The sequence below is a fragment of the Mustela putorius genome, unplaced genomic scaffold, assembly GCF_011764305.1.
Source record: "Mustela putorius furo isolate JIRA1106 unplaced genomic scaffold, ASM1176430v1.1 tig00000460_pilon_pilon_pilon, whole genome shotgun sequence".
Taxonomy (NCBI): domain Eukaryota; kingdom Metazoa; phylum Chordata; class Mammalia; order Carnivora; family Mustelidae; genus Mustela; species Mustela putorius.
In genome coordinates this window covers 6158819-6211799 of record NW_025421389.1, presented here as the reverse complement: position 1 = coordinate 6211799, position 52981 = coordinate 6158819, and the positions used below count along the sequence as shown (strand labels likewise).

Genomic DNA, 52981 nt, shown 5'->3' with positions numbered 1-52981 from the left:
AAAGATCCAAGAACTTGAGAATTATAGAATTCCCAATCTGAACAACAGAGAGCAAATAGGCCAGATCATCACCATCATCATCACCATCATCACCATCAGAAATTCAGGACCTTGTGGGAAAGTAACAAATAATAAAACACATCTAACATTTATATTATTGGAGTCTGATAAGAAAAGGAAAAAGAAAGTTGGGATGAAATAATTTTTGAAGAAATAATGGTTACTCACTGCAAGGAAGATACCCCACAGGTCAAGGGCTCAAACTCACATGACTGTCTCCTACTAACCCCATTTGATGCCAGTTGCAGGATGTCACTTGTATTTCTGATTGGCTACAAATCAATTTTTCATAACTCCTTCTGCATGTTTGATATTTGCTAGAACTGCTCACAGAACTTTGGGAACACTTAGGTTTACCAATTGATTATAATATTATAAAGGATGCAATTCAAAGGAGCCAGGTGGAAGAGATGCATAGAGCCAGATATGAGGAAGGAGCATGGAGCTTCCATATCTTCTCTGGACTTACCACCCTCCCAGCACCTCACCATATGTCTATCAACGTGGAAGCTCTCTGAACCCCTTCAGTTAGGGTTTTCATGGAGGCTTCATTATATGGGTACAATTGATTAAATCACTGGCCATTGGTAATTAACTTGACCTTTGGCCCCTCTCCTGTCCCCAGAGGTCAGAGTTGGGGAGGGAGGAGCAGATGCTGAAAGTTTCAACTCTCTAATCACATGGTTCAGTCCCCTGGAAACCAGTTCCTCCTCATCCTGAGGGGCTTTCCAAAAGTTACCTCATTAATATAAATTCAGACAAGCTTGAAAAAGGCTTGTTATGAATAACAAAAAATGCTCTTCTGCTCTCTTTCACTCTGGAAATTCAAAATATTTTAGGAGCTGTATAGCAGGAACTGGGAATGAAGACCAAATATATATTTCTTATTATATTACATAATATTACATACCTGCAAATTCTGTATCTGGCAAAAATATGTTTCAGGAAGAAAATTAGGATAGTAATGCTGTAAAAAATGAAGACAGGATCCAAGTATTCGACAAAATTCAACACCATTCATAATAAAAACTCTCAGCAAATTAGGAATAGAGAAAACTACTTCAACTTGATAAACAAGATATACACAGCCCCACACATAACATCATACTTAATAGTGAAAGACTGAACATTTTTTTAATCTAAGTCTAGGAACAAAGTAAGGATTGAGCTCTTACTACTCTTACTCAACATAGCACCAGAAATTCTAGCTGCACAATTAGATAACAGAAAGAAATAAAACTGTATTTGTAGATGACATGATTGCCTCTGTAGAAGATCCCAAGGAATTGGATTTTTAATTCCTAAAACAACTGCCTAGAATTAATCAGTGAGTTTACCACGGTCACAGAATCCAACATCAATACAAGAAACCTAATGGCATTTCCAGATGCTAAGACTGAACATACTGAAACCAAACTTAAAAATATAATAACATTCAAAATCACAAAAAGGAAATTGTAACACTGAGGTATAAATATGCGTAGGATCTGTGTGAAAAAAAATCACAAAATTCTGGTTTAAAAAAGTGGAAGAAGACCAAAAGAAATAAAAACACATAGCATGTTCATGGATTTGAAGAGTCAACATTGTAAAGATGTCAAGTCTCCACAATTGGATCTGTAGGTCGATTGCAATTCCTATCCAAATTTTAGCATGGCTTTCTGTAGAAAGAGACAAGCTTATCCTACATTTTATATGGAAAGGCACCAGCCCTAGAATAGTTTTTAAAATCTTGGCAAAGAAGAATAAAGGTTTGTAGCTGTTAAAACCAAATTTATAAAACGGTATATTCAAAGAAGAAAAATATGCTTCTGTGTAACATGTATAAAGACCCAAAAGTCCATTGCTTCCAACCTAAGAATGAGAAAAGAGATGGATAATCTACAGAATATATATATATATATATATATATATATATATATATACCTGTAATGAATGAGACAAGAGAAGAAAACTCATCATATTTTCTGAAAACTATAGTCCTAATTTCAACCTGATGCCACAGGCTTTCTTCACTCAAATGGGAGAGAAAAAGCAAGGAGACTTCTCTTCATTACAGGGACTTCAAACCCAGCACATTCCAAGATGGGTTCATCAGTGTTCTGTCTATTCAAACTTCTGTCACTTTCTGTGTTTCTCATCTCAATAAATGTCACCACCATCTACCCCAGTCACTTAGGCTGAAACAGTGTCGTCCCAGACTCCTCTCTCTGTATCGCCTGCCTCATCCAATCACTTATCAAAAGCTACCAGTTTTACCTCCCCAAGTTTTCTTAAATCAACTCTGTCCTCTTGCTTAATATTAAACACCATGAGAACAATTCCAGCCCTTATCCTGGGATCACCAGGTCTATTGGGATGACTTGTCTGTCTCCCATCTAGCCTACACCTTACAGGCTCCTCATCTCCAGAAAATTACTAACTTAGTTTCTTGAAATCTCTGGAAAGAGGCTGAACTAAAGCAGTTCATTGCCTTCACACCCCTCCCTGGCCTGCCTCCTCCTGATCTGATCTCTCCAGCCCCATCTCTTGCTACTTTGTAACCAAAGAATTCCAAACTGTACTTCTTGCGTATCCTAGGTGAATACTTTCAAACTGTTTCACTGATAGGAACAGCACTCCCTTCTTTGCTCTGGTAATTCTCTTAATTTACAGACTCGGTTTGGTTAAACTATACTCCTCCAGGGTAGCCTGTGTCCCTCATCTGCACCTCTGTTACGCCCTGTGAAACCTTTATTTTGGCATTTACCCATTTACCCATTCAAAACACTCAGTCCATTGGTTTGAACGCGCTGTCTGCAGCCAGAGGGGCACTCAGCACAGTTGTCGACCTGCGGAACACGCTTAGGCCAAGTTGCCTTTTTTCACTCCCACTTATCGCAGCGTTTCCCTCCCAGCTGGCTGGTGACACAACAGTATAGGAACACCAAGGTCATGGCCAATAGCTCAAGACCCTCCCACATTACTCGCCCCAGCTGAAAGTCATCTGCGCACCCAGGCAGTTCCGACACGCTGGGTCCCGTGCGGTGCTCTGTCTTTCCTGCCCCCGCAGAGCCCGAGACCTCCTTGGCACTATTTGGCAGGTTCCCCCACTCCGGTGTTCAGCGTCTGGGTCTGCGGAGAGGCGGCGGGAGCAGCGCGGGCGGCGCGTGATGGGCCCCCCTCCGCGCTTCAGGTGACCTTGCCCCCACAGCGCAGCCGGCAGCGAGCCCGCCGTTCCAGGCTCCCCGCGACCCTCGCGCTTAGCGCGGCTGCTGGGTAACTTCCCGGCAGAGGGCCTGCTAGACCTCTCTCCCCGTTCTCTAGTTCTCTTAGCCACCCGGTCATCTACAGGAGTTTATTGGCTGGGCCCCGGGGCCATTACGTGGAGCAAGGGCCCCTTTGGACTGGGACTGCCCCTGGGTCCTCCTATCTGCGGGAGCCGCTCCTTATCTACTCGCCTTCCGAGCTTTCGCTCCTCCAGCTCTTTTGCCCACACCTTAGATACACCCGAGCTCTGCGGAGAGTCTGTCCATTATCCCCGAGAGAAGAAGATCAGCGTGTAGACGCTGACAAAAATGCTTCAGAGATCGGACACTGCAGCCTTTCTGAACCTGGAGGATGGTGTGCTCCCCCTCTCATTGAACCCCTTATCCCTTCCTCCACCTTGCCCCAGGACCCCCTTTCCCCAGCTCCCACGCCTGTCCTGTTCCGTTCCTGGCTGAGGGCTTCTAGGGCTGAGTCCGCAGTTTTCTGTCGGAACTGAGGTGGGCTGTGCGGCAGCCACAGGGGACTGTGGTACAGGGGACCTCCGTGGATCCAGGAAAAGCCACAGTCTCTCAGCGCGTTAGGCTAGCCTGGAGGACCTACCTAGATGTGAGCCTCTTATAATGCTGAAGTCGCATTTTAATCCTTACAGTTTGACGAGTCCAGTGCCTTCCCCCCACTGGTCATTGCTTTTTCTTTCTCCTTTCAGCCGGTGTCTCTCCTGGAAAAGAATCCTGAGCATCTTTTTCCTGCCACTTATCTTAGCAAGTTTTGCTCCCCGAGTGAAAGATAAAGAGGGTCTTATATATGCAAATGCACAGCTACACCCAGCCGGGTAGGTGTTTGCCTGAGTGGGGGAAGGGGAGGGTTCTCCTTTCTTGGAGAAGATAATAGCAGCGGGATGCTTAGAGCTTGTCCTGCCGCCAGAACTTCTTTTCCACTGAAGCTATGGCGGCCTGTCCTCTCTCTCTCTCTCAGCACGTTTAATTGGTCTCACCTGACCCCCCTCACGCTGAAGGACCGATCTGTGGGACTTGAGACTGTGAGCAGAGTCGGAAGGAAGCCATACTTCACCCTGGGGGGTCACAAGTTCCTGATTTTGGGGGGCTCCATCCACTATTTCCGGGTGCCCAGGGAGTATTGGAGGGACCGCTTGCTGAAGCTGAAGGCCTGTGGCTTCAACACCCTTACCACGTGAGTGCTGGCTCTCTACTCCTCTGTGAACTTGCTACCTTCAGGGACTCCTAACCCCTGCACCCAGGTGCAGGACCTCTGGATTTGGGATCCCTAATCTTTTCTAGCATGTGTCTGATAAACTTAAGGGTCACACCTCACACTCAGTTGGCTGTGGTCACAGTCTTGGATAGGAGTTAATGAGAGAAAGACAGAAGCCCTAAGGGATTGCTGTAGTAATCTCTCTAATGAGCCGGTCATTGGGTCCCTTAGGAACTCTCAGTTTAAATACATAAGGCGAGTGTGTGCGTGCACCCGCACCCATGTGTTTTAAAGATGTTATTAATTTGACAGAGAGACACAGCAAGAGAGGGAACAGAAGCAGGGGGAGTGGGAGAGGAAGAAGCAGGCTTCCTGCCCAGCAGGGAGCGGGATGTGGGGCTAGATCTCAGGACGCTGGGATCAGACCTGAGCCAAAGAGAGATGCTTAATGATGGAGCCCCCAGGCACCCCCATAAGGTGTGTGTGTGTGTGTGTGTGTATGTGTGTTTAAGATTTTATTTATTTGACAGAGAGATCACAAGTAGGCAGAGAGTCAGGCAGAGAGAGAGAAGGGAAAGCAGTCTCCGGCGGGGCTTGATCCAGGACCCTGAGATACTGACCTGAGTTGAAGGCAGAGACTTTAACCCACTGAGCCACCCAGGTGCCCATATAGGTGTGTTTTTTAAACGATTTTATTTATTTAAGAGAGAGAGAGAGAGAGCGCGCGAGCGCGCACAAGCGGGGGGGGGGGGCGGGCAGAGGGAGAAGCAGACTCCCTGCTGAGCAGGGAGCCTAACAAGGGGCTCCATCTAATCCCAGGACACTGAATCATGACCTGAGCCAAAGGCAGACACTTAACTATGACACCCAGGCGCCCCAGTACATGGTGTTTTAAAAACAATTATTTGTGTATATGGAGGTGAGCTTGAAAAGGAATAGTAGTGTCAAAAAAATGAACACATCAGAGGAAATACCAGTATCACTGAAGTTAAATTTAATGGCATTAAGGGAATGAATACTGTAGCTTAATGATTAAGAACATAGGGTTGCAGACTCAGACAGACCTGTCTTGGGTCCCAGCTCTGCCTCCAAACATCACATCCCAGGGCCCTGGTGTCCTCATCTATAAATGTGGCAAAATAAAAATTGCTTCATAAGTTTGTATTGATTAAATGAGATAAAACCTTTGCCTTGTTTATGTGAAAAATGCCTATCCCAATGCATGGACGTATATGCATTCAATTATGATGGCAAAAAAAGAAATGCAAACCTATTATAGTAAATCACAAGAACTTAAATATAAATGTAACATGATTAAATATGCATTTAACATGATAAACTTAGCATGATCTTTAACATGATTAGGTGTATACTGACAAAGGTAATGTGTATTTAGGGTCTACTGATGGCTGGGCATTTTGTAATCATCTTCACAGAATCACTTAATCTTTACAACTAGCTGTCCTGTGAGATGGCTAGTGTAATTCTCACTATGCAGGGGGAAAGTAACAGAAGCATAGAGGGCTTCCCTCAAAATGTTGAAAATAGAACTGCCCTATGACCCAGCAATTGCACTATTGGGTATTTACTCTAAAGATACAAACATAGTGATCCGAAGGGGCACGTGCACCCGAATGTTTATAGCAGCAATGTCCACAATAGCCAAACTATGGAAAGAACTTAGATGTCCATCAACAGATGAATGGATCAAGAAGATTTGGTATATATACACAATGGAATACTATGCAGCCATCAAAAGAAATGAAATCTTGCCATTTGCGACAATGGAACTAGAGCGTATCATGCTTAGCAAAATAAGTCAAGCAGAGAAAGACAACTATCATATGATCTCCCTGATATGAGGAAGTGGTGATGCAACATGGGGGCTTAAGTGGGTAGGAGAAGAATCAATGAAACAAGATGGGATTGGGAAGGAGACAAACCATAAATGACTCTTAATCTCACAAAACAAACTGAGGGTTGCTGGGGGGAGGGGGTTTGGGAGAAGGGGGGTGGGGTTATGGACATTGGGGAGGGTATGTGCTTTGTTGAGTGCTGTGAAGTGTGTAAACCTGGCGATTCACAGACCTGTACCCCTGGGGGTAAAAATATATGTTTATAAAAATTTTTAAAAAAAAGAAGCATAGAGGGCTTAACTAGCCTGCTCATTTCATCCACCATCTTCTCAGTGTATGACCATGAAGTTGTGAGTGAGGGTGCTGCCAAGGTCACATATAGGTATGGGCTCCTGTCTGCACAGATGACCAGCTGGAAGCAAAAATCACGTTTGAATTAGGAACAGTGGAGATTCCTTCGTAACAAATCAATTTCTAAAAAAGTCCTGAAACTAAAAAAATTGGGAGTCAATAAAAATGGGTTATAGGGTAAGCCTAAAGAAACTATTCCATGGCAGGCAGCACTGTAACAGGTGCACATGAAATGATGTGAGGTTAACTTCCTGGGAATGTGTTTTTGGAGCTGGAGAAAAGGCAGAGGAGCCCACCCTTAGTATAACAATGCTGCCATTGACAGGACACGGAGATCCCAGTCCACATACATCTACACTGTAAGGTAAGACAACCAGTTTAGTTATTCAGTTAACATGTCTCTAGCACTTACACTCAGCCAGGCATGTTCTAATCCCTGGAAAATATTAATTCACATTGTCACTATATCAATAGTGTGTGGAGAGTAGTGTGATCACTGTCTTTTGTAGGTGAGAAAACTCAGGTGGGGAGAGTTGAAGGCAATTGCTTGAAGTCTATGTAGATTAGCAGAGCTGTGCTTTAAATTCAGTCAGGCACCTGAGCTAAGCAGCTCAACTGCCTTTCATAATTGTGGACTTCACTTAGAGATTGAAGATGACATTCAGAGCATTTTGCAACCCCGTTTTTGAAGTCTTGTAAACTTAAGTCCCCTCTGCAGGGCATTTTATCATTTTATGAAGCAGAACTAATTTTTCTGTTTCTTGATGAGATGTTTGTCACCAGCAGTCAGAAGGGTATGTTGTCTTCGTGGTCAAGCTGGGGGATTTTATTAATAACATCAGGAAAAAGTAAAGACAGTTCTGAGCAGCTTAAAATTACAATATAGAAGGGGAAGGAGCAGAAAAATGTTAGCAAAACTCTATGGGGCATTTAATGTAATGTTTAACATCTGTAACTATATTAATTATGTTAATTCAAAAAATAGTTGAGTTCCCTTGCCTTTCTGGGGTAATACTACATTGGTTGTTACGGATTATACTTACAATGCTTTCATTATTTAAAAAAACAAAGAACCACCAGATGTCCTCACCCACTTATACCACAGACCAGACCTAGCAGGACCACAGAAATGCAAAACCTGCATTGGAATCCGAAGTGAAGCCCCTTTCCTCCTGCATGTCTCTCCACTACCCTCTTGTGGCAAGGCTAAGCACGGTACTCACTACAAAGGACAAAATGCTTCTAGGGCTGTCCCCATCCACTCCTGCAGAGCTGATATAAAGGCTACATTTGAAGCTGGGAAGCCGTAAATTGATAATTGGCTCATTTAATATATAAAGAACTTAATAATAAATAACTGTTGAGTTTTACTGAGAGGCTTCTATACATCTATTGAAAAATTATATAGTTTTTCTTCACTCTATTAAAGTAGTAAATTATATGAACAATTTTTCTGATATTCAACCAATCCACAGCTCTGGATAAATTCTGTTTAATTATGAGACATGCACATGTGAATGCGCGCGCGCGCACACACACACACATACACACACACACACTGCTAGACTTCATTTATTAGTGTTTTATTTCAGATATATATGTTTATGATTATAATTGAAATTGATTTAAAATTGTATTTCTCTTAGTATCTTGTTCAGTTTTGATATGAGTCGTAATAAACTCTTCAAGTGACTATATGTTTTTTCTCTTCTCTCAAACTATCTTGAAAAAGAATTCTCTTTATCCTGAATGTTTCTTAAATTTCACCTGTAAAACCTCTGTGACTAATATCTTTTGTGGTTGTGAGGGAAGATTCAACTTTATTGAAAGGCTACTACTTTTTCTGCTAGAGTATACACTATTTTTATCCTGTAGATCTTTTTTCCTTTTTTTTCTTCTTTTTGGATTCACTAGGACTTTTAAAAATTTTCCTTTCTTGGTAGTTGTACATCATATTGTGTATTTGGGACTTTTTTTTTTCTTCTCTATTCTTTTCACAGAGCTAGCTTGACTTTATTAATATGTTCTGTATCTTTTTGTTGTCTAATTTCTGAGTAATGTATAATTTCCTTTCTTCTACCTTATTTGATTTAGTACTTTCCTCTTCTATTCCCCTACTTCTGCTCTACCTCCCCTTCGCCACTTCCCACTCCACTTGCTTCTTTACTCTTTGTCTTCTGAGTTGAATATTTAGCTCATTTTCTTTCCAGGATTTTGCATTTTCTAATATATTTATTCAGGGATATGGGTGTACCTCTAATTATTACTTTGGTTACATATCCCCTAAATTTTGCTGTGTAATACTTTGAATGTCATTTGGTTTCAAATATTTCAGCTATTTGGGAATATGCTTTCTGTTTTATTTATTTATTTTACTTTTTATGCTTTTAAAGCATAGTTTTCTAATGTAGTTGCCTTTGTCTTGGGATCATGGACTACGTGATGTAAGTTTTTGAGATTTGTTGAGATTTATCTTGTATTTTATGACTGCTGCACGTGTTTTTAAGAATGTATGTGCTCCACCTTTGGGTACTGAGTTCTCGGTGTTGTTCTTAGATCCCCAGCCTTTCATTTGTGTTCTAGTTTTTGCTGTTATTTTCCTTGTTTCTCGAGGAAGTAGTTTAAATCTTCCCACTATGACTGTGGATTTATCCCTTTCTTCTCTGGTTTAGTAAATTCCTCCTTTACTTGAAACTATGGTTATAGAGAGCATGTGGTAATGATTACCATATTTTCTTGATGGATCATTTCCTTTCTTATAATTTGATGCCTTTCAACATCTATTTGTGAGGGATTTTTTTTTTTTTTGCCTTAAAATTCAGTTTGCCTGCTATTTAAGATTGTTAGAATAATTCTGCCTCATCTATATAATTTTCCATCTTTTTGTTTTCAACTTTTTCCAGCAGTATCCTTTAAAAAGTAGGTCACTTATAAGCATCATTTAGCAAAATTTTCCCCTTTTGTTCTCTTAGTGCATAGCTATCAACTTTATCATGCATATTTAAGTCTCTAGCAAACCAACTCTTCATTCCTCCTCACAAGAAAAGATATTAAATACAGTCAGTTCTACCACAATGCAACATATGGATTTTAAAAGTTTACATTGTACAAAATTGTGTAATAAGAACTACAGAGCTGATGAGAAACATGAAGTTAGAGGCACAACGCTCAAGAACTTTGTTGGTGACACACACAAAAAGGACAGTCACCTATTAAAAATAGCACCTAATAAAAATTTTACACATATCCTTTTGTCCCTACAGTTTCAGCCCTAAAGGGGGAGGTACCTGGCAGCTTCCTTCTTGCTAAATCTAAAGCTGGCAATTTTCTTTACTACATCTCCTTTATCCTCATAGGAATTCCTCCTCCATTCCTATTTTGATTAGTTCTTAGCAAACATTTCTTGGGCATTTGAGGGTTTTATCCTTTTCATTATATGTTTAATGGGTATTACATAGAATGGGGTGATGAGTGGGATAATTTATATATAAATTCAAGGAATGTAGAATCATAGGATTATTGGTAGCTTGGACCAAGTCTGGGTAATAAAGAAAGGAACTATTGACAATTATCATTGTTCATGTAATACAGATTTAATTGCCATTGAAACTCTTACTTATTCCAAAATAGAACTATCCCAGGTGTTGGCATGGATTTGGGGATGACCTACAAATTTAGAGGAAAGAAATCAGAAGATGTTTATTGTACTTCCCCCTTCCCTATTACAGCTATGTACCATGGAACCTCCATGAGCCAGAAAGAGGCAAATTTGACTTCTCTGGAAACCTGGACCTGGAGTAAGTGCTGTTGCTGCTTCTATGGCGTGGCCTGGGGTGAGGAGGCAGAGAGATGGCTCCTTGGGGTTGATTAGGAACCATGAGGCCATTTTAGTTGGGCACTATGTTCTCAGGACCCACATGCTGTCCATGAACCTGTTACTCCAAGGGGTCTGGGTCTGCTTCCTCTGAGCCCAGACCTCTTCACTGCAGCCCAGAGGTACCAAATCCCCAGTGTCTGCCCTGCTTTTCAGTGTGGTCCAGCCACCTAGACTGGGACAGGGTTTGCCCCTCTATGGTAGCAAGGCCATTGGTTCACTCTTAGGACTCCCCTATACCCTGTCTAATGCCTTTGATCCTCATGTCCCCAGTGGGGTTATGCAGAAGGTCCTGGGCTGGGAGCAGGTAAGAACCCAGCTCCCAGGGCCTCTGCAGGATGGGAGAGGGAGGGATTGGATAGCTCCACCACCTTGGGATGCTGGTGGTGGAGCTATCCACCACGCCCTCCTCTCTGTGTCTTGAGAGTTGCTGACACTGACCTCCCTAGGGCCTTTGTGATGATGGCTGCGGAGACTGGATTATGGGTGATTCTGCGTCCAGGACCCTATATCTGCAGTGAGATTGACCTTGGGGGCTTGCCCAGGTGAGCAGGGATATGAGTCCAGAGTTGGAGGCTTTACTAAACATAAAACTTCAGTCTAATAATGAATGAGCACATCCTCTGTGTCTTGCACTGTTACTGTTGCTTTATATACATCGTCTCAGGTAACGGTTGCAGTAATATGGTGAGGTGTATGTGCCTTTGTCATCCCCATTTTATAGATGACACTTCGTCCTGGTGCCCTGGGTGTGTGACTAAGTGTGCAGAGGGAAAAGCATCAGGATGATCATAGCCTTCTTTCCCCACTGGAGGGAGCTATGCCCAGCTCTGTCCTGTGATGGGAAGAATGGGAAGGGAAGCTTTAGACAGTGAAGAATGGGCTAGTTCTGACAATGTCTGATTTTTCTCTTATTTTATCAATGGAAGACCAAATTCTCTGTACTAAGAGCCCTCGGATCCTCTGCCTTCCCTCTCATTTTTCTTTGCCTGTTCTCTCATCTGTGATGATTGCCGTCAATGCAAACAACTAAGGTTCAGGGTGAGAATTCAAGAATGCTCTTCTGTTACTGTCACAAGCTGACAGGACTGGCCGTTTAGTCCATGGCTCTGCTCCAGGTGAGCTTTTACTTCCCTTTGTCAGGTAAAAGCATTGTTTTCCTCCAAGATGAGCACCTTCTCCCATCCCAGCTCAGGAGCAGAAAATGCATGACCTTGAAGGAAGAGGGTACTTCAGAGAAGTAGCAATTCATGGTTAGCTGGAACCCTGTCCAGTACTTTACAGATGATCTGGAGGTGTGCTTCCTGGTTTATGTGCTCCTGCTCTGTGCTGGATGTCTTAGCTCTTAGAGGAAATGCAACCCTCTGCCTAAGGTGTATACACTGTGCTCAAGAAAAATGTTTTTAATGAATGGACGAAGAATAGAGGAGAGTATTCAATGAAAGGTTAAACTACCTCTTGTTAAGATGTGGGAGTACAAGTTTTGATAGTAGCTTGTAAAACTGCCAAAGCCCCACTCCACTTACCCTCTCCTCTACCTTCCCACCTCAGACACTGAGCTTATCTCCTTTTGCCCCCAGCTGGCTGCTGCAAGATCCCAATATGATATTGAGAACAACCTACAAGGGCTTTGTTGGAGCAGTTGATAAGTATTTTGACCACCTGATTTCCAGAGTTGTTCCTCTCCAGGTAAAGCAAATTTTCTGTTCCTTTCCTATCTTTGCTTTAGGAAAATTGTTTTTCTGGCATGTTCACAGAATAGACCATGCCCAGTCTCTATGAGAACTGAAGCCGACATTCTTGCAATTTTCAATTCTAGACCCTCGTCTTAAGTACACCCTTTACTCCAAGGTTTCTAGAAAGTCACACATCATACAAGGGACTGACAAAGGGTGTTCATTTGTGGTTGTCATTGTTCTGAATGTAATTGATATTCATTAAGCTCACTGATCTTTATACTGCTTATTTTTACTCTTAAATTATCTTTGTTGTTTTAAATAGTTAATACAGGCCCTTGGTGATAACACTCAAGAGTATAAAAGAGTTTTTGGTGAAATAATTCTTCCCTCTTACCTTGAGCCAAAGCCATTCAATTGTCTTTTCAGAAGATAAAAATTGCCAGATTTTTTTGTGTCTTTCCAGAGATTCTGTACACATGTAGAAGCAAATTATTTATATATACACTTATACTTATATATGTGCATTTATGCATACCTTTGCATAAAAAAATACACAATTCCTACTGGACTTTTTTTTATTAAAAATATATTTTTGAAACCCTTTCTTTTTAATATCTGCATAGTACCCCACAATTTGAATATATCATAATTTATTTAACTAGTAACTTATCATGGAAATTTGATTTTTCAAGTTTATGCTGTAATGCATAACTTGGTTCATATGTCCTTTTGTACCTGTATGAGTATTTTACTCTTGCTTACATTTCAGTTTGTTTTCATTTCATAAATGCACAGAGCACAGACACCATGCATTTTCCTTTCTTCATGGAGTCTCCAGATCTATGCAAGGAAACCATAGCATGCAGACCAGTCTGGGATTAAAAAAAAAAATTATATCCTGCAGTCTACAAGGCAACAATTATTTGGTTATTATGTTTGATTTTTAAAATACAACTCTCTTCCAAACAAGAGAAGACAATGGTTGTTATTTAAATAAAAATAAATTTTGTTTTGAGAGCATATATCTTGATAAAACTTGAGCAAGGATAAAAACCAGTTATTAGGTAGTAGACCAATAGCTTATTATCTTAGACTCTTTTTTGGTGGGGGGGAAATATGATGCAGATCTAACTCTTTGTAACTAATTCTCAATTGTGAATTATGAATTACTCTTAGAATAATTTTAGAGAAAAGAAATTGCAGATTAGGAATGAAAATAAAGGGAAAGACAGATTGGGAAAAATGTCTCTGCCATACAGCTTTAGGAGAGATGAGCAGTGCTGTGGGGAAGAAGACATCATCATTAGGATTAAACTCTGAGTCTCTTAGGCAGAGTTGAGGTATGTCTTTCACTAGAAGGGCTGAAAACCCTATGTTTCTGGCTGCATTTCTGCCATATAGGTGGTATAAGATGCAGGGGCAAAAATCTCTAAGCCTTAAAACTAGAAAGATTTTGAATGTTTGCCTGGAAGTTTAGGCACAAGTACAAATGCCCACATACCATCAGTACAGATGCAGCAAGCAAAGCGAATTTACAGATTCAAGTGCAAATGAAATTTATAGGACTTATTATTACTAAATTGTTAGTATCTTAAGGTTTTCTATCTGGTTGTCTTCATTGTTTTAAGTATTATATTTAAATAATTTTTAGAGTATCTTTCCTATTTTACTCGGGACTTTTATTCTTCTAACACTGTTTTATAAGGTCAGCTGTGAATTTATGATGCAGTTTTTAGGAATCTCACCCTTCAGGTTGGGGAGAAGATATGATTCAATAATACAAACAATTTTTCTTAATTCATCAATGTGGAATACTTTTGTTCACTCAGCAAGGAATTCTAAGCAGCTGTGATGTGCCAGGTGCTGTGTAGGAACTAAGCTTCCAGTGATGAGAAGGACAGACATGGTTCCTGCCCCATGGAAGCAAATGGTCACTTCCAATATGAGGAGAAATTGCTGCAGTAGGAGAAGTGCAGGGCACCCCTCATAGGGTAGAAACAGGAGAGGAAGGGAGGTTCAGGGTATGACTTTCCAGAAAAAGTAACTTAAACAGTGACCTGAGGCATGGGCAGGCATTAGCAATGGTCAGGAGTCTCCAGCATGGGTAAAGACCAGAGAGCAAGGAATGGAATGAGGAGTTTGAAGACCTGGAAGAAGTTCAGCTGGTGTGGGGCATAGAAAGTGAGGTAGGAAAGTGGGAAAAGGTGAGGCTGTAGAGGAAATCCCACCACACACCCTCATTCTTTCCTGTCCCATTGTCCAAAAGGGAATACCTCACTCTGCAATTGGCGGTTACCCTGTAGGCAATAGGGCGGATGAAGGGTGGGGGCTGAAGTGGTCAGGCTGTCAAGAGCTCCCCCTGCCTTCAGTATGGAGACACTTCTTTCTGCAGTTGAGTGTGGAAGGACGTTGAAAGATTAAGTTAAACATTAAAAACTTATAATTTCAGTATAATTTCAGCTAGGTTACTGTTGATGACAGGGGGCACAATAGCATGGGAAGAATTAACATGGTGGTTTGGGGGGCGGAGTCAAAGTGAGAAAGCAAAGCAACAAACCAAACCAAACAGAACAAAGCATGAATGCAGAGAAAAGTGAGCGTAGACTACTGGTAACTCTTTGAAGACACAGGGCTCTTAAGAAGGAGAGAGCAAGACTCTCTCTGCCTGCCTCTCTGCCTACTTGTGATCTCTGTCAAATATATTTAAAAAAACGGAAAGAGCAAGAGAACTGTGGGTGGAGAAGCAGTCCTGGGGTGCATGAGCTCTCCCTCTCTGCTATGAGGGTTCCAAATAAGTTTCCATGATACTGGAGGTCAGTTGGTTTGAAAGGAAAGGTTGAAGGTTGAAGGTAGAGGGAACAGGGCAGAGAGCAGGCAGTAGGAGGAAGGGGGACTCCGCTCACAAGTGGTGGCATTATCCTAAGGCAGGGGGACGAAGGGTGTTCCTTCTTTGATTTGTTGGGGAAAGTGAAAGGGTAGGCATGCGAGCAAAGGAGTTTGTAGGTTTGAGATTCATATTTAAGCAGATAATTAGTAGGAGAAATAGAGGGAAAACTGTGGGAGTTGCTTATCTCCAAAGACTAGGGAAGTCAGGCCTCTGTGCATAGATGAGTGCCTGGAGGTGACTGACTCCAGGACCCGGGGGTGGAGAGGGAGCACCAAAGGAACACGAGGTAACTACTTGGATCAAAGCTCACCCACGAGGTGTGTGATCTTAGCAGGAAACTCGGAGACTGCAGGCTTTTTCCACCAGTCACTTTACATTCCCCCTTGATCTCCTTGTCTCTCAGTACCATAAGGGAGGTCCCATCATTGCAGTGCAGGTGGAGAATGAATGTGGTTCATTTGCCAAGGATAAAGATTACATGCTTTATGTTCGAAAGGTAAGAGACACTTGGTTTGTTCTCATATTTGCATCCTTCCTTCCTCACTCTGTCACCTTTATAGGCATGCATTTTTGAGGCCCTGCTGCATAGGTGACCCTGTGGTAGGTGCTATGGATGATGAGAATATGTGAAATCAAGTTCAGAGTCTCCGTGAGTCGGCAATGTTGTCAGGATGTACTCAGATAACTTTCTTAGGAGATAAAACATGATGTGGAGAGATTATTCCTTTCTGTTCTTATCTCTGTGACCCATAATTCTCCTTAAATCTGGGGGCTGGTAAATTTACATCCATAACAAATAATGCTTCATGAATTTAATGTCGATGGCTCTCATCCTGCAGCTTTCTGACCTGTAGTGTGAACATTCTTTCTTCTATTGTCTTTGTTCCTCCATGGGGGGAATGTCTCCGGCCGGGAAATGACTGGAGTCTTGGCTGGTTGCCTTTCTGATGGGTCAGACCCCTTCCTGTCCCTGATTTCCCACAGTGAAGAAGCTGATGAGTTTCGATTGTAACCTGGACCTCCTCCTTAGGTTGCTGAGCAGAATGTGGGGTTGCATGTTAGTTGTGTCCACACAGAGACCCTTGGGTGGGCTGACCTGGAAAGCAGTGCGGAGGAGCTGCCAGCTGGGCAAGGAAGAGTGAGTAGGTGACAAAAGGGGAAAGAGGGCAGGGCCGGGCTCCCTGGACATCCTGGCTCCTGCCATACAGCTATGGCCTCTAAGGCTGGACAAGTTAGAAGGATTCCCCCTTCTAACTTTTCTCAGGGGCATCATGTTAGACCCCCATCAAATCAATCTCATTCTGTTAGCATTGTGTTTTCTTGATTTCCAGATTTACTACTTGACTTCCATGTCAGGCCTAGACATGGCTCAGTGAACATGTAAAATGCACAGATAGGGTCCTCCTGCCCTCTGGCCATCTGTCTGCTCCTCAGCCCTTAGTAAATACAATTTGCAAATTAGATTCCCCCTATTCCCTGAAGCCATGACAGACTTCCTTGCTTCCTTTGAGTATCCAGTTAGGATGCAAGTTTTATAAAGTTTATCTGTGGTCCCCAAAGCCTTGGCCTCTTCCCTTCATGCACAAAATGCTTCATTTCTCTCTCTCTCTCTCTTGGATTTAGAGCCTCCCTCAAGTGCTTCCTCATAAACGTTAACCTTGTGTTTGTTCTCTTGAGGCTATGTCCATGGCTGGCAGAGCCCGTAACTCAGCTACCTTTGTGGTCATCCTTGGGAACAACATAGGCTGGGACAGAGGCCAAGGTTCCCATAATTTACTGAATTGCAGATGGTCAGACTCAAAATTCAAACCTTTCTCTCTAGCTCACACATTGCCCAAATGAGCCCAAGCTATATTTTTTTCCCTAACTTCCTTATGTTTCCTTCTTCTTATGGGAGTAAGGGAAGTAGGTTCATTTTGTCCAGTTTTCTCCACAGGCCCTGCTGAAAAGAGGGATTGTGGAACTGCTCATGACCTCGGATGAAGCAGAAAATCTGCTAAAAGGCCACATAAAAGGAGGTACAAATTTAGACATATTTTAAGGAAGAACTGAAGCTCTTCACCAGCCAGCTTGAATCTTGAACCAGGTATATCTTGGATGTCTCTTTTTCCTATGTACATTGAAGAGAACTCCAGAAACTTGATACCGAAGAGGACTCAAGGTCCAAGTGAAGAGCTCACAAAAACCGTATCTCTTTCCCTCATTCATGTTGTCTTTAAACAGAGCTGTAATCAAGATCTTATGGCCTCAGTACCCTTTTCATAATCTTTCCATGGGCCAAGAATCTGGATTGGTGCTGGGCATGGCTTAGAATCTAGGTCTTCTAAGAGAAAACTCTTCCAATGGAGAGCTACATGGAGAATCAGAAGATAACACATGTGTCAGGAAGCTGGCATAGGCCAAGTTCTAGTCCTGGGATCTTATAGCTGGAGGTCACTGTGGACTCTGAGTGGAGTTCATCCTAGAGAGTGAGGTAACAGAACAGTTCAGACCAGAATCATAAGGTAACAATAGTGAGGAAAACGACCAAGGTATTATCAGCAGTCATTTGAATCCAGGGGCATATCTGTTAGGCAGTCCTTATTTCAGACCTGTTACTTCCATATATTGCTGTTTTCCCTTTCTCTTTGGTGGCTCTTCCCCCTCATTATGATGGTTTGGTGAGAAGTATGCTGAATTTGGATCAGGAAACTTCTATTCTGTTCCTAGGTCTAATCAGGTTGTATGATCTTGGCCTATTCTACTTCTCTACACAAAATGTGATTAATTTTTTTTTTTTAAAGATTTTATTTATTTATTTGACAGAGAGAGATCACAAGTAGACAGAGAGGCAGGCAGAGAGAGAGACAGGGAAGCAGGCTCCCTGCTGAGCAGAGAGCCCGATGCGGGACTCAATCCCAGGACCCTGAGATCATGACCTGAGCTGAAGGCAGCGGCTTAACCCACTGAGCCACCCAGGCGCCCCAAAATGTGATTAATTTTAACTGCCCTTCTTATCTTGCATTGTCCTTACAAGTGTCCAGTGATGTGAGGACATAGATGGCAACACTTTGTACTTTGCAAAATGGACTATGAGTAGAGTCCCATTATCCTTCCAACTTAGCACATCTTCCTTCTGTGTGCAGGGTGTGGGCCTGCAACCTCCCCCTGCTGGCACTGGCACCGTACTTCATGCAGCACCTGTCTCTTCTCTCTATAGTTCTGGCCACCATCAATATGGACAAATTTGAGAAGAGTGCTTTTGAGCAGCTTTCCCAGCTGCAGGTAAGGATGTCTTAGAGATGAAGAGTCTTTCCTCCTTTGCCTGCCCAAACCTCCTTAGCCAGTGCAGCTGGTATTCAATAAGAACAGGCCTGGAAAGGAAACCCCTGCTTCCCTGCAACCCCCAGAGCCTCAGCTGGGTTCCAAAGCAATTTGGGGAATTCATGCCTTTTGTCACGGGGAATGAAGAGCAAGTTCTGCTTCTATCACCATTGTTAGTGAAGCAACTCATGGAGATGACTAGAGTGAAGGTGAGGGAATTATGTGGGGTAAATCAAAGGGAGATGATGTTCTTTTTCCCCTGCAAGGACAGAGTTCAGAAATGGGCTATATACATTGCTGAGAGAGGACTCATACCTAGTTTTCTTGGAGTCAGCCTATTTTAGCCAGACTGCAAACTATGGGAGTGAATAACGGATGTACATGAATTCACTAACAGCCATGGATTGAGTAGCTCCTATTTCCTCTCAGTGGGTTGTCCCTTGTGATAGTTTCAAAGATGGAAAAATCATAGACTATGCCTTTGGGGATTATATCTTTTCTTCACAGAACAGCTGGATTAAGCTCTTAAAGACTAAATTGATTATGGTTTCCTCTGCTTAACACACTTTCCTGGGTCTCCTTTGTGCCTAGGTTAATATCCAAACCTGTTGCCAGGCTCAGCCCGCACTGTTCTTCTCCCTTAGGCAGGAAGGCCTTCTTCAGTACTGCAAAGTATGGGGCGAACTGCTCACTTGGCCAGAACATCCCAAGGTGCTTCCTCAAGTACCTTACACCCTTCTACACAAGTTGTAATTAAGGAAGAATTAATCTTATTTCCTCTTCTCACTGATTTCTACACATCTGACCTAATAAATGGAAGGGACTCTGCCAGGGCTGGATCCATGGCTATCTAGTTCTTAATGGCTGTAATAAGTCTCTTTTTTGTTGTTGTTGGTTCTTTTTCTCTTGTCACTATTGAAAAATTTTTACATTATTATTATCATTACTATTTTATGTAAATTCAGTTGGCCAACATACAGTACATCATTAGTTTTTGATGTAGTGTTCAATGATTCATTAGTTGCATGTAACACACAGTGCTCATCACGTGCCTTCCTTAATGCCCATCTCCTGGTTACCCCGTTCCCCCACCCATGTGACCTTTTGCAACCTGAGGAAGTTTGTTTTCTTGAGTCCAGAGTCTCTCATGGTTTGCTCCCTCTCTGTTTTCTTCCCATTCAGTTTTCCCTCCCTTCCCTCATGATTCTCTGCACTGTTTCCTACATTCCACATTTGAGTGAAACCATATTATAATTGTCTTTCTCTGATTGTCACTTTTTTTAAAGCAACTTTGTTGAAATATAATTTATACACCATTATATCTACTGATTGTAAGTATACAATCCAAGATGTAGAGTTTTACAACCACTACCACAATCTAAAGAGTTTCCTCACATTCATTTGTGCTAAATCCCCTGCTCCCGTCTCCAGCCTAAGGCAAACGCTTATCTGCTTTCCATCTCTATAAATTTGTTTTTTTTCTGGACATTTTATATAAATGGAATCATACATGATCTAGTATTTTGTATCTGGTTTCTTTCATGCAGCTTGATGTTTTTGAAGTTCCTCTGTACTATAGCATAAATCAGTACTTCATTCCTTTTGATGGCCAAGAGGATCACGTTCTTGTATCCTATGTCTAAGGTCATAAACAAAGTCCTTCTTCTTTCATACACTAATATGGCTAAACATGGGTCTTGAAAATTGATCCAGTCTTGTATTCCTGGGACTAAACCTCCTCGATTGTGATGTATTATATTCCAATGAATTCAATTTGTGCATGTCTTACTGAGAAGTTTTGTTTCCACCTCCATAGGGGCATTGGCCTTTGGTTTTCTTTCCTTGTGATGTCTTTATTTTAGAACCAGGGCAATGCTGGCCTCATAAAGGGAGTTTGGAAATATTCCCTCCTTTTCTATTTTATGGAAGAGGTTGTATAGAATCCATAGCATTTCTTATTTAATATTTGGTAAAATTCACCAGTGAAACCATCTGGACCTGAAGTTTTCTTTTTAAAAAGACTTTTAACTAGAAATTTAATTTCTCTAATAGATGTAGCATAATTTAGATTATTTCTTCTTGGGCAAATTTGGTAATTTGTGTCTTTTAAGGATTTATTCTGTTTTGTTTCATCTAAGTTTATGACTTCATGGGCACAGAGTTGTCTGTAATATTTTGTTGATATCCTTCTAATCTTAGTTGTCAGTGGTGGTGGCTCTTCTTTCATTCCTGATATTGGTATGTTTGTGTCTCCTTTCCTTTTATTTTTTCTTTTTAAAGATTTTATTTATTTGACAGAGAGAGATCACAAGTAGGCAGAGAGGCAGGCAGAGAGAGAGTGAGAGGGAAGCATGTTCCCTGAGGAGCAGAGAGCTCGATGCGGGGCTCTATCCCAGGACCCTGAGATCATGACCTGAGCCAAAGGCAGAGGCTCAACCCGCTGAGCCACCCAGGCACCCTGTCTCCTCTCTTTCTATCTCGGTCATTGTGACTAAAAGTTTATCAGTTTTATTGATCTTTTCAGAGAACTAGCTTTTGGCCTTATTTATTTATTTATTTATTTGCTTTATTTTCTTCCTGTTTTCTATTTCAGTGATTTCTTCTCTGCTCTTTGACATTTTTCTATTTTGCTTCCTTTGGACTGAATCAGATCTACTTTTTCTAGATTGTTTTTTTGTTTGTTTGGTGGAAGCTGAGATTACTTACTTGAGAATTTTTTCTTTTCTAATATGAGCATTTATGGCTACAAATTTCCCTGAATGCACTGTTTGATATGTTGTATTTTCATTTTCAAAAATGCTCAAAACATTTTAAAATTTCCCTTGAGACTTCATCCTTATTTATGTGTCAGTAGTATGTTGCTTAATTTTTGAATCCTTGGAGATTTTCCAGGTATTATTCTGTTATTGATTTCTAGTTTAATACTGTTAAAATCCAAGAATATACTTTGTATGATTTCTATGCTTTTACATTTGTTAAGGTTTGTTTTATGACTCATCGTCAGTTTAGTAAATGTTCCATGTACACTTGCGAAGATGTGTATTTTGCATTTGTTTATATATTTCCATTAGCTTAAGTTGATTGATGGTACTGTTTAGGTAATCTCTATTCTTACTGGTTTTCTATTTACTTACTGTATCAATTATTAAGAGAAGAGTTTTGATATCTTTATATATAACTGTGGATTTATTCATTTGTCCTTTCAGATCTATCCATTTTTGTCTTGTGTATTTTGAAGCTCTGTTTTAGTTATATTTACATTTAGAATTGTTATATTTTCTTGGAAAATTCACCCCTTTCTCATTATGTAATGTGATCTTCCTTGTTTTGAAGTCTACTATAAATATACCTATTCCAGCTTTCTTTTGGTTAGTGGATTGCATGATGTGTTTTTCTTGATCCTTCTACTTTTTATCTTTTTTTGAAAGACTTCATTTATTTATTTGAGAGACAGAGCACAGGTGGGCCAAAGGGGCAGAGGAAGAGGGAGAAGCTGGCTTCTCACTGAGCAGGGAGCCTGACTTGGGGCTTAATCCCAGGACCCTGGGATCCTGACCTGAGCTGTTAACTCACGGAGCCACCAAGGTGCACTACTTTTTTACCTTTCTTTAAGTATTTGTATATAAAGTGGATTTTTATGTAGAGTGGATATATATGTAGACAACATATAATTACGTATTACTTTTAAAAATATTTAATTTGATAGTTTTTGCCTCTTAACTGATATAGTTACATAATTCACATCTAAAGTTATTATTGATTTAGTTGGATTAAAATCTAGCATCTTGCTAATTCTTTTTCTGTTTTGAAAAGCACTTGTTATGTTTCTTTTTCCCCCTTTCTTGAGTTAATTGAGCATTTTTTATGATTACATTTTGTCTCCTCTATGGACTAATTACTTTTCTCAGGTTTTAAAGTTTTAACTGTTGCCCAAGGATTTAAAATACATGTTAAATTAATCTGAAAGTACTTTCAAATACTGAACTGCTTCATATGTATTATTAATATCTTATAATAATATATTCCTAAATCCTCATTTTAAAGTGCCGTTCTATTTTGTTGATTTTCATTTTGCTTTGTCTTGTTTTGGCTTTCATGGTTTCTGATAAGAAGTCTGTAGTAATTTTTATCTATGGCTTTTGTAGGTGATTTTTATTTTTGACTGCCATTAGAATTTTCTCATTCTCTTTGGTTTTCAGAAGCTTGAGTATAATATACTTAGGTGTGGTTTGTTTCTTAGAGTTTATCTTGCTTGATGTTCTCACAGATTGGATCTGTAGTTCGCTGTCTGTAATTAACTTTAGAAAATTCTCAGCTGGGACCCCTGAATGGCTTAGTGGGTTAAGCCTCTGCTTTTGGCTCAGGTCATGATTTCAGGGTCCTGGGATCAAGCCCCAAATCAGGCTCTCTGCTCAGCAGGGAGCCTGCTTCCCCCTCTCTCTCTCTACCTGCCTCTCTGCCTATTTATGTTCTCTCTCTGTCAAATAAATAAAAAAAATCTTAAAATGACAAAAGAACATTTCAGCCATTACTTATTCACCTATTTCCTTTCTTCTCTCTCTCTTCTTCTGCAGGCCCAGTTACATGTACGTAATATCATCTGATATTATCTCACACTGCTTGGATGCTGGGTTTTTTTTTTCCTATTCTTTTTTCTCTTTATTTTTTAGTTCAGTTTTGGTTAACTTCTATTCTATTCATATCTTCTTTATCCATTCATCCATCAATGGACACTTGGTTTGTCTTTATACATTGGCTATTGTATAATGCTGTAATGAACATGGGAGTGTATAAATCTTTCTGGGTTAATGCTTTAATTTTTTTCAGATAAATACCCAGGTTTGGAATTGCTGGATCATACTGTATTTCTGTTATTAATGTTTTGAGGAAACTGTGTACTGTTCTCCATAGTGATTCCACAAATTTACATTTACAGAATTTTATGAATTTTACACAAATTTACACAATTTACAAGAGTGGGTTCCTTTTTCTTTAGATCTTCACTAACACTTGTTATTTCTTTTTTTTTTCTGAGAAGTAATTTATTTTGTTAGAAAAGTATGAAATGAAACTATAGAAATGTAAAGAATCAAGGGGGAAAAGGACTAGAAATACTTGCTGGTTCATATACTGTAAAATAGAAAATAATGCTCCCAAAAAATTAAATGAATGTTTACTTTTTTTTTTCCAAATGAAGTTAAAATAAATATGAATTCATGAGTTGGAGTTATTGCATATCTTAAGCATTATTGTTAAATGAGTTATATAAAATGTCAACTAGTAGAACACATTTTTCCCCTTGATTCTTTTTTTTTAATTTATTTTTTAATTTCAGCATCACAGTATTCATTATTTTTGCACCACACCCAGCGCTCCATGCAATCTGTGCCCTCCATAATACCCACCACCTGGTACCCCGACCTCCCACCCCCCCGCCTCTTCAAACCCCTCAGATTGTTTTTCAGAGTCCATAGTCTCTCATGGTTCACCTCCCCTTCCAAATTCCCCGAACTCCCTTCTCCTCTCTAACTCCCCATGTCCTCCATGCTATTTGTTATGCTCCACAAATAAGTGAAACCATATGATAATTGACTCTCTCTGCTTGACTTATTTCACTCAGCATAATCTCTTCCAGTCCCGTCCATGTTGCTACAAAAGTTGGGTATTTGTCCTTTCTGATGGAGGCATAATACTCCATAGTGTATATGGACCACATCTTCCTTATCCATTCGTCTGTTGAAGGGCATCTTTGTTCTTTCCACAGTTTGGTGACCGTGGCCATTGCTGCTATAAACATTGGGGTACAGATGGCCCTTCTTTTCACTACATCTGTATCTTTGCTGTAAATACCCAGTAGTGCAATGGCAGGGTCATAGGGAAGTTCTATTTTTAATTTCTTGAGGAATCTCCACACTGTTCTCCAAAGAGGCTGCACCAACTTGTATTCCCACCAACAGTGTAAGAGGGTTCCCCTTTCTCCACATCCTCTCCAACACATGTTGTTTCCTGTCTTGCTAATTTTGGCCATTCTGAATGGTGTAAGGTGATATCTCAGTGTAGTTTTAATTTGAATCTCCCTGATGGCTAGTGATGATGAACATTTTTTCATGTGTCTGATAGCCATTTGTATGTCTTCATTGGAGAAGTGTCTGTCCATATCTTCTGCCCATTTTTTGATATGATTGTCTGTTTTGTGTGTGTTGAGTTTGAGGAGTTCATTATAGATCCTGGATATCAACCTTTTGTCTGTACTGTCATTTGCAAATATCTTCTCCCATTCCGTGGTTTGCCTCTTTGTTTTCTTGACTGTTTCCTTTGCTGTGCAGAAGCTTTTGATTTTGATGAAGTCCCAAAAGTTCATCTTCGCTTTTGTTTCCTTTGCCTTTGGAGACATATCTTGAAAGAAGTTGCTGTGGCTAATATTGAAGAGATTACTGCCTATGTTCTCCTCTAGGATTCTGATGGATCCCTGTCTCACATTGAGTTCCTTTATCCATTTTGAGTTTATCTTTGTGTACGGTGTAAGAGAATGGTCGAGTTTCATTCTTCTACATATAGCTGCCCAGTTTTCCCAGCACCGTTTATTGAAGAGACTGTCTTTTTTCCACTGTATATTTTTTCCTGTTTTGTCAAAGATTATTTGACCATAGAGTTGAGGATCCATATCTGGGCTCTCTACTCTGTTCCACTGGTCTATGTGTCTGTTTTTATGCCAGTACCATGCTGTCTTGGTGATCACAGCTTTGTAGTAAAGCTTGAAATCAGGTAACGTGATGCCCCCAGTTTTATATTTGTTTTTCAACATTTCCTTAGCAATTCGGGGTCTCTTCTGATTCCATACAAATTTTAGGATTATTTGCTCCAGCTCTTTGAAGAATACCAGTGGAATTTTGATCAGAATAGCATTAAAAGTATAGATTGCTCTAGGCAGTATAGACATTTTAACAATGTTTATTCTTCCGATCCAAGAGCATGGAATGGCCTTCCATCTTTTTGTGTCTTCTTCAATTTCTTTCATGAGTGTTCTGTAGTTCCTCGAGTACAGATCCTTTACCTCTTTGGTTAGGTTTATTCCCAGGTATCTTATGGTTCTTGGTGCTATAGTAAATAGAATCGATTCTCTAATTTCCTTTTCTGTATTTTCATTATTAGTGTATAAGAAAGCCACTGATTTCTGTACATTGACTTTGTATCCTGCCACGTTGCTGAATTGTTGAATGAGTTCTAATAGTTTGGGGGTGGAGTCTTTTGGGTTTTCCATATAAAGAATCATGTCATCTGCAAAGAGAGAGAGTTTGACTTCTTCATTACCAATTTGGATACCTTTTATTTCTCTTTGTTGTCTGATTGCTGTTGCTAGGACTTCTAATCCTATGTTGAACAAGAATGGTGAGAGTGGGCATCCTTGTCGTGCTCCTGATCTCAACGGGAAGGATGCAAGCCTTTTCCCATTGAGGATGATATTTGCTGTGGGTCTTTCATAGATAGCTTTGATGAAGTTCAGGAATGTTCCCTCTATCCCTATACTTTGAAGCGTTTTAATCAGGAACAGATGCTGGATTTTGTCAAATGCTTTTTCTGCATCAATTGAGAGGACCATGTGGTTCTTCTCTTGTTCTATCACATTGATTGATTTGCGAATGTTGAACCATCCTTGTAGCCCAGGGATGAATCCCACCTGGTCATGGTGGATAATCTTTTTAATGTAATGTTGGATCCTGTTTGCTAGGATCTTGTTTAGAATCTTAGCATCCATATTCATCAGTGATATTGGTCTGAAATTCTCCTTTTTGGTAGGGTCTTTGCCTGGTTTGGGGATCAGGGTAATGCTGGCTTCATAAAAAAAGTCTGGAAGTTGTCCTTCTGCTTCAATTTTTTGAAACATCTTCAGGAGAATAGGTGTTATTTCTTCTTTGAAAGTTTGGTAGAATTTCCCAGGGAATCCATCAGGTCCTGGGCTCTTGTTTTTTGGGAGGTTTTTGATCACTGCTTCAATCTCATTACTAGATATTGGTCTATTCAGGTAGTCAATTTCTTCCTGGTTCTTGGGAGTTTATAGTTTTCCAGGAATGCATCCATTTCCTCTAGGTTGCTTAGCTTATTGGCATATAACTGTTGATAATAACTTCTGATGATTGTTTCTACTTCCATGGTGTTCATTGTGATCTCTCCCTTTTCATTCATAATTTTATGTATTTGAGCTTTCTCTCTTTTCTTTTGGATTAGTGTCACCAATGGTTTATCGATCTTATTGATTCTTTCAAAAAACCAGCTTCTAGTTTCATTGATACGTTCTACTGTATCTCTGGTTTCTACCTCATCGATCTCAGCTCTAATCTTGATTATTTCCCTTCTTATGTGAGGAGTTGGTTTGATTTGTTGTTGATTCTCCAGTTCCTTAAGGTGTAGAGACAGCTACTGTGTTCTGGATTTTTCAATTTTTTTGAGAGAGGCTTGGATGGCTATGTATTTCCCCCTTAGGACCGCCTTTGCTGTATCCCATAAGTTTTGGATCGAAGTGTCTTCATTCTCATTGGTTTCCATGAATTGTTTCAGTTCTTCTTTGATCTCCTGGTTGATCCAAGCATTCTTAAGCAAAGTGGTCTTTAGCTTCCAGGTGTTTGAGTTTCTTCTGAACTTTTCCTTGTGATTGAGCTCCAGTTTCAAAGCATTGTGATCTGAGAATATGCAGGGAATAATCTCAGTCTTTTGGTATCAGTTGATTCCTGATTTGTGACCCAGTATGTGGTCTATTCTTGAGAAGGTTCCATGTGCACTTGAGAAGAATGAGTATTCTGTTGTTTTAGGGTGGAATGTTCTGTATATATCTATGAGGTCCATCTGATCCGATGTGTCATTCAATGCTCTTGTTTCTTTATTGATTTTCTGCTTCGATGATCTATTTCTGAGAGAGGTGTGTTAAGATCTCCAATGATTATTGTATTCATATCAATATGAATGTTTTCTTATGTAATTGGCTGCTCCCATATTGGGGGCATAGATATTTACAATTGTTAGATCATCTTGGTGGATAGTCCCTTTAAGAATGATGTAGTGTCCTTCTGTATCTCTGACTACAGTCTTTAGTTTAAAATCTAATTTGTCTGATATGAGAATTGCTACTCCAGCCTTTTTTTGAGGCCCATTGGCATGAAAGATGCTTCTCCATCCCTTCACTTTCAGTCTGGGTGTATCTTTAGGTTCAAAATGGGTCTCTTGTAGACAACATATGGATGGGTCCTGTCGTTTTATCCAGTCTGCAACCCTGTGCCATTTTATGGGTGCATTTAGGCCATTCACATTGAGGGTGATTATTGATAGATACGTTTTTATTGACATCGTGTTACCCATGAAGTCTTTCTTTCTGTAGATTGTCTCTATATTTCTGTTTAATGCTAGTCTTGGGCTTTTTCCTCCTTTAAAGAAGCCCCCTTAATATTTCCTGCAGTATCGGCTTGGTGGTTGCATAGTCTTTTAAGCCTTGCCGGTCTTGGAAACTCTTTATCTCTCCATGCATTTTGAATGTCAGTCTTGCTGGATAAAATATTCTTGGCTGCATGTTCTTTTCATTCAGTGCCCTGAATGTATCTTGCCAGCCCTTTCTGGCTTGCCAGGTCTCTGTGGACAGGTCTGACGTTATTCTGATGGGCTTTCCTCTGTACATAAGGATCTTCTTTGTCCTCGCTGCTTTCAGGAGGTTCTACCTACAATTATAATTCTTCATTCTTACTATTAGGTGTCTCAAGGACTTTCGAGAATCTGTAATCTTCGGGGGAAACCTTTCGGCCTCTAGTACATGAATGCTAGTTCCATTCATGATATTTGGAAAATTTTCATGGAGAACTTGTTCCACTATATCTTCTAGACTTCTTTCTTTCTCCTCCCCTTCAAGGATTCCAATAATTCTGATGTTGGAACGTTTCATGGCATCATTTATTTCCCTGATTCTGTTTGTGTGGCTTCTAAGCTGTTTGTTCCAGGCTTCCTCCTGATACTTTCTCTCTATCTGTTTGTCCTCCAGATCACTAATTCTATCTTCTCTCTCAGTTACTCTAGCATTGAGAGAATTTAGATTAGATTGGAACTCATTGAGAGCATTGTGAAGCTCATCCCTGGTAGCTTTCAGCTCTTCCCTAGTATTGAAAACATGATCTCTGGTCATTTTCAGTTCGGCCCTAATCAATTCCGTTTGGTCACCCAAGGCTTTCTCCAACCTAGCTATTGCTTGGATAATTGTTAGCCTGAATTCTCTTTCCGACATATTGTCTATGTTGATAGCATTTAGCTCTGTTGCAGATGGTCCATCCTCTGTATTTTTCTTCTGTTGGGCATTCCTTCTCCTAGTCATTTTGGGGAGAGATGGCTGAATGGGTGTAGGTGGGTGTATCGACTGCGGTGCAGTCAAGGTGCACCCTGGAATGCTTCTGAGCAATCAGGGTTCCCCACCCAAATGAGAGGAAAAAGAAAAGGAAAAGAAAAAAAGAGAGGGAGAGAGACAGGAACGAAAGGTGAGATAAAAGAGAAGGTTTAGCCCAAATGGGCCCCAAGGTAAGATTTATGAAGTATACAAACAGACACAGACAAAAAGACTGATAAAAGTATATGACAAGAGAAAAAAAATATATATGTTATTTGCATATATATGCATATTTGCATATATATGCACATTTACATATATATATGCAAATAAAGGAAGAACCTCGTCAGAAAGAACCCTGAGTGTAAGATTTATATACTATCAGGACAAACACAAAAACACAGAAATACTGGTGGAAGAAAAAGATGGGAGAGTGGTTGTAAATTCTCAGTGTGGGTGAGGAAGGTTGTTTTGATTCTTCCTGGATGTATCTTGATATCTTTGTTAAAGGATTCAACTTTCCTAAGATAATGGGGCATTAGGAATTGGTTTACCTATAGGGGTGGCATTGATTGGGGAAAGGGGGTTACCTTGAAGTTTAACTCTATATGAATATTAGGAAATAAAAATTAAAAAAAGGAATAAGCTAGACTAAACTAAACTAAAATTTAAAAAAATAGAAATTTAAAAAATAGAAATGCAAAAGGAAAACACTGGTGAATGTATCAAAAAGTTTAGGTTAGAAGGTTATTATGGAATTTGATGTACTGGACATCTCACTGTGACAGTAAATAGGTTAAAAATTATCTATATAATAGTAAAAAATTAACTATATAAAAAAAGTGAGCCAGAATAGTGGGATAGGATTAATAATAAAAATTGTCCTATGAAGTAGTGGTGGTTGTTCTCTTGTCATCTTTTTTTTTTTTTTCCTTTCCTGGTTGGTTTTCTGGGTGAGGGGCCTGCTACGTGGCTTTTCAGTCTATGATGTTCTCTCAGTGAAGTCCTCCCGCCCCCCTCAAGGGGGTGGGCTCTGAGGAAACTGGTTTTTTCAGGCTTTTGTTCTCTGGAGATTTTTATATTTTTTCACTTTTGTTTTTCTCTCTTGCCTTGACCGCTTTTGATGGTTTTTGTAGGTTTAGAGGAACACAAACTGCACCCTGACCTCCGTCTCAGAGAGAAGCCTCAGTCTGGCTTCAGAGCACAAATAAATCCCCCCTTGGCCGCTGGCGGAGCAGGTTCCCAGTCACAGTCTCCGGATTTTTTGCTTGTACCCCAAACCAGGGCAGCGGCGGCTGTCTGGCAGCTCCAGACTGCCAGAGAAGTTCCAAGCAGCCGTTGCACACTAAGATTTTCCCACTGGCCCAGGCTGGGAGTGCCTGGTCTTTCCAGTCTGGGAGCACCCAGCTGGAGTTTGTGTGCACCTCTCTCAGGAGAGGGTGCGGGGCATGACTCGGACTCTGATGGCATGGCGGGGCACTCTAGTGGGGACTGCAAAAAGGCTATGCTTCTGTTGGCTGGCGAGGCTCCCAGCCCCTCACGGGAGCCGGGCTCCACGCACTCTCAGGTGCGCTGGTGGTTCAGGGAGGAGACCTGGTTTCTCTGCCGCACTCTCTCTGGCTCTGCACCAGGGGTGGCTGTCCTGGGTCTGGGGATGTAAGCCCCGACCCTAAACACCCCGATTCCCGCAATTCACCCCCGGTGATCCTTTGTTCTTTTTGAGTGCTTTCTACCAGACTCAGAGTTAATGCTGCTCCCCAGGCGCAGGGCACTCTCGTACTGGGGTATTACTTTCCAATGGGTCGCCTCTGGTGGCTCCCTACCCCTTTTGTTTATCTTCTAATATCAGTCAGACTTTCCCACTCTGCTTTACCTGCCCACTGGCGTCTTCTGCTCTGGTAGAGATCCAGACGTGTATAATTCTGATCTCAGGCTGATTTCGTGGGTGATCAGAGTTCTTTGGAAGGTAATCAGCTCACTTTAGGGTACAGGTTGAAAGGGTGCCTCCTCCTACTTCCCCACCATCTTGTCTCCAACACTTGTTCTTTTTTTTTTTTTTTTTTTTAAGCTGGAGAACTTTACTTTTTATTCTTGCAGTTTTATACTAGGAAGTCAACATTTAATTTAATAATCCATTGTTCACAACTGATTTATAAAAAAATTTAATCCTTAAATTGTACATCAGTATCCTTTGACTCCAAATTTTATCACTCTCCTTAAATCTGAAGAAAATGATTAAGTTCCACAGACAGCACAGTCCCACTGACATGACATTTAGTCCAACGTCCTACACTCATGAGAATTAAGAATAGCCAGTATCAAACTGGCCTGAAACCTGACTGTGTTCCTGGTTCAGGATACCTGTAGTAAATTTGTAAATCCACACTAAGACACAAAAATAAACTAGAGAAAAGAGATGGCAACTATTCTTAGTAAGATGCCAAAAACAAAACCTCCTCCAAACAGTGAAGGAGAGCAGGGTCCAAATGGAAGTCAGAACTCTAGTTATAGCCAATCTTAAAACATTCCAAAGAATTCCGTAGTGGACCAGTTGGAAATAAACCATTGGACAGATTTCAGTTATGTCTTCAATGGAACACAAATGAAAATGAATAGCTTGTTTCTGTCAAGCATATTGGGAAGTGATTTTATTTTTTCAAATAAGTTTTTCCTTACCTAATTTGATTCTAGCACATAATTGATTAAAATCTCTTGATTATAAAAGCATGAAAGGTTCTAAGGGGACCTACAGACAGACTTACGTAGACATTTCAAAATTAATAGCTTTTGATTAGTATAATTTTTCTTAATTTGGATAATAGAAATTGTAGCTTTTTATTAAGCCATGAAACATGAAGCATAATCTGTTTCAAATTCTCTTTGGTCATTGAAGGACCAGAAAAGGACATTAAAAAGTGAAATATTTGAGGGTTTTTTTCCCTCCTTAGGTTAAACTTTAAAACTGTATTTAAGGAATCAAATCTTACAAAATCCTGGAAGATTTTGGTAATGATGTTGATAATTTCAGGGAAATTAATCAAGTACCTATTGATTTAAAAGTGTATTTTATTCAATAGTTTTAGTATCTTGCCATGGAAGATACTAGCCCAGCCTAGCAGAAAAGTGCAATATGTATAGCATACTTCGACATTTTAAAAGTTATATTAATTCCGTAACCATTTTGAAATGCTGGGCAAACTTTTAAAAAAAGAATCCTACATGATGTTATTCGTATTTGATTCACAGTTAATCAGGCATTTTGAGAGCTAATTGGATAAAACATGATAATATGGTTGAAATTTGGTAACATTTTAATGTTAATTTTTACTCTACTGTGAAAAGTTTTTATATGGCATACACACCCAACACTTGTTATTTCTTATCTTTTTGACAAGAGTCATTGTTACAGGTGTGAGATGATATATCATTGTGTTTTTGATTCACATTTCTCTGAATTATTAGTGATGTTGAGCATCTTTTCATGTCCTTGTTGGGTATCTATATTTCTTCTTTGATAAATATCTATTCATATCTTCTGCTCATTTTTAAATCAGGTTATTTGGTTTTTTGCTATTGAGTTGTATGGGTTCTTTTATGTATTTTGGATATTAACTGGTTATCAGATACATGGTTTGGAAATATTTTCTCACATTCAATAGGTTGCCGTTTCATTTTGTTGATGGTTTCCCTTGCTGAACAAAAGCTTTTTAGTTTGATGTAGTCTCCATTGTATTTTTGCATTTGTTGCCTTTGCTTTTGATGTCAGATCCAAAAATCATTTCCAAGACCAACATCAAGGAGCTTACTGTCTATGTTTTCTTTCAGGGATTCTATGGTTTCAGGTCTTACATTCAAGTATTTAATTTATTTTGAGTTAATCCTTATGTAAGGTATAAGATAGGAGTTCAATTTCATTGTTTCATGTGGCTGTTCCTATTTTCCTAACACCATTTATTGAAGAGACAACTTTCCCCATTTTGTATTCTTGGCTTCTTTGTCATAAATTAATTGACCATATATGTGTGGGTTTATTTCTGGGCTCTCAGTTCTGTTCTTCATTGTTTGATTTGTGGATGTTAAACCATTCTTGCATTGCAGAGATAAATCCCACTTATTCATGGTGAATGATTTTTTTAATGTATTGTTGAACTTAGTTTGCTAATATTTTATTGCAGATTTTTGCATAGATGTTTGTCAAGTATATTGGCTTGATATTTTCTATTCTTTCAGCGTGCTGGTGTGGTTTTGGTATCAGGGTAATGCTGGCTTTGGAAAATGAGATTAGAAATACTTCCTCCTTCTATTTTTTGGAAGAGTTTGGAAAGGATTGGCATTAGTTCTACTTTACATGTTTGACAGAATTGACCAGTTAATCCATCTGGTTTGGGACCTTTGTTTATTAGGATGTTTTTGATTCTCTGTAGTTTCATGATTGAGTCTTGGTAGGTTGTATGTTTCTAGAAATTTATGTATTTCATCTTGGTTGTCCAATATTTTAGCATATTCATTGCATGTTCATTGCAGTCTCTTACCTTCTTTATATTAATTTGGTATCAATTATAACATGTCCTCTTTTATTTCTGATTTTATTTATGTGAATCCTCTGTCTTTTTCTTGGTAAGTTTAGCCAATAGTTTGTTTATTTTGTTATCTTTAAAAAAAAAAAACAGCCCTTAGTTTTATCGACTTTTTTTTTTTTTAGATTTTATTTATTTATTTGATAGATAGAGATCACAAGTAGGCAGAGAGGCAGGCAGAGGGGGGGGGGAAGCAGGTTCCCTGCTGAGCAGAGAGCCTGATGTGGGGCTCAATCCCAGGACCCTGGGGTCATGACCTGAGCCGAAGGCAGAGGCTTAACTTACTGAGCCACCCAGGCGCCCTTTATTGATCTTTTCTATTGTGCTTTTATTCTCTCATTTATTTCTATTGTGTTCTTTATTATTTCCTTTCTTCTATTAGCTTTGGGCTTCATTTATTCTTTTTTTAGTTCCTTGAGGTGTCAAGTTAGGTTGTTTATTTGAGATATTGCTTTTTAATGTAGGCATTTTTCATACAAATTTATCTTTTAGACAGCTTTTGCTGCATCCCTTAAGTTTTGATATGTAGTTCTGTTTTCATTTGCCTCAAGATTTCTTGATTTCTTTTTTGACCCATTGATTGTTCAGTAGCATGTTTAATCTTTATATACTTTTGAATTTTCCAGTTTTCTTCTTGGAAAGAACATATCTACCACACAATTTATTTCTAGTGTTATACTATTATGTTTGGAAAAGAGCTTGATAGGATCATATTATATTTATTAATCTTATTAAGTAAATATTTACAAATGTTATATTCTCTTATTGGATTGACCTCTTTATATTGCTCCCCAATATAATGACTTTCTTTATCACTTATTACAGTGTTTGTCTTAAAGTTTATTTTGTGTGATATGAGTATAGCTATCCCAGTTTTCTTTTGGTTTCCATTTGTAGGGAATATCTTTTCCATCTCTTGCTTTCAAAATATGTATGTCCTTAAATGTTCAGTAAGTCTTCTGTAGGCAACATATAGATGGGTCTTATTTTTTTTTTTACCCATTCCACTATTCTATGTCTTTTGATTAGAAAATTTAGTCCATTTACTTTTATTTATTTTATTTATTTTTAATTTTTAAAGATTTTATTTATTTATTTTTCAGAGAGAGAGATAGGGAGAGAGAGAGAGAGAGAAAGAACAGCGCTGGGAGCAGCAGGCAGAGGGAGAGGCAGGCTCCCTCTGAACAAGGAACCTGATGCAGGACTTGATTCCAGAACACTGTGATCATGACCTGAGCCAAAAGCAGATGCTTAACTGACTGAGCCACCCAGGCATCCCTATTTTATTTTATTTTATTTTTTAAAGATTTTATTTATTTATTTGAGAGAGAGAGAGAACAAGAACAGGGGAGAGGGACAGAAGGAGAGGGAGAAGCAGACTCCCCGATGAGCAGAGAGCCCAACACTGGACTTGGTCCCAGGACCCTGGGATCATGGCCTGAGCTAAAGGCAGATGCTTAACCAACCAAGCCACCCAGGTGCTACTCCATTTACATTTATAGTAACTATTGACAGTTAATGTACTTATTGCCATTTTGTTCATTGTTTGATGGCTGTTTTATAATTCCTTTGTTTCTTCTTTTCTTGCTCCCTTCTTTTGTGATTTGATGATTTTCTCTAAAGGTATGCTCAGATTCCTTTCTCTTTATCCTTCACATATCTACCACACATTTTGCTTTTTGATTACCATGAGGCTCGCATACAACAACTTAAATTTATATCAGTCTATTTTAAGTTGGTAACAACTTAGTTCAAACACATTCTAAAATTACATTTTTATTACCCTCCCCCATGTTTTGTGTTCTTAATGTCAGAATTTATCCCTGATTATGCAATAATTATTTTCTTTCAAGCTTCTGATACCTTGTATTATGCAAAATGTACTCCTTTTACCAGCTTGTGAACCATCCCCAGGTAGTATAGATATTTTAACAATGTTTGTTCTTCCATTCCACGAGCATGGAATGTTTTTCCATTTCTTTGTGTCCTTTTCAATTTCTTTCATATGTGTTCTGTAGTTTTCAGAGTACAGAACTGTTACCTCTTTGGTTAGGTTTATTCCTAGGTATCTTATTGTTTTTGGTACAATTATAAATGGGATTAATTCTTTAATATTTATTTCTGCTGTTTCATGATTGGCAAATAAAAATGCCACAGATTTCTGTATGTTGATTTTATACCCTGTGACTTTGCTGAATTCATGTATTCTAACAAATTTTTGGTGGAGTCTTTTGGATTTCCTCCATAGAGTATTGTGTCATCTAAAAATAGTGAAACTTTGACTTCTTACTTGTTGATTTGGATGCCTTTTATTTCTTTTTGTTGTCTGATTGCTGAGGCTAAGAGTTCCAGTACTATATTAAATAGTATGATGAGAGTAAATATCCCTGTCTTATTCCTGACCATGGAGGAAAATCTCTCAGTTTTTCCCCATTGAGGATAATATTAGCTGTGGGCCTTTGGTATATGTGAGCCTCAATATTTGTGTCAGGAATTGCAGTCAGGTCCTTGTTTATCCAAAGCCAATTTTTTAAAAACCAGCCTCACATATGACAAGGTTGGAATCATAGATGGTGCTATCCAGGTACAGCAGCAAAGCATATAAAGTTTAAGGAGTATGGAGAATGTTTAGGAGAGGTGGAGAAACCAAAGCTATGGATGATGGGAAAGGGGTATTGGGAAAGGAGGGAGAATGAAGTGCTGAACTTTGAAAAAGTGAAGAGCATGAGTTCCTTAAATTTTTGTCTGTTGTGCTTAGCTTTTCTGATTTTCTTTTTACATTTTCTCAGACTTGATTTGGTTTGTTTCTAGAGCAATAAGCCCATTATGATCATGGAATTCTGGGTTGGCTGGTTTGACACATGGGGAAGTGAACATTCAGTTGCTAATGCTGAGGGTAAGTGTTTTGCAGTGTTTGACCCCAAGTAGAGGTGGTTCTGAGTCACGGATCATTCATACATTTCTTTGCTAATGAATTAGCTCATTCAGCCCAAACTATTCATTCAACACTTATATGTACAAGGTCTTGGCTATGCTTGAGGGTGAACTGATGAATAAAATGACCTGGTCCCTTCCCCCAGGGAGCTTGTTATTTAGTAGCGTTGCCAGATAAAGAAGTAAATCAGGGGTTCCACATCTGACAAGAGCTTTGAAGCAAACAGGTGTAGTGATAGAAAAGAGAGGGACAAGCCTGCAGAGGTAAGGCAAGGTTGTCATGGAAGGGGTCTTGGAAAGGCAACATCTCTGAAGAAGGGGATGCATTTGCTAAAAGTCTTAATAATCTCTGGTAAACCGCAGGCCATTGCTATGTTGATGTCAACTAAGTGGTAGTCATTGTCAGGAAATAACATGCAATGATGGTTGAAAGCATGGGTCCTGCAGCCAAAGAGATCAAGATTTCAGCCTCAGCACTGCTAGTCTGCGTGACTAGCTGCATGATCCAAGGCAGCTTTCCTTGTCTGCTAAACCTCAGTGTCCTCACTGAAAATGGGAATTATCATGTACCCTACCTCATAGGGTTGTTGTGGGGGTTAAGTGCAGTAAACAACTCGGACCAGTGCCTGGCTGATGTTGACTTAGAAAAAATATTTTGCTGCTAAAGATACTTTGCTGTCGATGTTATGAAAATAAGCTCATTTATATCAGAAGTAACGTAAACCAATGAAAAATGCCAGGTAACTGAGGAAAGCCTGCTTGGCCTGAAACAAAAGAAAACCCACCCCAACAAACAAGTGTTCTGATTGCTTTCATGTCTGGCACTATGGTGTGTTTCTTACCTGATTCTTTCATCAGTAGTATGAGACAGTAGAAATTAGAACTTTCATTTAACAGATAAATAAACAGAGGCTCTGAGAGAAATATAAGTTGTCCAAGTTAATACAAGTAGTAAAGAGCACAGCCAGAATTGAATCCCATATCTGACTAACTTTTAACCAATTCCCTATGATGGTCAGTGGAAGGTTGATCATATCTCTTAAAGTCATGATGAAAAAAATAAGAGTTTCTGTGGCTAAAGATTGGGAACAGCTACTTGTGGACTACTGCAGTGGTTTTATATTACTCTAGAAGGGAGTAATGAGATTATACTACTTATTTGTATAATTTCAGAAAATTTAATGAACATTAGATATTTAAGTGACATTAAGTTTTTTGGCTATTATTTAATAGATATAAGATTGAGTTAAATTATGTCTATACTCTGAGGAAAACAATTTTTGAAAAGGCTCTTGGTATTGATAAGACTTGGTTTCCTGGAATAGTTTTGGCCAGTTCCACCTATTTTCTCCTTAGAATCTTAGTGGAGATTGAAACACAAAACAACTAAGTTGATTCTGGGGTGGGGTTGAGAATAAGTTTCACCAAAGACTTCTGTCTTAATTTTTAATTTTCCCTGTGTTCTTGTTTTCCTCCTCTACAGATGTTAAGGAAACTGTGTCCAAATTTATCACATCTGAGATCTCCTTCAATGTATATATGTTCCATGGTGGAACCAACTTTGGTTTCATGAATGGAGCCACATATGTTGGGATACACAAAGCTGTTGTCACTAGCTATGGCAAGTGCCTGCTGGTATGGTCACCTCCCAGCACAAGTGGTACTGGAGTTTTACAGAGAAGGTTCCAAAAGCATCTTCTGAGCATCATTGAATTCTTGACTTATAATCTATGTTGAGCATTCAGGATATTCCTGTTTATTTTCCTTTCTTCTGTGATGTTCATAATGCCCCCTGCAGGTTGTCATTGCAGTAGATGGGGTACCTCAGACCTAGAGCCCTGCTTCACTCATCATATATATCATCCCTTGACTTGAACCTTCTAAGACACACAGAATACAAATGGTGATTGCTGGTACTGACAGACACACCTGGGCAATCCAGATTGAGGGAAGAAGAGGGTATCCATTAGAAAACAGAAGGATGAGTCCAATGTCTTTGCAGTCTCAGATCCCCAGGAAGGGTTGTGGGGAGTATTCCCAGAGTGACATAACACACCCTTGCCCCTGTACACACACACACATCCCAGCCTGGGATAGACTGGTCTGGGCCATGGGGAAGATGTATCTTCTCTCTCCCTCTGGTAGCCCTGGCCCATCTCATGCCAGCAGTGCTGAAAGAGGGTCTGTTGTGTAAGATTGCCTGGCCAGTGACTCTGGTGTCTTGCAGACTATGATGCTGTCCTGACAGAGGCCGGAGATTACACAGAAAAATATTTCAAGCTTCAAGGACTCCTTAGCTCTGTCTTAGGTACTCAGCAGTCACTTTTAATTTGAGGGATGGCTTTCCTCATGAAGTGGAAGGGTGAGGGAAGGGAAAGTTCCCCCCATGGGCAAAAGTTTGGAGCCTTAAGGGCAAGGGCAACCTTAAGTTCAAATCTTGATTTTCACACTTAAAAGATGAGGGGCTCTTCATGAGTGTTTCAAGACCCTGATGCCTGTTTCCTCACTAAAATATGAAAAAGTGATATCCATCTCCTATAATGACTGTGAAGATTAAATAATTTACTATTTGTAGATCTCTTGGTATGATGGCATGGTACCCTTACATACGATAGCAAAAATAAATACAGTTAATAATCTGCTATGTCCTAGAAAGTGAGCACTGGCATTGCCAGAAGGTGCAAGGTAGATTTCTTGCTCCCTGAGAGCCCTCAGTCCCTATGACCAACATTACCTTATAGAGGTCTATAGCTATCAGTTATCATGCACATAAAACTCGTTCCAATTTAGTTATTTCCAGTTTCTCATCACTCTTGGAGAAGTATACACATATACTAGGATAGGACCCATTTCTCCTGTTGGCCCTGGGATATGAGAGTTCATGGGTAGGGATGGGGAAATTGGAGAACGCAGTAGTTATTTCAGGCCCTTCTTGCCCCATGGCTTATTTTCATTTCAGCAATGCCTCTGCCACCTTTGCCCAAGCTCACCCCCAAGGCTGAGTATCCTTCTGTGAAACCATCCCTTTACTTGCCACTGTGGGATGTTCTACAGTACTTACATGAGGTGAGTACTACCTGGCCGTGGAATGGGGGGTTGGCTACTGGGGACCTGTGGGAGAGAGCTTTAGACCACAGAGTAGAGATTCTTTCAAGGACTTTTTATGGGAAGGGTGAAAATAAATCTTTTAGATTTTGTCCAAACTTAGAACTATGGGGTAAGAACCACAAAATTTTTCTCTGGGTAGACTGTAAAGGGGTTTGAACTTGAAGAATGAGTGGGGGGGCAGGGGAAAGCAGGATATTAGAGGATCCTGTTTCCCAGCTCAGAGGAACCATCTGCCAGATATTCTTAGGTGGGACTGCATGATCCATATAGGAAACACTGAGAGCCAGGAAGCCGTAAAACTGAGTTTCTAACTCTTCTTCACCATCCAGTAGGCCAAATCACTGAACTTTTATGTGTCCATTCTCTCCCTTTAAAATTAGACTACCTGTCTTATTTTGAAGAAAAGGTGAAAATTGCTTGAAAAATATTAACTCTTGAATTCATATTAGTTTCACTTCTGCTATCACTGTTTTAGATCTTATTGGCACATAATGTAGATGCTAACTAAATGTTTGCTTTAGTGCATAATTCTTATTCAACTTCAGTTATGTTAGACAGTTTATTCACTTCATTAATTCTCATGATTACAGCAATTGTTCCCTCTATGATGCTCCTACTATCCCCTGAGTTTCCTGGTCAGTGGAGATGATGAAAATCATCAAATAGCATGGGTTTAATATTTCTTACCCAAAGAACTGTTGGGGACCATTAGGATGTACAACAAAAAATGACAAGGGCCTAAGGAAGAAGGATCCCAACTTCTCATCACCCTGGCCCCTGTTTCTGCTATGTCTCTCTCTTAGCCAGTTATATCTCATACAACAGTCAACATGGAGAACCTCCCTATAAACAGTGGGAATGGCCAGTCCTATGGATTCGTGCTTTATGAAACTTCTATTTGCTCTGGAGGTTCTCTCCATGCTAATGTTCATGATACAGCACAGGTAGGTATCAACAGACTGTAAATGGAGGTAAGCAGAACCGGACTCTGTTATTGGGGTGGGTAGTCACTGGTCAGCTTTACTATTAGATGGTATTTTCAAGCATCTATTATTCATGAGGCATTGGGAATATAAAGTCAAGCCAAAGAGATTTGTTTTTGGCTTTGTCACAACTTAAGCCTGTGAAGTCCTCCTGTTCAGCTTCTAGCCATCTGTGATCACCAAGGCTAGTCTTTTCCATCAAAATGACCTGCTTCCTAAACCAGAGCCTCTCTTCTTTCTTCAGGTGGGCCAGTAAGTCTGATGCTGGCTTTTCTTTTGCAGGTGTTTTTGAATGAGATAAGTATAGGACTTCTGGATGATCATATTAAGACGTTGATTATTCCTAAAATCAGGGTATGTGATTCAAGAGTCTTGGTGTTGCCCTACACAACATAGCAAGCATAGCCTGGTCCTGAGATAGAATACCGCCTTTCTCTGCCACTGCTCTTTGGTATTGCTTCTCACTTAGGGTTCTATTAACAAGTGCTTAGGGCTATAAGCATAACTGCATCTCCCAGGTCCAGGTGTATCAGTGTTGTAACATACATGCAAGGGCTTAAATGGAACTTCCCTGTTAGGCCCTGAGTCAGTCATTAGCTGCTGGTTGGGTCTCTGATCAAAAGCACACAGCTGAGCCGCTCTGCCTTTCTTAAGACAGATCAGCAGATGAAAGGGGAGATTGGGTTTGGAATAGGAACACAAAGGGTCCTCATGAGAGAGAAGGACTGCTGTGCTCTGGAGACCCCTTTTCTCCCATTTGCTTATCTTTCTATTTGGGACTCAGAAAAGAATGCGTTGGAGAGTAAAAACTCTGCGAGGACATGTAGTCTCTGTAAAATGGTCTATCCCAAGCAGGAATGCCAACTTCCTTCTTATTTTTTCTTTTTCTTTTTAGGAATGTCAACTTCTAAGGATCCTGGTAGAAAATCGAGGACGAGTCAATTTTTCGTGGAAAATTCAAGATCAGCGGAAAGGTGGGAAACAGGCTGTAATCTCTCTTTGTAGTTACTTGGATTCTCAGATTGGGACGATGTTGCTGTTGGGAGGAGAAAATGAGTCCCTTGATCAGTGGGATGACTAGGTCCCTGGACCAAAGGCTCCCTCTCCATTGTCCTGCCTTCTCCAGTTCTCCTGGGTGGAAAAGCAGAATGGTTGGATAGGGCCCTGGCCTATTATAGAGCCCGGACCCAGTCTGCCAGTGGGAAACTTTCTTTGTAATATGGAACCATGTAACAGGAAACTTTTGGTAATAGCAGGTTAGACAAGTCTTTGCCCTCCTGGCTGATTCTTTGTCATAGGCATATACAGTCTGAATTTCTTTATCCCAGACACTGGAGAATGTCCAATCCCTATATTTTTTCTTACTCTCACCTGCAGGACTAACTGAATCAGTTACCATTGATAAATTCCCCCTGAATGGTTTTGCTATCTATTCTCTGGAAATGACAATGAGCTTCTTTGAAAGGTATGTTCTTCCTTATGCCTAAACCTTTGGAGGGATCAAGGGGCTTATAGATGTCAAACTCTTTGCAGATGAAGAGCTAAAATCCAGACAACTGATTTACCCAGGATTATAGAGTGCTTTAGGGTCAGGACTAGAACCCTAGAACAAGTCTCCCAACTCTTGATTTTAATGCTTCTAGTCTAATACATCTCCTCGTCCCTGGGTGGGGAAATCTAGGGTCAGTGTTTGCACTAGAGTGCGGAAGGTCTTTTCTTCAAGGCTCTGCTCTTCCTCCAGACTCCGCTCTGCCACCTGGAGGCCTGTCCCAAGGAACTATTTGGGCCCTGCCTTCTACCTTGGTACCTTGAAGGTTGACTCTTCACCCAAGGACACCTTGCTGAGTCTACTGGTAGGTGAGCTGCCCTCATCTGTTCTGGTGTCCCAACCACCTCTTCTTGTCAAAAGAGTTTTAAAACAAAGCTGTAGTGTTCCTGGTATTACTTCTTACATGTTTGGTAGATTTTACTAGTGGAACCAATTAGGGCCAACATTTTCTTTGTGGGGAAGTTTGTAAGCGTGGATTAAATTCCGTCAAGATTGAAGTACTAGTCAGATTTTGCTTCTTTAAGCAAAATGCCTCCCCGTTTTCCTTGTTTTTCTGTTCTTCACTTCTAACAAGACTTCCAACATTTCTCAAACTTCCTGATTATCATTATTTAAAAAATAATAAATCAAAACACAACAGAAAACCTGAAATAATAAGATGGAGAGAGCAAAGGATGGAATTTCTCCTTTCAACCCACCTTCCATTCCAATTACTTTCTACTTTTCAGAACTAAACACTACCTGTGTCACTGGACCAAAGTGGGCTGCTCCTCAGTGAGTTATAGACAGACTACATCAAATGGAGTTGTATTACAAGTCATTTATTTATGCAAATAAGGAGATTGTGGGGAATAATTTCCAATGTCCTGTCTCCCTGAAGATGGGAAAGCAGACTCTTATTAGGGCTTGGGATGAATATTCAGAAGGGGATTTTAATACCATGAGGCTGAGGTCACTTCTGGCACTTTCTGGTTCATCTGCACAGGTGTGGCCCTCAAATGTTTCTTTTTCTATTCTAGAAGTTTGTTAGTTTCTTTCTAAAAGGTGAAATTGACAGCTCAGCAGAAGCCTCTAGGAATTAGTTCCTAAAAGATAACATTGACAGGCAGAAGCTTCTACTAGAAATTTCCTGAATTCAGGGGTTAGGCTGACAGTTTGTGGTTAGGCTAAAAGTTTGTAGGATTTCATATATAACTTTGCCTAGACATATACACAATTACTTTTTACATTAATGGGTTCACTCCCTAAGTTATATTCTGCAACTTGCTTTTTAAAAATACTATACCTCCTATAGCTTTTTATGTATAAATGCACATAATAAATGCACAGTTCAATAAATTATCACAAAGTGAACACCATGTACTTCTTTTGAGATAAAAAAGTAAAATATTGTCAGCACCCTTCCCAATCACTATCTCTCCTTGTCCCTTAAAGTGAACCATTATCTAGGGGTGTTTGGGTGTCTCAGTTGTTAAGCGGCTGCCTTCATCTCAGATCATGATCCTAGTGTCCTGGGATTGAGCCCTGTGTTGGGCTTCCTGCTTGGAGGGGAGTTTACTTCTCCCTGTCCAGCTGCCCCCTATTTCTCCCTCTCCAGCCTCCCCACCCCTGCTTGTGTTTCCTTTCTCACTGTCTTTCTCTGTCAAATAAATAAATAAAATCTTTAAAAAAAAACATACTAGGGTCACCTGGGTGGCTCAGTGGGTTAAAGCCTCTGCCTTCAGCTTAGGTCATGATCCCAGGTTCCTGGGATTGAGTCCCACATCAGGCTCTCTGCTCTGTGGGGAGCCTGTTTCCCCGGCTCTCTCTCTGCCTGCCTCTCTGCCTACTTGTGATCTCTCTGTCAAATAAGTAAATAAAATCTTAAAAAAAAAAAACCAGATTAAAAAAAGGTGAACCATTATCTTGATTTCTAACACTCCAATTCAGTGCTTTCCCTTGTACTTTGTGTAAATTGAATTGCATAGCATGCCTTCTTTATTTGTGTGCCTGGTTTTTTGCTAAAATTCAGCATTAAGTGATGTTGTGGTGATTTATTCATTTTCAGTATTGTATGGGGTTCCATTTCATAAAATACCATACTTTATTTAACCATCCTACTGTTGATAGACATTTGTATTATTTCCAGTGTTTGGCTATTATAAATATTAAGACTTCTTTTGTGTTAATGTTTGCTATTGAGACATCTTTGTCATGTCTTGGTACCAAGTTTTAAGACCCCCATAAATGATTTGGGAAGTAGAGTCTCTGTAAGCCTGGTATTACTTCTTACATGTTTGGTAGATTTTACTAGTGGAACCAATTAGGGCCAACATTTTCTTTGTGGGGAAGTTTGTAAGCGTGGATTAAATTCCGTCAAGATTGAAGTACTAGTCATATTTTGCTTCTTTAAAAGTGAGTTTTCATAAATTTTATTTTTCTGGGAATTTTTCCATTTCCTCTGAATTTTCAATGTATTATGTTTAAATTGTTCATTTTTAATATCTCGACCATCTGTAGTAATGTCTCTTTTTGTCTTGGTAAATTTCATCATAATATTACCAAATTATTAATCTTTCAAAGAATCAATGGTTGGCTGTGACTTTTACCATATTGTATAGTTCTTTTCTGTTTCATTTCTGCCATTTTCTTTATTATTATTATTATTATTTTGTTCTTTTGTGAAATCCCACATTATCTTTGCAAATTTTTTATAGATCTGAAATTATTTTAAAATAAAAAATATATTAAACATTTTAGTATGTTTCTAATATGTATTATTTTAATTGTTCGACTTTTTAAAAAAAGATTTTATTTATTTATTTGAGAGAGAGATAAAGCATGAGTGGGGTGGAGGGGCAGAGGAGAAAAAGAAGCAGACTCTACTGATCTGGGAGCCCGACACAGGGCTCAAACCCAGGACCCCGAGATCATGACCTGAACCAAAGGCAGATGCTAACTGAATGAGCCACCCAGATGCCCCACAACTTTCAAATACCAATTATTTCCCTTATCACCTAGTTCTGTTATTTTGCATTTTAAAGTTTTTAATTCAAGTGTAATTAATATCCAGTGTTACATTAGTTTCTGGTGTACAATATAGTGATTCAGCAATTGTATTCATTTCTTGGTGCTGATCAAGATAAGACTACTCATAATCTCCTTTATCTATTTCATCCATTCCTCCACCCATCTCCCCTCTGGCAATCACTGGTTTGTTCTCTGTATGTAAGAGTCTGTTTATTCACTTGTCTCTTTTTTCATTTGTTTCTTAAATTCTATGTATGAGTGAAATCATATGGTATTTGTCTTTCTCTGTCTGACTTATTTCACATAGCATTATACCCTCCAGGTCCATCCATATTGTTGCAAATGGCAAGATTTTGTTCTTTTTATTTGTGGCTGAGTAATATTCTATTGTCTACACACACACACACACACACACACACACACATATTTATCCATTCATCTTTCTATGGACACTTGGATTGCTTCCATATTTGCTAATGTAAATAATGCCAAAATAAACATAGAGGTACATATATCTTTTTGAATTAATGTTTTTGTTTTCTTTAGTTAAATACTCCATACAGAATTATTGGATCATATGGTGATCCTATTTAAAATTTTTTGAGGAACCTCCATACTGTTTTCCACAGGGCTATGCCAGTTTGTGTTCCCATCAACAAGGCATAAGGGTTCCATTTTCTCCACATTCTTGCTAACACTTGCTATATCTTATTTATTCATTTACTTATTTGATACTAGCCATTCTGAAGGTGTAAAGTGTTTTGTTCATTCTACTTTTTATCTTAGGAGTTATCTTCTTTCTTTTTATAATTTCTTGAGATGGGTGCTTAGATAACTGACTTTTAGTCTTTATTCTTTTAGGCAATTTTTCATTTAAGTATGAATTCAGTTGTATCCCATAAGCATAAAACATTTATTGAGGTGAAGTTTACATTAACATAAAATTAATCATTTTAAAGTGAACAATCCAGAGTCATTTGGTACATTTACAATGAATGCAACTCTTCTTCTATCTAGTTCCAAACAGTTTTATAACTCTAACAGGAAAGCTTGTACTCATTAAGCACTTTCTTCCCCTCCCCTTAACCCCTGACAAACAATAATTTTCTCCCTGTGTCTATGGAATTGCCTATTCTGGATATATACTCCATAAGTTTTTATATGTTTTATTTTCATCACCACTCAATTCAAATATATTTTAACTTTCCTCATGATTTTTGCTTTGGCCTCTGTGTTATTTAGAAGTGTACATGTTTCTTGGGCACCTGGGTGGCTCAGTGGGTTAAGGCTCTGTCGTCGGCTCAGGTCAGATCTCAGGGTCCTGGGATCAAGCCCTGATTCGGGCTCTCTGCTCGGCAAGGAGCCTGCTTCCCCCTCTTTCTCTGCCTGCCTCTCTGCCTACTTGTGATATCTCTCTTCATCAAATAAATAAATAAAATCTTTTAAAAAGATGTGTACATGTTTCTTAATTTCCAAATATTTGGATACTTTATAGTAGTTTTTTTATTATCAATTTCTTGTTTAACTGTACTGTGGTCTGAGAATTTTAAAATACAATACTTGTTTAGTCCAATATAGGGTCAAAGTTATAAAGATTATTGTGTATACTTGAAAGAATAGGTATATTCTGCATGTATTAGATCAATGCTCTATATATATCATTTAGTTCAACTTTGTTAATTACCTTATTTTAAATGTTTTATGTCTTTATTGATTCTTGTTTGCTTTATCTATTAGCTATTGAAACATTGTTTGAAAATTTTCCATTATGGTTATGAATTTTATTTCACCTGTTATTTCATCAGTTTTGCTTAGATATTCTGAATCTTTACTTTTAGCTTTTATATGTATCATTATCACTTAGATTAAAAATTTTATTATTGAGAGATGTTCCTTTTTATCTCTAGTTGTGCTTCTTGCCTAAATGTCAAATTTTTCTGATACGAGGGGTGCCTGGGTGGTTCAGTCATTAAGCAGCTGTCTTCAGCTCAGGTCATGATCCCAGTGTCCTGGGATAGAGCCCTTCATCAGGTTCCTTGCTCAGCAGAAGCCTTCTTCTTCTTCTACTCCCCTTGCTTGTGTTCCCTTTCTCGCTGTCAAATAAAAAAAATCTTTATAAATTTTTTTCTGATATTAATGAAGCTATAGTAACTTCTTTTGCTTAAGGTTTATCTATTTTATCATTTTCTGTTATTCTTTTATTTTTATAATTCCTTTATATTTTAGATGGTTTTCTTATGAATATCATATTACTGTTTTATTTAATGTCTAGCAATCTTTGTTTTTACCTGGAGCATTTCAGAGCCTCCAATTTTATAGGTTAGAACCATTTTGTTATATCTCCTTTTGTCTCTTCCTGTCTTGTATGTTTCTCACTCTTCTTTCCTCTAAGCTTAATTTTGGAAACTTTCTTTCCTATTATTCAGTTTACTGAGTCTATATTTAGCTATATTCTCTATTTAGCTGTATCGAATCTGCTATTCGAAATATCTGTTAAATTCTTATTTCTAATTATTACATTTTTTAATTTTAGAATTTTCATTCTATAACTTTAGACTTTTTTAAATAGTTTCCACTTCTCTGTCAAAATTCTAGCTTTTATCTTTCATCTCTTTTTTTTTTTTAAAGATTTTATTTATTTATTTGACAGAGAGAAATCACAAGTAGATGGAGAGGCAGGCAGAGAGAGAGAGAGGGAAGCAGGCTCTCTGCTGAGCAGAGAGCCCGATGCGGGACTCGATCCCAGGACTCTGAGATCATGACCTGAGCCGAAGGCAGTGGCTTAACCCACTGAGCCACCCAGGCGCCCTATCTTTCATCTCTATGAGCAAACTAATTTAATAAGCATAATTCTTTATTTATTTTTTTAAAAAAGATTTTATGTATTTATTTGACAGATAGAGATCACAAGTAGGCAGACAGGTAGGCAGAGAGAGAGGAGGAAGCAGACTCCCTGCTGAGCAGAGAGCCTGATGTGGGGCTCGATCCCAGAACCCTAAGATCATGACCTGAGCCAAAGGCAGAAGCTTAACCCACTGAGCCACCCAGGTGCCTCAGCATAATTCTTTGAAAGCCTGGTACTTATAAATCCATTATCTGCATCACCTGTGCATCTGTTTTTATTGCCTATTGTTCCGTGTAGTATTTTTTATTATATTGTCTTTTCCAACCCCATCTGCTTGATATTTTTGAGTTCCAGAAATTACATATGAAAACTGCTAGAAATAACTTAAAGCCTAAGATGCTATCAGGAATTTACGTCCACCTCTAGAGTTGATTAAGTGCATTAGTAATCACCTTAGTACAATTATGAGGACAGAAATGATTTGAATCAAGGTTTTCATACAATGGCCAGACTATTTCTAGTTCACTCTTCTCCTTGGGTTTAGGCAGGTGCTCAGGATCACAACCCAGAGTGTAAATTATTTAATAAGGTTCGTTGGTATCCAGTTTTTGTTCCCTAAACTTGTGAGGCTAAAGAAGTTTCTGCTAAGCTTCTCAGCCACCTCTTCCTGAATAAGCAGATGCTGCTATTGGAAAAACTGTCTCAATGTCTTCTTATCTCTCAGTTTTCTTTGCCGAGATCTTGGTCCTATCACTCATCATGGTATTGTGAGCAGGTTTTAAAAAATGTATAACTTTTATAACTTCTTAGCTTTAGCATTCATCTTTATTATCTAATACTTATCTCTGGAAACAGAACAACTCCTTTAAAAAAAAAAAAAAAACAAAAAAAACCATACCATTATACATCATGGGTCAGGAACAACAGTAGCATTAGCATTAAAGGTTTGATTCCCACTCTTCCTTTTCTCAAACAGGATGATCTAGGGAGAAAAGAAAGGCTAACAGTAAGAAAGGGTAAGCCTATTCAGTACAGAATGAGAAAGACACTGAACTGTATTCTGGGGATGAAGGCAGATCTCAACATTCAGGTGAGAATTGCCAGTGTGAATCTGTTCCTATGTCTCAAGACTCCATTCCTTCCAGACCTGGAATTCTGGATTTGCATTCATCAATGGACGTAACCTTGGGCGATATTCAATTATTGGACCTCAGAAAACACTTTACCTTCCCGGTGTTTGGCTTCATCCAGAAGACAATGAGGTGAGTCACCCCTACCCCTGCTTTTATGTTTCATGAATGTTGAGATCTGCCTTCATCCCCAGAATACAGTTCAGTGTCTTTCTCATTCTGTACTGAATAGGCTTACCCTTTCTTACTGTTAGCCTTTCTTTTCTCCCTAGATCATCCTGTTTGAGAAAAGGAAGAGTGGGTCATACATCCAAACTACAAATGAACCCATCCTGTAAGACTGTATTATAATACATTTCTAGGATTGTTAGAATTCACCTACAAGCATTTAAGTAGGAAGATTTATGTCGAGAATATCAGTATTGCCTACAATAGCAAAAATGGAAAAATAAGCTAAAAAATAAAAAAAGGAAATTGTTATGAATATTATAGTATATCCATGTGATGCCTATTTTTAGGCTTCAAAAAGTCTTCAAAAATCTTTAATGACTGATTTACCTAGTTAAATGCCTAATCCTTAGCATATTCTTATTCTCTAATCAAATGTGCCTTTAGGAAGATATGATTAAAATAATACCAGATTTTATTTCTGACTCATTTGGAAGGAAGAAAAGAGTCTCTGGCTTAAGAGAGAGTAAGGATTAGTGTTCTCTCTATGCCAAGAAAGTACTGTATATGCTGAATGGTAAATTCCTGATGTGTGTGTGTGAGAGAGAGAGTGTGTATGTGTGTGTGTATGTGTGTTGTAGGAGGGGGGGAATACAAGGTGCCATGAACAACGTCTTCAGGCATTTTCCTACAGCCCGTGTGTCTCCAAGGTGACCTTGTGGGTCATATCCAGTCAGAGAAGATATAGCAATTTGGTTGCTTGATTCTGACAGATCTGACAGCAAAGCCTGCCATGGAGCATTCTGTGTTGTCTTATTTCTCAGCTATCTGGATATAGGCAAGTTTCCTACTGATAGTGGACAAATATGAGTCAAATGGATTTCCTCAAATGACACCTTTGGAAATGAATCACATTTTTATAATCAAATTATAGCACTTGACCTAAATTTGAACCATTGCACTACAACAAAATCTTATTACCTAGGCCTAGGAGCTTCAACAAATTTGGCAAATAATCTGGTGTCAAAAGGGAAGAAGGAACCTTCCCGGTTGGGATGAGAACTAAGGAGTCAGATGATCTTTTCTCCCACTAGTCTGAATGTCTGGCTCACTGAAAGAGAATTTTATCATGCACCCACAAAATTTCTACATAAAACTTTATTCTCTGAGGCTATAGACTCAAACCCATAAAATCTAAGGATAATCTATAGACCAAGGGAAAAAACAAATAATAATCCTGAAAATCATATGTATGTATTATATTTCAGATAATATATATGTTATTTTTAATCTTAGCAACCATGCAGCTTTTCCACTTTGTAGATGGAGAAACCAAGGTTTAAGAGATGTTTGAATACATGTATCTCTGATTTATACCTCTTCTTCTATTATTATACCTCAACTCCATACCTATGTCATTTTTTATGAATGCGGATATGAATGCAACAATACTATCCAGAAGATATAATGTTTTAGAGAAAAGGGCTCACAGCTTAAAACTCTTTACCTAGCAACATGGTCCTTCAAGAAAAACAAAGCAAAAGAAAACAAAATACAGACCTTATAGACAAACAAGGGCCAAAAGATTTTATATCATCAAAAGATCCATGTTTTAAAAGGAACTCTGAGGCAGCCTTTCTTAACTGGGGTTTCATAAGATAACACCTTACAGGAAATATTTTCAGTGATTAGTTCCTTACTGTAATTTATAGAAGCATACCAGGAAAGCTAATTCATTACAGACCATGGATGCTTAGGGCATTGCACCTTAAGTCTCTCAGTAAACCTCAGAGGAGAAAAAATATCCTAAAGAACATATGTCAGCAGAAAGAAAATGACCCCAGTGGTAAGATCTGAGATTCAAGAAAAAAAGTGAAACAAAGGAAGGATGTTGACAAATATGCAAATACAGGTCAACAAACATTAATTCAATAAAAAATATATTAATGTCTAATTTGAGGGCAAAATCTGTATAAAGTTCTAAGACTAGGAGAAAATATCTATGGTGGAAGAGCTGTGATAGCAAAAACAAGGGAGATCTAAGCTTTTTGTAATGCTAAGATATTAACTTTGTCTTTGTTGAATATGTATGTTAAATTTAGCTTAACTGTTTGATGTACTTAATACTTATAACTTTCAAAAAAAAAAAACCCAAAAAACTTGAAGGGGGCAAATAGAATGAGGAAAAAAAAGGCAACTAAAAAACTTAACCAATAAAAGGTAAAAAGGAGTAGACAATAATGTAAAAAATAAGTACAAGTAGAAAACACATATTAAGATAGTAGAAATAAATACAAATACATTAGCAACCATAGTAAATTTTGTAAATGTAGTAAACCCTCCAAAGGTAAAAGTTGTCAGACACACAAAAAAGAAATATATAAGTTTTACAAGAAATACACCTTTAACATAGTATACAACATGATAGAAAGTTAATATAAAAAATCATACCACACAGGATGCCAGGATGGCACAGTCGGTTAAGCATCTGCCTTTGGCTCAGGTCATGATCCCAGGATCTTGAGATCGAGTGTCCCATCAGGTTCTCTGCTCAGCAGGGAGTCTGCTTCTCCCTCTACCTGCCAACCCCTCTGCTTCTGCATGCTCTATCTTAACTTGCTCTTGCTCTTGCTCGCTCTCTGGCAAGTAAATAATAAAATCATTTTAAAAAATACCATGCATGAATTAGCAGAAAGAAAAATTAAAATTATCCCATTAACAACTCATCAAAAAGAATAAAATACCAAGAATAAATTTAACTAAGGAAGTTAAATACCTATACTTTGAAAATTCTGAGATATTGATGAAAGAAATGGAAGACAACACAAATAAATGGACAAATATACCATGCTCATGAATTGGAAGAGCTAATATTATCAAATGTCCATACTATCCAAAGCAATATACAAATTCAATGTAATCCCTATCAAATACCAATAGCATTTTTCACAGAACTAGAACAAAGAATCCTAAAATTTGTATGGAACCACAAAAGACCCCAACTAGCTGAAAGAAGAACAAAGAGGTATTACAATTCAAGATTTCAAAGCTGTAGTAATCCAGTGTGGAACTGTCACAAAAATATACACATAGATCAATAGAACAAAATAGCCCAGAAATAAACTCACACCTCTATGGTCAATTAGTTTACAACTAAGGTAACAAGAATAAAACAGTCTCTTTAATAAATGGTGTTGGAAAAATTGGACAACTACATGCAAAATATTGAAACTGGACCACTTTCTTACACCACATACCAAAGTAAACTTGAAATGGATTAACTACCTAAATATCAGACCTGAAATCATGAAACACCAAAAAGAAAACATAGATTGTAAACTCTTGAAAAATCAACCTTAGCATTATTTTTCTAGATGTCTCCCCAGGTAAGGGAAATCAAAGAAAACATAAACAACTGGGACTATACCAAATTAAAAACTTTTGCACAACAGAGGAAACCACCAAAAAATGAAAAGGCAACCTACTGAATGGGAAAAGGTATTTGCAAATGATACAGCCGATAAGGAGTTAATTTCCAAAATATAAAAAGGACTCATACAACTTAACACCAAAAAAAAAAAAAATCTGATTTAAAATAAAACCATGAATAGATGTTTTTCCGAAGGAGACATACAGATGGCCAACAGACACATGAAAAGATGCTCAGTGTCGCTAATCATAAGGGAAATGCAAATCAAAACCACAATGAGATATCACTTTACATCAGTGAGATTGGCTAGTATAAAAAAAGTAAGATAACAAGTGTCAGTGAGGATGTGGAGAAAAATGAACTTTTATGCATTATTGGTGGGAAGGTAAATTTCTTGCAGCCACTATGGAAATCAGTATG

At 39.0% G+C, this 52981-nt stretch overlaps 1 protein-coding gene across 1 annotated transcript; it reads left to right on the top strand.

The window, feature by feature from the left end:
* The first annotated feature begins 3088 nt into the window (after positions 1-3088).
* Positions 3089-49383, top strand: LOC101671969 (beta-galactosidase-1-like protein 3). Its single transcript, XM_013062132.2, has 20 exons — positions 3089-3235; positions 4016-4141; positions 4285-4500; positions 10457-10525; positions 11052-11147; positions 12183-12291; positions 15572-15664; positions 17105-17186; positions 18368-18432; positions 36217-36301; positions 37823-37960; positions 38567-38647; positions 39299-39405; positions 40251-40391; positions 40713-40784; positions 41326-41404; positions 41808-41895; positions 42172-42283; positions 48979-49095; positions 49236-49383. Exons 1-20 carry the CDS (start codon positions 3213-3215, stop codon positions 49299-49301), a joined length of 1965 nt encoding a protein of 654 aa, XP_012917586.2. The 5' UTR covers positions 3089-3212; the 3' UTR covers positions 49302-49383.
* The last annotated feature ends 3598 nt before the right edge of the window (positions 49384-52981 follow it).

What these genes read in the sequence shown, in the direction of transcription:
- LOC101671969 (XM_013062132.2), top strand. Translation starts at nt 3,213, where the DNA reads ATGGGCCCCCCTCCGCGCTTCAG. An exon ending in AGCAGCTTTCCCAGCTGCAG is followed by an intron (nt 18,433 to 36,216) that starts GTAAGGATGTCT and finishes GTTTGTTTCTAG; the next exon opens with AGCAATAAGCCCATTATGAT. An exon ending in TTCAGTTGCTAATGCTGAGG is followed by an intron (nt 36,302 to 37,822) that starts GTAAGTGTTTTG and finishes CCTCCTCTACAG; the next exon opens with ATGTTAAGGAAACTGTGTCC.